Source organism: Schistocerca americana, chromosome 5 (assembly GCF_021461395.2).
Source record: "Schistocerca americana isolate TAMUIC-IGC-003095 chromosome 5, iqSchAmer2.1, whole genome shotgun sequence".
NCBI classification, from domain to species: domain Eukaryota; kingdom Metazoa; phylum Arthropoda; class Insecta; order Orthoptera; family Acrididae; genus Schistocerca; species Schistocerca americana.
Genome location: NC_060123.1, coordinates 251,000,179 through 251,072,267, shown reverse-complemented (window position 1 = coordinate 251,072,267; position 72,089 = coordinate 251,000,179). Strand labels below are relative to the sequence as shown.

General features: G+C 38.1%; 1 protein-coding gene across 2 annotated transcripts; it reads right to left on the bottom strand.

Moving 5' to 3' along the window:
* Positions 1-21,974: 21,974 nt before the first annotated feature.
* LOC124616767 (DNA topoisomerase I, mitochondrial) lies at positions 21,975-67,690 on the bottom strand. Of its 2 annotated transcripts, XM_047145153.1 has the most exons (19): positions 67,535-67,690; positions 67,214-67,262; positions 66,929-67,110; positions 65,652-65,926; positions 57,029-57,264; positions 47,675-48,045; positions 42,818-42,853; positions 38,155-38,292; positions 36,995-37,101; positions 35,756-35,871; positions 35,410-35,654; positions 35,055-35,306; positions 29,561-29,785; positions 29,381-29,483; positions 27,805-27,953; positions 23,949-24,086; positions 23,420-23,619; positions 23,133-23,282; positions 21,975-23,050 (listed from the first exon to the last, which is right to left on the bottom strand). In XM_047145153.1, exons 1-19 carry the CDS (start codon positions 67,574-67,576, stop codon positions 22,948-22,950), a joined length of 3,117 nt encoding a protein of 1,038 aa, XP_047001109.1. In that variant the 5' UTR covers positions 67,577-67,690; the 3' UTR covers positions 21,975-22,947. The 2 variants fall into 2 exon arrangements, with proteins under 2 accessions (XP_047001109.1, XP_047001110.1); XM_047145154.1 differs by lacking the exon at positions 42,818-42,853 and having other exon boundaries at positions 67,535-67,689.
* Between the last annotated feature and the right edge of the window lie 4,399 nt (positions 67,691-72,089).

The window sequence follows — 72,089 nt, the reverse complement described above, 5'->3', positions numbered from 1 at the left end:
AGAATATACTTTTAATTCAACTCCTCTTTGTCCATTCTGGTTCTTTTGTTATGCTGACACTTTTACATTCTGGTCTCATCAGATAATACTCATCATCTGTTCATTGATCATGGTAATAGTATGTACATTAATATCAAATTCACTGCTGAGATAGAGAAAGAACAAAAATTTCCATTTTTAGATGTTTTGCTTGAATGAGAATCAGGTGGGTCGCTCAAGCACTGTTTACTGGAGACCACCACTTTCTGATTTATATCTCAGTATACAAATCTTTCATCATCTAGCCAAATGACAACAGTTTTGACACATTTACTACTGCATGCATACTGATGGATGTTTTACTATCAGGCCACGGTGTGAGGCTCTTCTGTGGCCATCGGCGGGTACACGGCATCAGGCATAAGTCTGTTGTGGCCACTGCCAGCATTGTGGCAGACAATGTGTTAAGTATGTTGATACATAGAGCTGTAACTGTTTCTGGCAAGAACCACCTGAATTCTATAACAGATATCTCAAAAAGGTAATCTGTAAGAATGTCTACAGTGAACAAGATATTAACTCATTTCCAGCATCTCCAAGAAACAAAGAGGATAACCGGGGAAACTTCATCATCAGAAGGTGATCAGCCTATGGCATCAGGTCCTTTCTTTGGAGCTATAACACATTAAATAGACAGAGTTCTGGGTAGACATTATACACAGTCTGTTTTCTGATCAGGCAAGAAAGTTAAAGTGATGCTGCACACAGTAAAAGATAGGCTTGGTATTGGCATTCCTGGATATTACAAAAGACCTTGTTAATGTGGCACTATTTACATTGCTCAGTGAATACTATCAATTTCAGAATCCTGCACATTAAGTATTGTGAAGCTGACAAATCTGCTGTTGCCGAACGTGCCATCGTGAATAAACATACGAGGGGTAATCAAAAAGTTTGTGCTCGAAGGCCTTACAATCCAGAATTGGTATGCCAATCAGGCAAAATTACTCTGAGCACCAAAGCAATCATCCCACACCAACACACCATGCTGAGGATACCCATCTGATAAAACATCATGTTCTGCTGCATACTCATTTGGTGAAATACCATGTTCTATTGTGTGAAGAAGTCTGTATCTGCCCGCTGCACATCCTCGTCTGACAGGAATCGTCGAACCTTCAAGGCCTTTTTAAGGGATATAAAGTGTGATGGGAAGAGATCAAGAGAGGACAGGTGCTTGAATGTCTCCCACTTCAATTGGTGTACCTCATGTGTTATGACATTTGCAATATGGGGACAGACATTATCACGGAGCACTTGGTTTTCGACAGACATGTTGTCCAATACATGCTCATAATTCTCCATCGGATGTCTACCAACCAGTGTCTGTCCTTCGGCAGCCAAGAAAAGAACAGCAGCTTGTTAGTACTGTTTGGATACATTTGGTAATATGTCATACAGATTAAGATCGGGTGATATGGACAACCAAGCTGTAGGGAAATTACAGTTGATAATTCTAGCATGTACAAAATGACTTTGCAGCAGCTGCTTTGCTGGATGTGCAAAGTGTGGAGGAGTGCTGTCTTGCATAAAGGTGATCCTACCCATACATCCACATTTTTGAAAGGCTGGAATAATGTTGGTGTACAAAATACCCTCATAGCATTTACTATTGATGTTACACATAATGGAACCCATCTGCTCGAAAAAATGTGTCCCTACAATAAACAATGTCATCAACTGACATCATGTTTACCTTCGCAGAGTGAAATGGTACTGGTTAATGTGCGAGTGGGGTTTCTGTTGCCCATATTTCACAATTCTGTGTATATACATGTTCTTGGAGATGGAATGGGCTTCATCTGTCCACAGAATGTTCCATAGTCATTCACTGCCCACTCCTGTGCAAGCAACAAATTGTAGAGCAAATGTTTGTATTACTGCCAGGTAAGCTAGAAGAAACTGCCCTACATGAAATTCATGGAATTTTATGCCCCTTGCTCACAGGCATCTCCAAAATTTGGGCAGTTCCTCGTCATTGCATGTTTCCATGCCACGGCTCGACCCCTCTTGCAGTGCTGTCACCACATCTTCAACTGACATCATATCAACTGTTTTCCTCCCTCTGCAACACTACACTTCAAAAGAATTTGTTTTTTCAAATTTCATAATCATTTTCTCCAGACCCTTGGCAGACATTGGACCAACATCTTGTTTCATACCCTGGAGTGTCAGAAACTTCTGCAGAGCTTGTGGCACGCAGTCACCATTCTCGTAAAAGAGCTTTACCAGCAGCAGGCAGTACTGCATTGAAACAATCTTACTGAGTCTCCAACACAAACCGAGGAACAGCCATGTACCCTGCATCCTGCCATATACAGCAGTCACCATTTACAGCACAACTAGTGGTAAAAAGTTTCATTAATTTATTTATTTTTATTTTTTGTTTAACATTTGTTAACATAATATTCTGTTCAAATTTGACGTCGTTCTGAGCAGTAGTTCTTTTTTTACAGCATTTTGAAACTGGAATTTTAATTATAATCATCCAATGTGTGTGTGTGTGTGTGTGTGTGTGTGTGTGTGTGTGTGTGTGTGTGTGTCCTATGTTGTTGTGGTCTTCAGTCCTGAGACTGGTTTGATGCAGCTCTCCATGTTACTCTATCCTGTGCAAGCTTCTTCATCTCCCAGTACGTACTGCAACCCACATCCTTCTGAATCTGCTTAAGCGTATTCATCTCTTGGTCTCCCTCTACGATTTTTACCTCCACTATGCCCTCCAATACTAAATTGGTGATCCCTTGATGCCTCAGAACAAGTCCTACCAACCAATCCCTTCTTCTAGTCAAGTTGTGCCACAAACTCCTCTTCTCCCCAATTCTATTCAGTACCTCCTCATTAGTTATGTGATATATCCATCGAATCTTCAGCATTCTTCTGTAGCACCACATTTCAAAAGCTTCTTGTCCAAACTATTTATCGTCCATGTTTTACTTCCATACATGGCTACACTCCATACAAATACTTTCGGAAACGACTTCCTGATACTTAAATCTATACTTGATGTTAACAAATTTATCTTCTTCAGAAACGCTTTCCTTGCCAATTCCAGTCTACATTTTATATCCTCTCTACTTCAATCATCATCAGTTATTTTGCTCCCCAAATAGTAAAACTCCTTTACTACTTTAAGTGTCTCATTTCCCAATCTAATTCCCTCAGCATCACCCGACTTAATTCGACTACATTCCATTATCCTCGTTTTGCTTTTGTTGATGTTCATCTTATATCCCCCTTTCAAGACACTGTCCATTCCGTTCAACTGCTCTTCCAAGCTGTCTCTGACAGAATTACAATGTCATAGGCAAACCTCAAAGTTTTTATTTCTTCTCCATGGATTTTAATTCCTACTCCAAATTTTTCTTTCATTTCCTTTACTACTTGCTCAATATACAGATTGAACAACATCGGGGAGAGGCTACAACCCTGTCTCACTCCCTTCCCAACCACTGTTTCCCTTTCATGTCCCTCGACTTTTATAACTGCCATCTGGTTTCTGTACAAATTGTAAATAGCCTTTCGCCCCCTATATTTTACCCCTGCCACCTTCAGAATTTGAAAGAGAGTATTCCAATCAACATTGTCAAAAGCTTTCTCTAAATCTACAAATGCTAGAAACGTAGGTTTGCCTTTTCTTAATCTTTCTTCTAAAATAAGTCGTAGGGTCGGTATTGCCTCACGTGTTCCCATATTTCTATGGAATCCAAACTGATCTTCCCCGAGGTCGGCTTCTACCAGTTTTTCCATTCGTCTGTAAAGAATTTGCGTAAGTATTTTGCAGCTGTGACTTATTAAACTGATAGTTCAGTAATTTTCACATCTGTCAACACCTGCTTTCTTTGGGATTGGAATTATTATAATCTTCTTAAAGTCTGAGGGTATCTCGCCTGTCTCATACATTTTGCTCACCAGATGGTAGAGTTTTGTCAGGACTGGCTCTCCTAAGGCTGTCAGTAGTTCTAATGGAATGTTGTCTACTCCTGGGGCCTTGTTTCGACTTAAGGTCTTTCAGTGCTCTATCAAACTCTTCACGCAGTATGATATCTCCCATTTCATCTTCATCTACATCCACTTCCATTTCTATAACACTGCCCTCAAGTACGTCGCCCTCTATATACTCCTTCCACATTTCTGCTTTCCCTTCTTTGCTTAGAACTGGGTTTCCATCTGAGCTCTTGATATTCATACAAGTGGTTCTCTTTTCTCCAAAGGTCTCTTTAATTTTACTGTAGGCAGTATCTATCTTACCCCTCGTGAGATAAGCCTCTACATCCTCACAGTTGTCCTCCAGCCATGCCTGCTTAGCCATTTTGCACTTCCTGTCAATCTCATTTTTGAGACATTTGTATTTTTGCCTGCTTCATTTACTGCATTTTTATATTTTCTCCTTCCGTCAATTAAATTCAATATTGCTTCTGTCACCCAAGGATTTCTACTAGCCCTCGTCTTTTTACCTACTTGATCCTCTGCTGCCTTCACTGCTTCATCCCTCAAAGCTACCCATTCTTCTTCTATTGTATTTCTTTCCCCCATTCTTGTCAATCGTTCCCTAATGCTCTCCCTGAAACTCTGTACAACCTCTGGTTTAGTCAGTTTATCCAGGTCCCATCTCCTTAGATTCCCACCTTTTTGCAGTTTTAATCTGCAGTTCATAACCAATAGATTGTGGTCAGAGTCCACGTCTGCCCCTGGAAATGTCTTATGATTTAAAACCTGGTTCCTAAATCTCTGTCTTAGCATTATATAATCTACCTGAAACCTGTCAGTATCTCCAGGCTTCTTCCATGTATACAACCATCTTTTATGATTCTTGAACCAAGTGTTAGCTATGATTAAGTTATGCTCTGTGCAAAATTCCACCAGGCGGCTTCCTCTTTCATTTCTTAACCCCAATACATATTCACCTACTACGTTTCCATCTCTTCCTTTTCCTACTATCGAATTCCAGTCACCCATGACTACTAAATTTTCATCTCCCTTCACTATCTGAATAATTTCTTTTATCTCATCATACATTTCTTCAATTTCTTCGTCATCTGCAGAGCTAGTAGGCAAATAGACTTGTACTACTGTCGTAGGCAAGGGCTTCGTGTCTAATTTGGCCACAATAATGCGTTCGCTGTGCTGTTTGTAGTAGCTTACCCGCATTCCTATTGCTTTATTCATTATTAAACCTACTCCTGCATTACCCCTATTTGATGTTGTATTTATAACCCTGTATTCACCTGACCTAAAGGCTTGTTCCTCCTGCCACCGAACTTCACTAATTCCCACTATATCCAACTTTAACCTACCCATTTCCCTTTTTAAATTTTCTAACCTACCTGCCCGATTAAGGGATCTGACATTCCACGCTCCGATCCACAGAACGCGTTTTCTTTCTCCTGATAACGACGTCCTCCTGAGTATTCCCCGCCCGGAGATCCGAATGGGGGACTATTTTACCTCCGGAATATTTTACCTAAGAGTACGCCATCATCATTTATCCATACAGTAAAGCTGCATGCCCTCGGGAAAAAATTACGGCTGTAGTTTCCCCTTGCTTTCAGCCGTTCGCAGTACCAGCACAGCAAGGCTGTTTTGGTTAGTGTTACAAGGCCAGATCAGCCAATCATCCAGACTGTTGCCCCTGCAACTACTGAAAAGGCTACTGCCCCTCTTCAGGAACCATACGTTTGTCTGGCCTCTCAACAGATATCCATCCGTTGTGGTTGCACTTACGGTACAGCTATCTGTATCGCTGAGTGTGTCCTATATTTACCTGAATATTTGTAAGAGTAACTGCGTAAAAAATTGCAATAAAGTGAGAGATTTTTGATAACATTAAACATCCTGTCTTTATATAGCAGTACAGAATGACTGACCATTCATTAGACTGGTCATATGATCATGAGATAAATCAATGCTTCTATAAGGGCACAATGCAACGGCACACAACCAAAATCCTGCACTAGTAAACAGGACAGAAACAGATTTAAGGTTTCACACTCATCCTCTGGTGATTAGGTAGCAACAAATTGATTTCAATCGATGATCGAACTCACAATGTTTACCTGTTACCATAAACCCCCATAACATTGCACAAGGAACCTCACCTACCTGAATAATACCCTAGCTCCCACCATACTCTTTTTTTGCCCGCAAGCTTCTAGCTGCACACAACTGCACTGCGTGGAACAGATGTTCAACAAAGAGTCAAGGTAATAGAGTCAAGGGAACCATTTTAATCTTGGTCCTTGCTTGTGTAGCCTATGTCTATCAACAGTGGAGAGCCGCCCATCATCCGAACTTCCAGTCCATTACATATTGATCAAGTGGATCAGTCCCAGGATTTGACACCACATGTCGAAGTGAACAAAGAAGAAAGACAGTGTATAAATCGCAAATAAGAGTGTAAGAGAATGTGAACAAAATAATACAAGCATGTTTTAAGTGATTTGCACATTTAGCAGCAGCCTGGGACTTGGGGGAACAAATCTTGCTAAGGGGGATGGAGGGTCCAGACTTCACAACCTGTTGAGGGGTGGGCAGGCAAGCTGCCTGTGAAATACTATTGCTCAGGCTCAGCTGACTATGTGAACAGCAAGCCACATAATCTATAATTTTCTCAAATAATTTTAAAGACATTACTCTGTAATAAATTCACAAATCTTATAGATTAATTTGTCAGCTTCATGATGAACTGCTTATTATTTTGTTAATAGTCATAGTTATTGTGATATCTTGATATTAGGTAAACTACTGAAAGAATTTCTTAAAGCTGCAGTGAAAAATAGAGGACACTATGAATTTTCATTGGTGCATGTTGGATCATAGGTTGCTGTATACGAAATTTAGTTAACATATTGAATTATTCTTTTAAGTTGGAAGGACATCGCTGTATGTCTCCATTGTCAACAAAATGGAATTTATGTAAAGCACTCCATCATTAATGTACACACCAGTGAAAAAGCCACAATGAAATATTCATAAATCCCTCATATCTCATAAATGATCTGAGATAACGAAACAAGGGTTTCGCAAATGATAGCACACAAAGAGGAGACTATTTTACCATTATCATTAATATGTGTAAAATCCACATCTACCATGATATTCAAGCAACTGCAATCTTTTTTTCTCAATGAAATAATGTAATTTTATTGACTCAATGTGGTGGGTTTTACAGCAATATAAGTGAAGACATAACAAATTTATTTTTATACTGAGAGTGGGTTTTTTTCATAACGATTGGCCTGTCTCACCCTTAGTTGCTGTTTTAGTAATACACTGTTTCACGATTCTCTTAACAATTTCAACTGCATTAGAATGTTAGTGAGCTGAATATTTGTAAACTCTGCTGTGTTTTGACAAATAAAGCAGATTTTAACACAGCATCAGGAAAAGTTATGTATTATTCAAAACTCGTCACAGTTCTCTGTGAATCCATGTCTCCACTACCTTCTGACAGCTACAGACCAGTCCTGAGGTGCAACATTTGCAATGGCTCCTTTTGTCAGCATTTCAACCTCACTAAGTGTAAAGCTGTTGTTTTTTTCCAATTACTTTTCACCTAGGCTTGTATTTTCTCAGTTAATATTTAAATGACAATGATGTGGAGGAAACCTGATTAAACTATGCCCTTTGACGTTAGCCAGTTCATTGACCTGGCACTGTGAAGCTTTTGGCTGTTAACTCTCCCTTATACATGCCAGGTTCAACTTTATCCAATGGAACATTTCTTTGATCCAGAGCAAAATATCCACATTTCTCCACTGCATTGTTGGAGCTTTGTCCATCACAATGGAGTGGTATATTGCATTGCATTGTCTATTACTAATGTCGAATTTGGAGAAATATTTTACAGCAGAGCATTATCTTCAGAGCCGGTGACCATGTTGTTACACAACCACTTTTATTACGAATCTCGCGTTTACACATACTACACTGTTGTCATCAATGCAGTGCCAACAGAAAATACCTGCTCATAATATCTGACAATTGCAAAACACTTTGAAGCCAGGAAATACCACTTTACAGTGAGAGCTAATGAGTGCAGATGCATCTAATGTGTGACATCACGTGGTACTGCTTATCCATGGTGTAGAAACAGGGGTACTTTACCAGCCGAACTGTTGGCAGTGTGGTAGAGAAAAACAGCATGTCACTGGCATTACCTGGGCAACAACGTCATGTCTCCTCTGGCGAGCCATATGTCAAGAGTCTCAACTAATTTTAAACGCACTATACTGATATGCATCACTCCAGTGGAGTGTGGTGCATCACTATGTAGTCCTTAATAACAAATGATGCTCGAAGCAAAAACAGGATACAAGTAAATCTCAGATATTGTCGACCCTTTTGTTTTTATGTAAATGTGGAGAAATTTATTTGGGGATTATGTGGATCTTTGTGCGTGATGGTGGTCACAAAGGTTTAAAAGGGTGTGCCAAGAAAAAATACCTGCTAGGATGCAGCAATAGTCTCTCTTTGGAGTGAAACATTCCAGGGGTCTATATACAAGAATATCAAAACGATGGGTATCGGAAAAAGAGGAGTTGTTTGGTCAGCTGATCTGGAAACAGTTGTGCTATAAACGTGTCATGGGTTGCATTTGTTCACTGAGAAATTAATAAATGAATGGTTAGACACAAACATCAATGGCAGTTGCTTATTTAAAGAGACACATGTGAAAGCTTATTAAATGTAGTGCATATGTTGATCAGTGTAACTGTTTTTTTGAAGCAGCAATCTGAATATAAGAGAAGTAGTTCGAGCATTGGTTGTGGGAAGTTATATGATCAACTAAGTTTAAATGGTCTAATTCAAAAGAAAATACTTTGTGGTGTATGTGCCTTTCAACTTAACAATGAGGGTTTCCTAACTGAGAAAAATAGAAAAATTAATAATCTTCTGGGATCAACCTATTGCTACCTAACAACCAGAAGGATAAGTACACAATCTTAAACAAGTCTGTGGTTCATTTGTAACTTAGAGATGTGGTCATGTACTGTTACTTTAAGCTTTTACAAAAGCATCAATAATTCACAAGTGACAATTTTATAAGTAACATAAGTGAATGAATAGATTAATAAATGAAGGAATGATCCTCCAGGATAATGATGTAGCCTAAGCAAAGATTAAAAGTTCATTATCAGTTTATTCAGATCAATCACAAGTCACTTTGAGTGGTTGCCTTAAATGAGGTGATGTTTAGACACAGTAAAGCAATAAGAGATCAACTGACTGACATAGACGAGCATTCTCAGGCAACAATGAGTGTCAAAGGTACTGTACAGTGCACTTAAATCACTCAAACTGAATTAAATTTCTAAAATTCAATAAGTTTATTAAAGACTAAATGTAACAACCATTTGATCATGGCAAAAGTTCAGTTTCTGATAGCTACACTAGCTCTCATTGTTCCTATTTTCTAAGACCCAAAGTATCACACTGAAAAGCCATAAATCCTGATTAAGTGGACATCAAAATATTTCTATATTCCAAACTAACACTTAAACTCATGCGGATCATCACCATGCAAACCTTATCCGACAAAACATAATCATCAGAAGACCCCAACGTGCTCTGCTCACCTATTTAAAATGTGTCACATGACCAAGCACTACAGTCAAGTGAGCATCTTGGAGCTAGCATGTAGTGATTCGATAATTTCTGTGTAAATTCTGCAACCACTCAGCCTTCTACCGTCTCGACGCATGATATTCTAGATATGAGTGTGGGATGGTAAAATCCTACCTACTGCGCATCACATGTTTGTGTGTGCAGGTTTAAAATCAGTTGTGGGAAGAAAGTAGATGCAGCGGTCGAACAGCACTGACAAGCACCTGTCGGGCAATACATAGAGGTTATAGAGTGTGTGTGTGTGTGTGTGTGTGTAAGGAAGAATCATGGAGTTATTATGCTGCTCTGTGCTTATTGTGTCATTGAATATTGTTATGTGAAACAAGAACAGTTGAAAAAGAACTCTTGCAGACTCGTGACTCTGCCTTGTTAGAGGCAAGACATTTTTTCAGTCTCTTTTTCTCAAAGTCATGGTGTCTAAGCAGACTTACTTTCAAATGTAAATAAATTTGTTTCTAACGTATGACTGTACGAGAGACTTGCTGGAAGTTACATGTTTTGTTGAAAGTGAGAATTTTTTATTGTGCTTGAAAGTCAAATACATCACTGATTGACGAAAAGTAAAGTTTGTATGTCTGCTTTCACACTTTAAGTTAGCAAAACGTTAGAACATGGGGACCTGTGTGAAAGGACTGAAAAAGCAGGAATTTTCAGTAAAAAACGAGAAAAGATGATGATGTGTGTTGCCATTGCAACCAAACATAATACAACAAGGGATTTACTCTGAGACATTGGAATATGTTCAAGTATCTAATGGAGAAAAATTTTAATGAAAAATGGTGAAGCCATGAAAAATTCACAACGATAAAATGGCAAAGAAGATTTCGACATATTTATCTAAGAAGAAATATGCATAGAGCACTTCAACCAAGAAGATCCAGTCTGGGGAGTATACAGCTCTCACATACGTCATGGGGACACAGGTGCAGAAACCAACGTACATCCAACGCCGCTGGCACCAGCTGCTGTTGACCTGCCTCCACATCCGCTTACCTACACTAAGAGAATTCTAGGCCGGGTAAGTGTGAAATAAAACTTCATTACTTTAGTACGAAGTGGTACAAGATACTGTTGAGTGAACTTTATTTGTGTAATTACCATATTTAAAGTTAGTTTTAAATGCTTACAAGAGCTAAAGCACACAAGAGTATGGAAAACATACAACGGGTTGGGGAAACTCAAGACCCAGCTATGGCCATGAAAGTTAGCAAAGAAATACCTGATTGGGCTGAGTAGGTAAATTTAATCAAAGCTCAGAGTGCAACTCTAAATTTAGTAAATTCTCAATTAAATGCCCAGAGTGAAGCGTTAAATGCTCAGAGGGAAACTCTAAATATTCACGACAAATTTAGGTTTATTAAATGCCAAGGTCAACTCTCAAAGCGAAGAATTTAGTAATCTGCGCGAAGGCATGGGCAATTTGAAGACTGAGTTCGGTGCTATAAGTACTAAAGTATAGAATTTAAAAGTAGATCTAAAGAATGAGTTGAAAACTCTTTGACTACTCATATAAATCATATGTTTGCTGACCTTAGTCAGAAACAGAATGATACCTTTCAGGATTTGTCAAAAAGGTTAGAACTTAACATTGAGAACAAATGTAACAGTGTAGAATCAGAACTTACTGAAAAGTTAGGATCTTTTGAAAACATGTGCAATATTACGTATAATGATGTAAGACACGGGTTGTATACTTCGCAAGAGAGTGTAGATAAGCAGAATGAGTTAATGCCAATCATTCAATCACAAATTACAGGTGTCGGTACATGGGTAGACAATGTAGAAAGGAATTTCAAAGAGAAAATAGCTAACTCTGATGTTATAAATGTAATTAGTCTGGAGAAACAATTTGGGGAAATTATAGATCGGAAAGTTACCGAGAGAATAACATATCCGAGAATGTACTGCTTATTCCTTCTTATGAACTTAATGATACAAGGAAGGGTATAGATGACCTGTGGAAAGAGATTAAGCTTACCCATCCAAAATAAAGTAGAAAAAAGGACAACTTCACCTAATGTCGTATTAACTAGTGAAGCGGTGACTGATTTGCAATGGGGAGCTAATTCAGGGTTATCTAGACAATTCCCTAAACTTAAGCCTGATGGAGATGTACATCTGACCCATTTCTTAAAAAGATTTAACCAATCTTTGCTAAAAAATTGGGAAGATTCCAAGAAGATGGAAATTGCGGTGGGGTACCTTCTACGGGAAGCCTCAGAATGGGGTACAGTAAACATTGAGAATTTTTCTTCTTTGGAAGACTTTTGAAAGAAATTTAAAGAAAATTACTGGTCTGCCAGTGCACAAGAAAAGTTAATATCTGATCCACGGGACCCAGGTGGAGTCATCTATCCCACAGGGACATTAACATTCTGAGTAAACGGGCGGAGTGATGACTGTCGGATCCCGAGTTGTTTTTGGTGTTTTTTCCAAATAGTTTCCTGCACTGAATTCCTTTAAGATCTAGAACTATCCCAAAATCTTATTGCTTAGAAAACTGAATATGACCATAAAATAGAGACCAACTTAAGAACAAAGATGAGGTGACTTACCGAACAAAAGCGCTGGCAGGTCGATAGACACACAAACAAACACAAACATACACACAAAATTCAAGCTTTCGCAACAAACTGTTGCCTCATCAGGAAAGAGGGAAGGAGAGGGGAAGACGAAAGGAAGTGGGTTTTAAGGGAGAGGGTAAGGAGTCATTCCAATCCCGGGAGCGGAAAGACTTACCTTAGGGGGAAAAAAGGACAGGTATACACACGCACATATCCATCCACACATACAGACACAAGCAGACATATATTGAAATATGTCTGCTTGTGTCTGTATGTGTGGATGGATATGTGCGTGTGTGCGAGTGTATACCTGTCCTTTTTTCCCCCTAAGGTAAGTCTTTCCGCTCCCGGGATTGGAATGACTCCTTACCCTCTCCCTTAAAACCCACTTCCTTTCGTCTTCCCCTCTCCTTCCCTCTTTCCTGATGAGGCAACAGTCTGTTGCGAAAGCTTGAATTTTGTGTGTATGTTTGTGTTTGTTTGTGTGTCTATCGACCTGCCAGCGCTTTTGTTCGGTAAGTCACCTCATCTTTTTTTTTTTATATATAATTTTTCCCACGTGGAATGTTTCCTTCCATTACATTGAGACCAACTTAAGAGAATCACAGGAAAAAAAAGTGATATCTGGACGAAATAAACTGAATAAAGTAGTGTATTTGTAGAAAATGTAATATAATATGACTAACTGAACAATTGTTATAGCAAAGTAGCATTTCTATTTTGTATAGAGTATTTTATACCTTTTATGAGATGTGATATAGATAGGAGGGTTTGTATAAATTTTGAAAGGGGGTGGGTATTGTAGCTAAAAGCTTCATTTACAAGAACAGATAAATCATGACTAAAACAAAACACATATCACACCTTTCAAACAACCCTCACAAAGAAGTGTGCCTGATTCGTCTTCATTTGCCATTTCCATAGGGTTGCTAGGATTTCCTTCGGGGACCTCAAAGGGTGACGGTGGGACAAGTCCGTTTTTCAGGAGACGATTTAACACCAAACCTCCTCCAGCAGCTCACTCAAGTACCCAAGGGGTGGGGATCCTGGGGAAGGGCGGTGGGAAGGGTTTCCTGTCTTTGGGGCTATCTTCTTTCTCTTCTTCGATCCTAGCAACCACATCTATTTTTTCCTTTCTTACTTTTCATCTTGAGGACCTGTCTATCTTTTTCCTCTTTCCATATTCATAAACTTCTATCACTGAAGTCCTTCCTTATTTCTATGGTTACTAATAACCTGCATCTTACAACGGTCACTCCAAAAGAAATGCACACAATTTTGGTAAAAATACAGTTTTCATTCTGCATGGGTGAAAGTTTTACAGTGTGTAGATACATCCTTCTCGCTTGTTTTCAAACCTAGTTCAACCTGTTCCCATGAGTGGCGCTGTCACAGCATGTCTACAAGATGGCTGCTACATTTGACGTTCGCCAGAAGCAACATGCTGTCATAGAATTCCTGTGCTGTGAAAACGAGACGGTGGGAAACATCCACAAGAGGTTGAAAAAGGTGTGTGGAGATGCTGCTGTCGATCGCAGTACAGTTAGTCGGTGGGCAAGCAGGTTACGTGATGAAAGCGGGCACGGCAATATTGAGGACTGTCCTCGCAGCGGCAGGCCTCGTACTGCACACACTCCAGACAATGTGCAGAGAGTTAATGAATTGGTGGCTGCTGACAGAAGCATCACAGTGAACAAATTGTCACACTCCGTTGGGATAGGAGAAGGAAGTGTTTGCAGAATACTGAAGGTGTTGGTGTTAAAAAAGGTTTGTGCTGTTGCATGACAAAGCACGGCCACATGTCAGTCAAAAAACCATGGAAGCAATCACAAAACTCGGATGGACAACACTGAAACACCAGCCTTACAGTCCTGACCTGGCTCCATGTGACTATCATCTCTTTGGGAAACTGAAAGACTCTCTTCGTGGAACAAGGTTTGATGATAACTCCCTTGTGCACGCTGCCAAACAGTGGCTCCAACAGCTTGGTCCAGAATTTTAGCGTGCGGGTATACAGGCGCTGGTTCCAAGATGGCGTAAGGCAGTTGAGAGGGATGGAAATTATGTGGAGAAATGAAAATATTGTTCCTAAAGGATGTATCTACGCACTGTAAAGCTTTCAAAGATATAGAATAAAAGATGGACTATAAAAACACATGTGCATTTCTTTTGAACTGACCCTCGTATCTTTACACAAGAAGGCCAAAGAATCAGACTACATGAACACACAGCCACATATACACAAATATACACTTCTACGCAAACATTAAATTAGATAAGACAAAGCCTGATACAATGTGAGAACCGTGAGGTGTTGTAGGGGAAAAGGTGTGTACATAGGGAATTATGCGCACATATATGGGGCGTTGTGAAGGTTCTACATCGAATATACATAAGGAGAGGTGCCCATACATAACAAACAGCTATAAAATACTAAGGAGTAATGGATAAATAAGAAAAAGGTGTGAGCGACGTCAGTGCAACTTGAACTCTGATGAATTGAAGGATTGGGGGTTGTAGGTAATATATATCGACATAACATCTATTGAAAGTATAGAAGTTGATAAGTAAAGGATATATTAAAGAATGAATGTGAAGTTTAAGAGAGATTTATAGCTTTACCAGAAGATAATTATGGTATACATAGAAATGTTCATTAGAGTAATGAACCATAAGGCCTACTCAGAAAGGATAAGGGGGGCATACCCGGCATTCACTAAGTGTAAAGGGCAGAGGTACCTAAGTGGAGATAGGACTATCTGGGGCCTAAAAAATGGAGATGTTTTGTAAGGGGCGTACATACCAGAATGGAAAGAGGAAGTGCTCACACAAGCTCAACCCACAAGCAAGGAATAGGTGCTGATCCTAGGAGAAGCAGACAGTATCGTGACAGAAGTCACAAATTTCATAGGAATTATTCTGGAAAGTGTAAATTCTATGAGCGACTAGCATTATTATGTTTCTTGGAAGTAAATGAGTGTCAAAAGAGCACTTTCATTACGCCCAGAGTTCCTCCAAGCTACAACTAATGAAAATAGTACATACTAGGAAAAAGGTAGTACAAAAAGATAGAATAAAGAATAGATTACCCATGTGTCATAAATACCTGAAGTTTTCAATTGAAAAAAGGAAATAAAAGAAAAAACCACAAGTTAATGGCTCATGACCAAGAGATGAATACACTAAGCAATTTCAGAAGGATGTGGGTTGCAGTAGGTACTGGGAGATGAAAAAGCTTGCACAGGATAGAGTAGCATGGAGAGCTGCATCAAACCAGTCTCAGGACTGAAGACCACAACAACAACAACAACAACAACAACAAAATGGCTCATGGCTTAATAACAAAGTAAGAAAAGAATAGAGAAACAATAAGCAAAAGATTGTTCCAGAGAGGGCAGAGAATTGTTATGGAAAGGAGAGATATGTATATAAACATACGTAAAAACAAAAAAAAAAAAAAAAAAAAAAAAAGTACTGTTAAGATATGAAATGTTGTTATGAGTGATATCACTTGCATAATGATTATGTATAAAATATTGCATGTTCGATCTGAGGGGGAGGGATATGTAGTGATTCGAGAATTTCTGTGTAAATTCTAGAACCACTCAGCCTTCTACCATCCCGAACACATGAAATTCTAGATACGAGTGTGGAATGGTAAAATCCTACCTACTGCGCATCACGTTTGTGAGTGCAGGTTTAAAATCAGTCGCAGGAAGAAAGTAGATGAGGCAGTCGAACAACACCGACAAGTACCTGTCAGGCAATCCATACAGGTTTTAGTGTGTGTGAAAGGAAGAACCATGGAGTTTTTATGCTGCTCTGTGCTTATTGTGTCACTGAATATTGTTATGTGAAACGAGAACAGTTGAAAAAGTACTCTTGTAGATTCTTGACTCGGCCTTGTTAGAGGCAAGACGTTTTTTCAGTCTCTTTTTCTGAAAGTTATGGTGTCTAAGCAGACTTTCTTTCGAATGTAAATCAATTTGTTTCTAACATACAACTGTATGAGAGACTTGCTGGAAGTTACATGTTTTTTGAAAGTGAGAATTTTTTATTGTGCTTGAAAGTCAAATACATAGTTGACTGATGAAAAGTAAAGTTTGTATGGCTACTTATTTCACAAGTAGAAAAGGCTTGAAAGTATTCGACGGAGAAGAAGTCAAGGGAGATTCCAGCAGCCGGCTATCCAGTAGAAAAGAGTGGCTGCAAACCCCAAGTCAGTCATCTCATAAAGAAGTGGATTGTGGTTTGAGAAAATAAATCGGTATAACTCAGACCCACACTCACACTAAGTCGTCAAAATGTTAGAAGTGTACCATTTAAACTAGTACATGATTTCACTATCTTTATATATTCCAAACATGCATAATATACACCTTTAGATAATTTGCTAACAGATATTACAGAATTACATTTACACACTGAAGAATAATGAACATTGATTTATATTCTGTACATCATGAACAGAAACAAATTGGAACAATGGGACAAATCGTTCGTGCTGATTCTTATCTGCAGTGTATATGAGGACACTTTTCATAAATACTAAATAAATTAGTTATAACAATTAGTGTACCCATTCAATGATACAATAAATATGGCCATTTTACAGTTGACAGCAAAACCCACCCAACAGTGTCTTATATGCCTATGTAGCATGTCTGTAGCTTTTCTTACTGTGGTGAAGAGTTTTCCACACAAATTTTATTAACTTTGTTAATATTTACTGTATTATTATGGTAATAATTTTAGTGAATTCGTCTTTTCAATGTTATCTTTTGATTTTCCTTAGTAAGTCTGGAATTAGAATTCGTGTTTTTGGTGAACATTCAGAGTTTTTAGCTTTAATGCAGTCAGACCTTAGCCATATTGCTCAGTGTTCAGAGGCATGTGGCGATACAATTTACCTAACCATCCTGTGAATTCCAGGTTGCACCCACAGAACGACCTGCTGGGCACCAACTGTCACATCCTCTTGCAGCTTCTTTTCTAATCTACCCAAACCTCTCTTACCTCCATGAAAAAGTAACTAACAGCTCCGAAAGCTAGAATAGTGTGTGCACTTTCATGTTTATCTTATCAGCAGTTCTATTTATTTTGCTTATTGAAAGTAATACTGGAAGGTGGGTAGACGAAATTAGAGAACACGCAGGAGCAGCATGAATGTATGCCACTGAAGCCCGTAATGTAGGGACAGAAGTCCCATGATGTACAGGTGCCCTCAAGACGCCACAGCTCATCCAACGGGCACATGTAGTTGGTAGGCTGCACACCACACAACTGTATTTCTGTGTGTTCATGACATGTTCTGCTGTGTGCACACAGCTGTTCTCCTTCAAGGGAAGGATCTTATGATTATTCACATATGGGACAAAATTAATGCTTTAATCTCCACCTATTTGTTAGGCAAGTAGGCACTGGAAACCTAACATTTTCTGGATGTCTTCCACCAGACATGCTTTGTGGTTTACCAACAAGAAACAGTGTACAAGTTCATCAGAGTTTTGAGCAGAGTTCAGGACCTGCTATGCTTCAAATATGAATTTAAAATGTATAAGATAAACACAGCACACCATTTTCAATTGCACCAGGCACTTGAAAGTGGTTGCATTATGAAATTGCACTCTGCTCAATAGCAGGTATTACATCAGAATGAACATGGTAGTATCAACATACACATATAGAAGGTGCTTTCAATAAGCAGGGCAGCACATTTTTTCTGAAAGCAAGTGTTTTCTTCAGGATTCTAATACACCATATTATTCCTCACTATTATCCACAAAGCCTTATTTTTCAACATAACCTCCACTCAGAGCCGAGTGGAGGGTCTGAATCAGAGGCTGAGACGGTTCTGCGACCGTGTGGGCTGCAGATTCCTCGACTTGCGCCATAGGGTGGTGGGGTTTCGGGTTCCGCTGGATAGGTCAGGAGTCCACTACACGCAACAAGCGGCTACACAGGTAGCAGGGGTTGTGTGGCGTGGGCTGGGTGGTTTTTTAGGTTAGATGGCCTTGGGCAAGTACAGAAAGGGCAACAGCCTCAACGGGTGCGGGGCAAAGTCAGGACATGCGGGGACCAAGCAGCAATCGGTATTGTAATTGTCAACTGTCGAAGCTGCGTTGGTAAAGTACCGGAACTTCAAGCGCTGATAGAAAGCACCGAAGCTGAAATCGTTATAGGTACAGAAAGCTGGCTTAACCCAGAGATAAATTCTGCCGAAATTTTTACAAAGGTACAAACGGTGTTTAGAAAGGATAGAGTGCATGGAACCGGTGGTGGAGTGTTCATCGCTGTTAGTAGTAGTTTATCCTGTAGTGAAGTAGAAGTGGATAGTTCCTGTGAATTATTATGGGTGGAGGTTACACTAAACAACCGAACTAGGTTAATAATTGGCTCCTTTTACCGACCTCCCGACTCAGCAGCATTAGTGGCAGAACAACTGAGAGAAAATTTGGAATACATTTCACATAAATTTTCTCAGCATGTTATAGTCTTAGGTGGAGATTTCAATTTACCAGATATAGACTGGGACACTCAGATGTTTAGGACGGGTGGTAGGGACAGAGCATCGAGTGACATTATACTGAGTGCACTATCCGAAAATTACCTCGAGCAATTAAACAGAGAACCGACTCGTGGAGATAACATCTTGGACCTACTGATAACAAACAGACCCGAAATTTTCGACTCTGTATGTACAGAACAGGGAATCAGTGATCATAAGGCCGTTGCAGCATCCCTGAATATGGAAGTTAATAGGAATATAAAAAAAGGGAGGAAGGTTTATCTGTTTAGCAAGAGTAATAGAAGGCAGATTTCAGACCACCTAACGGATCAAAACGAAAATTTCTGTTCCGACACTGACAATGTTGAGTGTTTATGGAAAAAGTTCAAGGCAATCGTAAAATGCGTTTTAGACAGGTACGTGCCAAGTAAAACTGTGAGGGACGGGAAAAACCCACCGTGGTACAACAACAAAGTTAGGAAACTACTGCGAAAGCAAAGAGAGCTCCACTCCAAGTTTAAGCGCAGCCAAAACCTCTCAGACAAACAGAAGCTAAACGATGTCAAAGTTAGCGTAAGGAGGGCTATGCGTGAAGTGTTCATTGAATTCGAAAGTAAAATTCTATGTACCGACTTGACAGAAAATCCTAGGAAGTCCTGGTCTTACGTTAAATCAGTAAGTGGCTCGAAACAGCATATCCAGACACTACGGGATGATGATGGCATTGAAACAGAGGATGACATGCGTAAAGCTGAAATACTAAACACCTTTTTCCAAAGCTGTTTCACAGAGGAAGACCGCACTGCAGTTCCTTCTCTAAATCCTCGCACAAACGAAAAAATGGCTGACATCGAAATAAGTGTCCAAGGAATAGAAAAGCAACTGGAATCACTCAATAGAGGAAAGTCCACTGGACCTGATGGGATACCAATTCAATTCTACACAGAGTACGCGAAAGAACTTGCCCCCCTTCTAACAGCCGTGTACCGCAAGTCTCTAGAGGAACGGAGGGTTCCAAATGATTGGAAAAGAGCACAGATAGTCCCAGTCTTCAAGAAGGGTCGTCGAGCAGATGCGCAAAACTATAGACCTATATCTCTGACGTCGATCTCTTGTAGAATTTTAGAACATGTTTTTTGCTCGCGTATCATGTCATTTCTGGAAACCCAGAATCTACTATGTAGGAATCAACATGGATTCCGGAAACAGCGATCGTGTGAGACCCAACTCGCCTTATTTGTTCATGAGACCCAGAAAATATTAGATACAGGCTCCCAGGTAGATGCTATTTTTCTTGACTTCCGGAAGGCGTTCGATACAGTTCCGCACTGTCGCCTGATAAACAAAGTAAGAGCCTACGGAATATCAGACCAGCTGTGTGGCTGGATTGAAGAGTTTTTAGCAAACAGAACACAGCATGTTGTTATCAATGGAGAGACGTCTACAGACGTTAAAGTAACCTCTGGCGTGCCACAGGGGAGTGTTATGGGACCATTGCTTTTCACAATATATATAAATGACTTAGTAGATAGTGTCGGAAGTTCCATGCGGCTTTTCGCGGATGATGCTGTAGTATACAGAGAAGTTGCAGCATTAGAAAATTGTAGCGAAATGCAGGAAGATCTGCAGCGGATAGGCACTTGGTGCAGGGAGTGGCAACTGACCCTTAACATAGACAAATGTAATGTATTGCGAATACATAGAAAGAAGGATCCTTTATTGTATGATTATATGATAGCGGAACAAACACTGGTAGCAGTTACTTCTGTAAAATATCTGGGAGTATGCGTGCGGAACGATTTGAAGTGGAATGATCATATAAAATTAATTGTTGGTAAGGCTGGTACCAGGTTGAGATTCATTGGGAGAGTCCTTAGAAAATGTAGTCCATCAACAAAGGAGGTGGCTTACAAAACACTCGTTCGACCTATCAGTGTGGGATCCGTACCAGATCGGGTTGACAGAGGAGATAGAGAAGATCCAAAGAAGAGCGGCGCGTTTCGTCACAGGGTTATTTGGTAACCGTGATAGCGTTACGGGGATGTTTAATAAACTCAAGTGGCAGACTCTGCAAGAGAGGCGCTCTGCATCGCGGTGTAGCTTGCTCGCCAGGTTTCGAGAGGGTGCATTTCTGGATGAGGTATCGAATATATTGCTTCCCCCTACTTATACCTCCCGAGGAGATCACGAATGTAAAATTAGAGAGATTAGAGTGCGCACGGAGGCTTTCAGACAGTCGTTCTTCCCGCGAACCATACGCGACTGGAACAGGAAAGGGAGGTAATGACAGTGGCACGTAAAGTGCCCTCCGCCACACACCGTTGGGTGGCTTGCGGAGTATCAATGTAGATGTAGATGTAGATGTAGATGTAAATGTGGTGGCCTTACTCCACCCTACCAGGAGGGTCCCAAACTCCCCATCACACAGAGAGTACCCTTCATTGGGCCAAACAAGCGGAAGTTGCTCTTTATGATCTTCTGTTAGTAGGTGGCACTGATGACTCTACGAATACACTACAATCCCCTTCATATCATTCCCGTATGGTCTGTGAAGAGAAGATTAAATTTAATTAGTGTGCACAGACACATTCTTCCCATGCTCAGTACATGAATGAAACGGGAAAAAAGTGCTAATAACTGGTACAATGGCAAGTGCCCTCCGTCATACATTTCACAGTAACTTGCAAAGTACAGATGTAGACGACCACCTTGGCACAAATTTTTTAAGATCCTTATTTCCTTGCAGATAACATCTCTTTTTCAGGCACTTGGTAGGACTGAACTCTTTGAGTTACTTCTTGTTGCCAAAATACTGACAATACAGAACACACAGTGTGACTTGTGGATCTTGCCAACATAACCAACAGATTATGTGCCAGTCAGTAGATGAAAGTGAGAAACCCAAGGGCAATTATTGTGTGTCTTACATCTCATGAGACAGGAAAAAATACAATCCTTTCTTCATGCCGAAGTGAATTTTTGAGATGTATAGGTTGTATAATTTGAATCTGGATAAAATTGCCCTTACATGCTGCCATATCAGAAGTGTGAACCACGACTACATTTCTTGTGAACAGGATTACTAGCTTTCTTCAGTCAAGTGCATTTTCAATGTAACCTGTAAAAAAAAAATGTGAATAAACCCGAGTTGATTTCCGCTCATGCGTCGCAAATCACTACTGTGTATATTAATGTGGTCTCTGGCGGAAAGTTTAGGTTTTGAAATCAGAATACCCAAGTAATCTGGTGAAATAATGTAATTTCACAGTATCTGCTACATACAGATATAATACTATTCCAAAAACAAAAAATAATAAATAAAATGTGAAAAGTCACTGGAACCTTGTAATATACAAGAATATTCTCAGTAAATTTACAGGTGCTGTATAAATCTTTGTCATAAAATGGTCACATCACATACTTTCTCTAATTGCATAACAATTTCACTGTCTTTATATAACACCTTTGTAAATGACTCACACTCCAACAGAAAACTAATGAAATACCTGCAATAGAATCATCTTTCTTTCTTTGCCATTATCACACAAATGTTCACGTTAAACAAAACTTTCTCTTGGACTTAATCGTAAATAATTTCACTGCCTACCATCAAAGGAAGTGTTTACTGATGAGCAAACTTTAAAGTGTTATATATAGTTTGTATTTACATATTGCATCTTGTTTTTCCATGTCACACAGCAAATTAAAACTTATCACAAAGCTTTTAAAACAGTTGTACCAAAATAACATGCTTGAAACTCAACATGCACAGCTATTACTACTCCACACGTATGCATTTCATGCTGTGGAGGAATGTTCACTTGCATGTCAACAATAAGAAAATTTACTCAAAATTAAAAAATATAGATTTCATAACACAATTTAATACAATAGACAACATCAATATATTCAATTTAAAATATGTACTCCAGTTACTGATGCTTTTAGTACCCACACACTATACAAAACTTTTGTTTTTTGCATACAGTCTTGTTTCGTCAGAATCACCATTGTAATTTACCTAACACAATAAAACCAGCAGCAAACACTGCTTGAAGTGTTTATTGTCTATTTCATGAACATATTAAAACTTAAATAAGATTCTTCTGGCACCTTTTTGCACACAAGGTCTTAACTAATTTTGATGGCCCCATCTCAAGTTCACACACAATACGATCTTCACACTTGCCAATAAAACTAATAGGATTGTCATTAAAACACGTAGTCAGGTCCAGCCATATCAATAGCCCAACGAAACTTGTCACGCTGTGTTCTGTTGTATATCTTCTCAATAGGAACACCAAACTTTTTGCACCTGTGGAAAGAAAACTCACATTGTAAGTTAACATAATTTCTGAAATAAAAATTTTGCCTTTAATCAAAGTCTGGATACATACCATGCCACACTTATACGCGGATCAAGATAATTAAGCTTGGATGTTCCCAAAGCAATTTCTTTATTTTCTTCCTTGTCTGTTGCCTGAACTTCTAACTTGGACAACTGTTCTTTAATTCTGTCTAGAGCTTTTTTCCTCTTATCCATGTCTCTGGAAGAAAAAAAAAACACAATCAAATTCAGTAGTATTCCAGAGAAAATTCAAAATGTTCAAATTTTAATATCATAATTAATAATAATGTTGTTCCAGAAGTGATTAGCTCAATGTTACAAACAAAAACTACTAACATCTTGTTTTTGGCAGATTCAAAATGTTTGTACTCTCTTTTTGCCTGCTTATACTGCCTTTCTGCTTCCTCCAATTGTTCCTTTTTGGCTTCAATTTTGTTCTTCAGATTCTCCATACTTTTAGCATGTGTTTTTGGAACAGATCTTTGATGGTTACAAAGTATTGCCACTGCACGGTTTGCGCGGTTGTATGCCAAAATCTGTTGAAAATATTATCCTGGTTAAAACAACTAGTACTTCAGTAAAACATAACAAGAGCAAAACTTTTGCATCTCTGAAATTCATAAAGTGAAAGGAACTGCTCAATGAGCACTCACTATGCACTTTCATCATTTTACATAACATTTTTACTGAAACAATGCAGAACAATAAATTAAATAATGTTCTCAGGATCATATAGGATATAATTTACAAGTGTGACTGTCTAACAAAACATTAATTCATATGTTAATACATCTGAAGAACAAAGTTAACTGTACGTAGTTTTACAAGGAGAGTACTTTTTACAAACATTTTTATGAAGGCATACCTTTTCAGCAACTGTGAAGTCAGGATTAGTCAACTGTTTAAGCTGTTCTTGCAATGTGATAGAAGCATTGTATGTTCGGAAAACTTTGGCAGTCAATCCTTCCATCAGCTCATTCAGATGTTTGTTCAATATTGAAGTCTGAAACAAAAACATCAATATATAGCTTTTCTACAAATAAATATCTGTTGATAAAATACTGTTTAAAACTGTTCTCTTTGCTGATACTTTACAATGCAAGATGGCAGAAAGAAAGCTTACAAATTGACACTAACATTTCCCCATGATAAAAACAGCAACGTGATAAATGCTGCTGCTCCCCCCCCCCCCCCCTTTCGCCCGCCTCAATTAGTACTTTCCTTGGAAGCCCCTAAAGAAAGTGTGAGCATGTCATGTGGTACAGAATTCAAAATCATCAGTGAAAAGGTTGAGAATTAGTCACAAAACAATCAGTTGCTAAATCAAAGAAACATCTCCTATGTCTTTTTAATCTCTTCAGCACGAGTAGTGACTGGCGTAAAATGAAATTACACAAGTGGCCAACCTATCTTTCCAATTTTGATAATTACCAAGGAAAAAATTACAACTAACCTCCTTAGTCCCTATGTAGCACATATGCTACACACAAATTTTATTTTTTACTAGCTCACGGAATCAATCTAACTTACTTTACACCATGGGCTTTCACCACATCACTTGTTTTTATCTCTGCATATTCCCAGTAGGTAGCAGCATCTGCTTAAAGAAACTGTTTATCACAGTATCAGTCCATATTTGAAAAATAAAGGGAGTTTCTGTTTGTTTCCAGTAATTTTGGACTACAATGTATTTCGATAAAGCTGTAATATGCTAATATAGCCTACACTATTGAATAAGTGATTGTTTATTTCATCACAGCAATATGGCAATATATTGTTTTTGATGTAGCAGTGGGACTACATTTGCCAATCTCTAATATATAAAAGGCAATGTTCTGACTGACTGACAGATTCATTATTGCCCAGCCCAAACTGTGCTTTCTGAAAGGGACTTTTGATGCCAGAACTACAAAAATTGGTACTTGGTTTCACTGTCAGAAAATAAAAAATAAGTGTTTCATCATTTTTGGAAATGCAACCACTAAGGAGGTCAAATATCGGGTGACTTTAAAAAAAAAAGACAATTGGTATTTAACCTATCTGTTAGAAATAAAACAAATACATGTTCTATTGTTTCTGGAAGTTCAACCCCCATGGGACTGCAACAGGGGATGAAAATTTTTAAGAAAATATTTTGTTACATTAAAAATTTTAAGTTAAATTTATGAAAACTGGTATTTCACTTCTCGGTTAGAGATAAAGAAATTATATTAGGGGGTGAAAATTGCTATGAAAATATCTCCATGAGAATGCAAAAAGCATGATTAACAAAAACTTTAGACTCCAGCCACCAGAATCACATTTTGGTCAGCCACCAGAATCGCGTTTTGGTCAGAAGTACATTCAGAAGACACCATGCTTATAAGGCCTTGATTAACGTGAAAAGCTTCGGTGATGCAATTTGTCAACACACAAAAATTTGATTAAATAAAGACAAAAACAAAAAATCTCTGCAGGCCATACAGTGTAAACGAACAAAGCAGCAGGCGCTAAGCTTCTGAATTATATTTTCTGATTCCAGAGATGCTGTTTTCATTATTTTTAGGTTTCTGCTACATCTTAGTGCAACTTATGATCTTACATTTTTCTAAACTTGTGTTCACAGTGTTTTTTCGTGAGCACATTTTAATAACCTTCACAGAAATTTCCACGAAGATAAATCTACAAGAAGATGACCATAAGAAAAAGAAAATGACCTTAGAAATGAAATGTAAAATCACTGAAAAAAGTTAATGTGGTGTGCGAGTTGCTAATTTAGCATGCGCACACAGTCGGTCCAAATCAACTATTTGTCCTGTCCTCAAGAACAAGGACAAGATTAAAGAGATAGATGCTTCAAAAGGAGTGACAAGAGAAAACAGAGGTTTTGTATTCTGGATGATGTCGAAAGGTTGCTCCTTATATGGATAAATGAAAAGCAATTACAAGGCAACACTATTAATGAGAACATCATTTGTGATAAGGTAGAATGATTTTTGCCAACCCTGTTAAGAAGACGCCAGGATCGTCAGCAGCCGAAGAAGTGTTTAAGAGATGCCATGGGTGGTTTGAGAAGATTAAGAGAAGAATCGGCATTCACTGCATTGTGAGGTACGGCGAAGCAGCCAGCTCCAACACAAAGGCAGCCAAGAACTTAATCAGCAACTTCAAGATGTTCATAGATTCTGAGGGTTATCTGCCACAACACGTTTTTGATTGTGACAAGACGAGTCTGTGCTGGAAAAGAATGCCGAAGCGTACCCGCAGAGGAGAAGGTATTGCCTGGCCATAAGCCAAGTCACAAGCCAATAAAGACAATCTCGCACTGTTATTCTATGCCAATGCAAGCAGTGATTTGAAAACTAAACCGTTGCTTGTTTACCATTCAGAAACTCCACGAGGCTTCAAGAAGTGTAATATCCAGAAGAGCAGGTAATATGTGATGTGGAGGTCCTACAAGGCTTGGGGGACATGTGATCTTTTTTGTGATTGAATCAATAAAGTGTTTGGTCCTTCAGTGAAAACATATTTGTTAGAGATGAATATGTCTTGCTTGTTATCGACAATGCTCCTGTATGTTCTCCAGGCCTACAAGACCACCACCTTGCCAAATTTAAATTCATCATGATCCAATTTCTGCCTTCCAAAACCACTACATTACTCCAGTCTATGGACCAGCAGACTGTTTCTTACTTCAAGTAGCTCTACACTAAAGCACTCTTTGAGCATTGCTTTGAGTTGACTGAAGCTACCAATCTCACTCTCATAGAGTTTTGGAAATAACACTTCAACATCACTGCCTGCATCGATGTGATCGAAAAGGCTTGGGAAGAGGTTACCAAGAGAACTCACTCCCACTTGGAGAAGCTTTGGCCGGAGTGCATTGTCTAATGTGACTCGTTGAGGCATTTGAGTCAGTACCTGTGGAGCCTGTAGTCAACGAGATTGTCTTTGGCCAAGAGCATGGGACTAGACGTGAATAACATTTATGTTGATGAGCTTATGGAAGATCACAGCCAAGAAATGGCCATCAAAGAGCTTATGCAGTTGCAGTGTGTTTCACAACAGGAAGTTGTGGAGAGGAGTTCTTCAGAGGAAGAGGAAGAGGAGGAGGAGGAGGAGGAGAGGGCAGTAACAGCAACACAGCGATCTTCTGCTGACACGAGAGAAATCCTGAAAGCAAGGGAGTCAGTTATCGTTCACTGAAAATAATCACCCCAATAAAGCAGTGACTATGTGCACTACAAATTTATTTAACGACAATGCTGTGTCGCATTTTCACTAAGTGTTGAAGCACTGACAGAAACAAATGACTATGGATAGCTTTTTAGAAAAAATAATTTGTTATGTATTGTGAACAATAAAGTACATATGTGTAATTGGCATAAATAAGATAAAACTTTTAGTACTTTTTTGCACGGAACGCATTATCATATTTTAAATTAAATTGGATAAATTTTTTCGCCTAACCTGTGTTTCACACTACGGGTAAGATTCTGGAACAAATTATGCTTGCTATGTGTGATTCCACTGTATATTGAACATGTTCTAAAATTTTTGTGAACACACTATCTTTTTTTTTTTAAATTTGGTATTTCATTCTTATTTTGCCCAAGAACAATGCACTGAGCATTAATATACACTTTTCCTTCATAAGACGAGAAGGTAAATAAAAATCAAATCTTTAAATTTCAATAAGAGGCCAACTTCAATCATCATTATGTGGAACACACTATACTTACGTTAAGTCTATCAAACAAATCATCCCCAGTGGATTTGTTTTCCATGAAGAGTTGCAAATTCTTAAATACTCGTTTCTCAACAGACACTTCATTGTAATATCTTATGGAATCCTTACCGAGGAAATCAAATACTACCACACATTCCTTCCCTGAAATAAAGAAAGCAAATCAAATAACAAGATCCAGAAATGTAAGTTATTTTTATATAAAATTTTAGTCAGGATAGCGGACTTTATTTCTAAGACATTGGATAACACAAATACATATTTGCAATCGTCATCATCTCCCAAAACATAATAAAATAATTCTAAGATATATTATGCATTACACCATATATGACTTCAGTTTGTGTTAGAAGTTACTTTTATTATTCATTACATTATTTACATAAATGGGTAAATGATCAACAATTTTTATGGCAGTAGTTCACTCCTTTCTGTGCTACATTAAGGCCAAGTGCAGTATGGTGTTTATGTCCACTTCTAGTATAATATTTATAAATCTTGCTATTGTTTTCAACTGTGATTGACTGTTGAAAGCAAACTTCAAAAGGGAAAATACCAAACTGTTTAAAGAGCTGTGTACAAGAGGTTCTTGAGTGGGACTCACCCATTATCCTTATTAAATGTTTCTGCACAGCAAACTCTCTAAATGACATTTTACATCAGAGGATGATGCCTTAAGTCATAGTGAATCAAAATAGAAAAGTAATCTTCACACTTTTATCTCCAAATGTGATACCATTCATAACGCTGAAGTTGCAGAACTTAGACCTTGAAGGCCTGTAATGTGTCAGTTCTAGTACAGGCTCTTATCAATAACATAAACAATTAATAATGTGACATTACTTGATGTTGTGTGTCACAGAGGACAGAATCAACCACTTACGAGCTGAACAATATTGGAAATTAGTCTGTCACCAGAACACCCACCACTCAACTAATAACATTATGCACCATGCTCTTGTAAATCACTGTTGAATGTTTTCCTTGATTACAGGTTAACATTTAGATCTGCAGGACTAAAATGTGTTTGGTGCTCTGTTACAGCTGCATGTTAAATGCTCTCTACACCACAAAAAGAGCACAAAATACTGTCTAATTGCATCTATAATCTAAAAAATTGTGACTAACTTAGAATTATGAGCAGTGCTGGGACGATCATAGTAATCATCACTGCCTGTTACATTATTGGTGCCATACAGCATGACCAAGTGTTTGCAGCTGGTGACAAAGACAGCACTGTGATGTGTTGCGTATTGCAGAGGTGGAGCCATTTCTCTTCTTAGGGCAACTTCAAATTGGAACACCCAGTAGCAACAGCTCAGGGCTTTTATTTATGCCTTTTCCACATAATGTTTGCAAACGAACAGCAAACCAAAGGACACTGAATGTTCCATCTAGTTCTAAAACACAGCTTTACTTCCAGGAACACACTTTACATGGTTGGGCTTTACGTAGCTGAACCCGACTTCTTACTTAAAACTAGGTAAACACACAGTACTCAGTATCTGTGGTTACTTGAATTCAATTTTGTGATTTCCTCGAAGCATTTGTCAAATGAAGACAACACTCACCATCCTTCTCTTCATGCAAAGATATGTGTTCAACACGTAGTGAACAGCAACCGACTGTGTCTGCTTGATCTTCATCCTTCTCGTTACCAGCCCTAAGTGCCAGCTGAAATAGTATGCACACATTTTACTAAAAATGGTCACTCCTCAGGAGATAATTTTTGATAAAGTGTGTTACTATACCTTATCAATGAAATATAAAGCAACAGCTCTTTGTCTGATACGCATTTCCTTTGATTTCCAGTCTTCGCGATATTCTGCCCGAATCTTCTCAATACTTTTTGCAAGTTTTCGGGCTGTCTCATATTTCTGCCAATCTTTTTCACCTTTCAATTTTGAAGATGGGTTCAGCATGATGTATTTCACTTGTCCTTGTACATTTTCAGTCCAACTTGCGAGCCATGTAACCTAAGACACAATATTGTTATTTAAATTAACAAAATGACCATATCATGCTACACAGATTATGAACCGAAACCAAGAAAAATAAATATATCAACAGAAACAATCAACTTTAAAAATTTGCTGTGATTAGATAGATAAAAACTATACTCACCTCACGGCAGCAGGACAACACACATATAAATTACTTAAATTTGCAAGCTTTTGGAGCCAGTAGCTCTTTCTTCTGGCAGAAGGTTTGAAGGGGAAGCATGACAGATGAAAGAAAAGGACAGGTGATTTAAGACAGGGGAAAGTTGGGAAAAAGACGTCCAGAACCCTTGGTCAGCAGAGACTTACCGCACTAGATGAGAAGACTGATTGTTGGGGACTGCACCAGACATGACTTGAAAACCTGGGAGCTTAAAAGTGGAAGACAGAGTAATACACAAGACAGAGATTACTGCCAAAACATCATGCATCAATTAATAACAGCAGAAAGCTACATGAACTGTATGTGACAGAGGTGTGGAGAGGGGAGGAGAGGGGTGGGTGGGAAACAGGCAGGTCAGAAAATGAAAGATATAGAAAATTGGAAGTGAGTGAAGAAAGGAATAGTTGCTGTGAAGAAATGCTGGGACAAAAGAAAAGAATTAAGATAAATTAGGGCCAGGAGGGTGGTGAGAACCCATAACATGTAATGCCAATTCCACCTGCGAAGTTCTGAGAAACTGGCATCTGAGGGAAGAATCCAGATGGCACATGTGGTGAAACAGGCACCATGATAATGACTGTCATATTGTAGAGCATGCTCTGCTACAAGATATTGTGGGTTCCCAGTATACACTCTCTGCCTATACCCATCCAGCCTAACTCATAATTTGGTGGTGGCCGTGCTGATGTAAAAGGCCAAACAATGTTTACATACCACTAGTGTATGACGTGTCATTTCAGAAGTGGCTCTCCCTTTGATAATATATGTTTTCCCAGTTACAGGGCTGGTATACATGGTTGGAGGAGGGTGCCTAGTCCTACAGCAGTAATGGTCACAGTGGCACGAGATATAGGCTAGGGAAATGGGTGTAGAAGCAGCATAGCATCTGGCAAGAATATTACAGATGGGGAGGGTGACTAAAAGCTATTCTCGGTGTAGTGGGCAAAATGTCGGACAGAATAGACCTCATTTAAGGGCACGGTTTTAGGAAATTACAGCCTCGGAGCTGTTGATTAACACATTCAAGGCCAGGATAAAACAGAGCAACAAGAAGTGTACTCCTAAGTTGTTTTTTGGAGAGTTCAGTAATACCCTGATTGAATGTGATTCCCTGGGAAATCTGCTTTTGAACTAGGCTGGTGGGGTAACTATGTCCAGTGAAGGCTGAAGTGAGAATGTGGTGTGTTGCTGTAAAAGAGGCTGCTTCTGAAAAAACATGTTTGCCTCGAATACCCCAAGGCTGTATGGGTGGGAAAGTATGACAAGGAAAGGATGGCAACTGTCAGAATATAAGTACTACTGTTTGTTCGGAGATTTAATGTGAAAAGTAATGTGTAGCTGACTTTTGGTAAGGACGAGATCACCATCAAGGAAAGTGGTATGGGACTCAGAATATAACTATGCGAAATTTAACTGAAGGTATTTATAGATACCAGGAATTTTAACAGGTCAGCCTCACCATGAGCCCATATGGCAAAGATGTCCTCAATGTATCTAAACCAAACAACCAAGTCATATACCAGCTATTATTTAAATACTGTTTGGCCTTTTACATTGGCATGACTGCCACTAAGTTATCAATTAGGATGAATGGGCACAGGCAGAGTAAGTATATTGGCAACACACAACATCCTCTTGCAAAGCATGCTCTACAACACAAGTCTTGACCTTGGTGCCTGTTTTTACTCATTTGCCACCTGGCCTCCTCCCCAGACACCAGTTTCTCAGAACCATGCAGGTGAGAATTGGTGTTCAGTATTCAGTTTATTCACCACTGACCACTTACAGTGGAATAGGTCTGAACATTAAATATACAATTAATAATAACTTTACAGTAAAGTTTTTACAATTTAATTCCACTTTCTTTAGGAATATTCTTATATACTAATGTCAATGATTATTTCAAAATATTCTGCTATCTTATAAAATGGGTGTTTCAGTAACCAGTCATAAATCTTGCTTTTGAAAATATTACTGGGCAGTGACTGAGCAGATGCTGGAAGTTTATTGAAGACTTTTAAACTCATTATTTTGTGTAAGGTTGCAGTCTTTGTTGGTCTGTGTCTTGGTATGTCGAAGTCCAGTTTGCCTCTAGTGTTGTGCGGATGTATGTTCTCTCTGGTCTTGAACTCATTTAAGTTGCTTTTGACATAAAGCAGTGCTGTGTAGATTCACAACAGTTAATATCATGTGTTTGATAAAGAGGGGGGGGGGGGGGGGCAGTGTTCCTTAGGCTTAACTTTGCTCATTATTCTGATTACTCTTTTTTGAATTTTCAGAATTTCACTGACAGAGGAAGAATGTCCCCATAACAATATGCCATAGGAAATGTGAGATTGAAACAGGCCAAAATATACCACCTTTAGACACTCATCAGTGACTACATCTGTCAGTCTCCAGATGAGATAACACACTCTTGCTATTCTCTTGCAGATATGGCTAATATGTTCCTCCCAGTTTGATTCTGCACCAATGTGGAATCCTAACAATTTTAATGATTTACTTTCAACAGCTGTAGTTAAACCCAGAATTAGTTCTTGTGTTTTATCAGGATTACATAGGAGTTCATTAGAAGAAAACCAATTCATTACTAGTTCTAGTTTTTCCTGTGTTGCCTGATGCAGTTCTGTTGTGTCATGGTGTGTATTGAGCAGTGTTGTGCCATCTGCATAACACACAATTTAATTTGCTCCTAGATGTTAAGGTAAGTCATTAATTGCAATGATGAACAGAAAAGGACCAAGGACCGAGCCGAGGCACTCCAGTCTGAACTTCCTTCAGCGAGGAGATCTATTTTTAATTGATACAAACTGTTTCCTGATTCGATTACATCTAAATATGGTTAGTGAATGCCATAAAATTCCAGTTTTGCAAGTAGGATGTTAAATGGTACGCAGTCGAAGGCTTTGCGAAGATCACGAAGTACAACTGGTATTAGATCCAATCGAATACAGTTAACATCTGGTTAACAGCTTCAGTGACAGCAGTAAAGGTATTTTTACCATGTTGATATGCAAACTGTCTGTTCGAGAGGAGATCGCGCTTTTCAAAATAGTTATTTAGTTGGCTGTACATTAGATATTCAAAAACTTTAGAGAAAATTGTTACAATAGAAACTGGTCGATAGTTATGGAACAGATGCTTATCTCCCTTTTTAAAGACTGGTATCACTTTAGCAGTTTTGATTGCATCTGGGGGAAACTCCAGATTCTAAACACATATTAAAAATGAAAGAAAGAGGTTGACAGATTTCATTACATAGTTAGAGAACCAATAACAGTCCATACTTTTGGAGATGGTGAACTTTGCCACAGCTTTTACAATATCCTCTGGGGTGACAACATTCCAGTGGAAAGTATACCTCCTATGAGGCACAGCACCAAGATGGTCTAGTGCCCAAGTGCCATTTTGCTTGATTTTGTTTTTCAGCTCACTCACTGAGGTTAGGAAGTAATTATTTACTTCTTATGGGACCAGCATTGCATCTTGTGTGCAGGTTTGTGAATTATATTGGTTGATGGTGAATTATATTGGTTGATGATGTCCCATGCTGCTTTACTTTTGTTGGGAGCACTTTCAGTGTTACAATATGCCCTAAGTTCTCGTCACCCAGCTGGCCTTAATTTATGTAAATGCTGTTGGTCTCAACATTCCTCTGCAGTGCTATCCCTTTCCAGTTTTCTAGATCTTTTATTTTCTGACCTTTCTATCTCCCCCCCCCCCCCCCCCCCCTCCTCCTCCTCCTCCTCCAGGGTCACATAATATATGCATGAGGTTTTGGCAGTAATTTCTGTTTTTGCGTTATACTATCTTTTACCTTTTAAACTCTTAGGTTTTCAAATCTCGTCCAGTGCAATACCCAAAAATCGGTCTTTCCTTATTGTCCTGTCCGGCAAGTCACCTCTGAACTAGGGTTGTAAATTTAAATTAATTTATATTTGTGTACTCCTGCCACCACTTGGTGAATAGATTTTTTATCTATCCAATTACAATAAAAATAAACGCTACCTAACAATTCCAACTACACAATTACAGAGCAAATGGGGAAAAAAATTCAGTTTATAAATACTTTAGGATTAAAGGAGAACATTCACCAAAAAGCAAAAGTGGCGCGCGCGCGCGCGCACACACACACACACACACACACACACACACACACACACACACACACACACCTAAATCCCTACATGGCTTGACTAACAGTGTAAATGTTATTTTGCAGCAGGTGCCCTGGTTGTGGTAGGGGTAGTGTTGGGTGGTATGGGGAGGAGGAAAGCAGGAGGTAGGAACAGGGACTGGGAATAGGTGGCACACTGAAGATGTGGGGATTGAATTGGAAGAGGGTTACGGAGAAAGGGGAAAGTGTTGGGTGGACGGTGCAGGGACAGTGGGTTATCTGAGACTGAGGCCAGGATGATTACAGGGGTTGAGGATAGATGCAAGGATAACTCCCATCTACGTAGCTTAGACAAGCTGGTGTTGGAGGGAAGAATCTGAAATCTCGCAAGTTTTCTTTCCTCTGTGTGTGCCTACCAAAAAATTCAGTGCTGCTGCTTTTCAATGCGTAGTCTCCTTTAATCCTATAGTATTTACATTCTACACGAACTTTCCTACAACATATTCAGTCCACCTCTGTCGGACACAATACTTATATTGTTTATACAGGTTGACTCTTACATACAAGATTACAGCAATCAGCACTGGAACATAATGGCATGGATTCCTCATCGTTAAGTAACCGAAACACCTCCATTTTAAAATTTATTTAAATCACTTAAAATCGTTGTGAGGCACAATTACAGTTAAAAAGACATTGTCTCAGATCTTGTTTTGGTTGTAGGGCACCACCACCCCAAGGAAATTCCGTCAGTTGCTGAAACAAAAGGCGAAATATAATGTAAAACGTGAACTACCTGTCTGAAAATTACCATGTTGGTTCGAAACCAGTAACGGCGCTGTTTAAATAAATAAATAGCATTGTAAAAAGGGACTGGTTGCTGTAATCTTCTATGTAAGAGTCAACCTGTGTATCGTACACAGCCACCAGCTCAAAATGTCAGTTTTTGACAAAATTGCACTTACATTGTTGTCGTGTCTTACTTCCTTCCATTTGTGACCCTCTGGAGGCTTTGGCACAACAGCATCCTTACTGCAGTTAATAATTACATCTTCAGGCATTACTCTCCTTTTAAGCATACCCATTTTTGGATGCTCACCCCGTCCTCTGAAAAGCCCTGGAGGCTCAATTTTAAAATTTCCTATCTTTTCCTTATGTCCATCACATACACAGAAACCATAAATCTTTGTAATCTCTTCATTCTGTTCTTTAATTTTCTGCAGAAGGAGGACATGGTTTGATTAAAACAGAAAAAATATGTAATAATTTGAACTGTAAACCTTCTTAAGATCACTTCAAATATTATGTGAAACAACTTACCTTTTTCTCTTCCTTGCTCATATTTTTTCTTTCCTCAGATTTTGCAACAAAATAAGCATGCATGTGCTTAAAATTGCATTTTGATAAATCTGTTATCTTTGCCCTTTCCTTTTCTGTCATTACCTTACGCCAGTCTTTGAAAAAGTTCTTGTTGAATACTTCTTTGGTAGTATAGTCATGGTCTAACATACGAGCATAGAATGTAGCAACCTCTTCTGCTTCCTCAGAGAGCGCCATTTCTTCACCTGTACCAGAAAGAAAAAACTACTAAGTACCAAATAAGGACAAAAATAATCAAGATTTAAAGACCAGGCAAATGAAACCAAAAAGCTGTGATATCACATACCATCATAGTAAAATTTAACATCAGGTGGCAACCTTTCATATGGTGGCGCAAATACAGGTCCTTTGTGTTCCAGAAATGTCCACTTCCTGCCATCCGTATGCTTTTCCTCTTCCCACCTAACAAACAATAGCTGGCTTTATGGATACTTTAAAATATATGTTTGCAGAAGATAATGCATGTTATAAAAAATCTTCACAACAAAAATCACTCCAAAGATGAAAAAAACAGGAACTCATTGTTGATATGGATCTCATGCGACTTGCTGCATCTCCATCAATAACAAATTAAATAAGAACTAGTTTGAATATTAAATTCAGTATAGTAGTGTCATTCAGACTTTTAAACAACAGCATGTGCACTTTTAAATTATGTTAACACTGTGACAGCAGAAATAACATTTAAAGACAAGTACGCAATCATCAAAAGTTTGCTCTACACAGTTCAAATATTTCCACACTAATTCATCTATAAACTTTTATTAGCCTTTTCCTTGAATTAAAAATGTAATATACCATTATTTCCCCTTGAGATGTGAAATTTAGATTTTAAAAAACATTGCCCTACAAATGATTTCCACTAATTTAATGAATCAGCCAACTACCCATTAAACAGCAAAAAAGCTGAACTTGTAATAACACAAATCAGCATCATAATATAAGAGTCACAACTGGGAGGAAGAGGGTGGAGAGTTACTGCTTGCTGTTTCATTAATCAACAATAACACAATCTAAGCCCCAACATGTTAATTCTTACTCACTTCATTGAATGCTTTGAAAACTAGTCACCACCAGTAACAGAAACATACCACTAACTTCTTAAAGTTAGAATAAACAGGAAGGCTACAGTTTCCTTCACACTCTGATATAGAAGAAATAACAACAAAATATAGAACACATGACAGTACTGGATTCAGTTTAACATACACAGGTGGTACGGAAATTGCTGCTGTCACATGTGTGTATGTCCTCACTACAAGACAAGATATCTTGTGTCTTTTAGAATGTAAACCAATCAAATTTCTTAAAACTTTTGCAGAAAAATTGCAAAATACCATTTTGCAAACAAGAAAAACAGTTCTTCTCATTGTATACAATCAACACACAGTTGAAAACTAGAAGTGATGTGGAATCCATGCTTCTTGGCAGCCATATTAGTAACACTTGACTGCACTGCCATCTGGTGGCAAAATTTTCTGAAGATATATCAGTACTGCCAACTACTGAGCAACATGTCACATACCATTTCCAGACCTCTTGTTGCTCTTCCTCCTTTTTCTTTTTTCTTGGTGACTCAGGAAGCTTGTCTTCTGTTTTAACTTTCGGTTCTTTCACCTTTTTCTTTTTCTTCTGTTCAAGGAATAAAAAATGATGTAGAATTTTAATTCTCACACACATAATAAACCATATAACACAAATACACAATCACATAGGACAACACATAAAGGTACCAAATGTTACAGGATGCAGCCATTTCCTTAAGGTAAGTTGCAGGGTAGAGGTTAAAAAGCAATTGACAGGAAGACCACCCACTTAATAACTAGTGTTAAGTGGCATACAGGCAGAAACTACTGAAGACTAATTAACTAATTCATCTTTGGGCACAATAAATAAGTGAATGAATTTGCTAAGTACATTTACATGGGGTCCCAAATCCAGTTTTCTGTGAAGCAATTTCCCAAAACTGCTTCTTGTTGGTCATGCAAATATTCCACTACAGATTCTGGAATTGCAGGTCTGGCTAATAGGTTTAAGTGCCCATAATTTATATTTGCATTATGTAAACTATCTAATGTAAAAACATCTTTCAGGTAAATCCCAGAGTGCAGGTCATGGAAAATGTTAACCACTCAAAGTATTATCTTTGTTTGTACCCATTACCTTATATAAAATTTAATTTGTCTTAAGGTCTACAAAGTTATATCTTGAAGAGCTCATCCATTGTAGTGACCGGAGCTGATGCTGTGTCACTACATTCATCTTGATACTCTGTTCAGAATTACATCACTGCAAATTGTGTCATCGTAACTAACACTCTCTTAAGTGTTACTTTTGTGAATTGATGCTTAACAGTGATGCCCACACCCATTGCAGATAGAAAACAATTCATTGTTTTAGACCTTTTCACAAAAAACTAAAATTACTTTGTAACAAAAAGCAGTCCAATGGTGAACTTACATAATAAATTGCAACACATTACCCACATATTGTCACCTTTAAAATGAGAGAGAGAGAGAGAGAGAGAGAGAGAGAGAGAGAGAGAGAGAGAGAGAGATTCTTCCTTCTTTCTGTATTTCACGGCTGCATCCACAAATCCACAAAAAATGAAATTGTTTCAAATTCAAAATGTACACAAAGCATGAACTGCAGAAGTTTTTTTTTTATTTTTTTAAATAAACTTACTGGTTTGAAGTCTTCCTCCTCTTCACTTTCAGCTTCTCGTTTCTTTTTTTCTTTTTTAACCTTTTTGCGAGCTGAAAGTGGCATATCATCTTCAGAGTCCTCGACCTTACGCTTTATAGCTGGAGAAGCGCGTGAAGCCTGAATAATGACAAACAACTTACTTGTAAAACCAATATATCAGAATGATTCATGTAATCCCTCCTCAAAAAGCTATTTGCACATTTAACATCACCTCATGCAACATATGCAAACACAAACTAGTTAAGTGTTCCTTCATAATGACACACAAAGCAACAAATTAGTTTTGATGACAAAATACTTTCATTCTTCAAAAGCACAAACAAAAACAGTAAAGTTAAAAAACCAAAATGAACACTGAGAATACCGTATTTACTCGAATCTAAGCCGCACTCGAATCTAAGCCGCACCCAAAAAATGAGACTCGAAATCAAGGAAAACAATTTTTCCGAATCTAAGCCGCTCCCGAAATTTGAGACTCGAAATTCAAGGTGAGAGAAAAGTTTTAGACCGCCCCTCCAAATCGAAAAACAGTTGGTCCATTGTAAAGTGAAACACAATTGAGGTCGAATGGATGAAGATACAGCTACAGTAGTTTGGTTCGAGTCGTAAGCTTAACAGTTAAGCTTTACCAGGTAGCCATTGCCATGTCAGGCGCTCCGTCCGTATTTATACAAGTACCCTTCCTTTTTTGTGTGCTTCGTCTGGTTTGAATCAATCGCTTATTTTGCTTTGATCTGATAAGTGCCGTTCTCTTTGTTATAGGTGTTTATGTCACTCTAAGCTGAAAATGCATTATTGTACTGTGTCATGCATTGTTTGTTACATTCTGATAATGCGTGTTTACGACCTATCGCCGCTCACGGCAAGGCTTACTTTTGTGCACGCTACCGCGGCTTACAATTAAAAAAAAAAAAAAAAAGGAAAAAAAAAAGAGAGGAATTGTCTCATAAGCGAAACAATGGCGAGAGTCTGCTATTTGTTGTTACTTAAACAGCTGCTTTCTTTGATAATGATCAACAAGAACCAAATAACAGACTGCGTATGATAGAAGATGTTCTGAACGAGAGTTTAGCGAAAATTTTTCTCTGTTTGAAAATCTTTGCAGACGACTTCTTTAGTACATTACATTCTGCACAGAAATTAGGGTCATCTTAGATTTAAAAATCTAGTCAGTTGTCGTGCTTAGTTTCTGACTGTATCACTATTCAGCATAAGAATAATACAAATATAAACATGACATGATATGTATATTCTTCCGCGTTTGCTGTTCTAGTTTCGTAGTTTATTAGGCAGACAGGATTTAAATGAAATAGCAGCAAATACGAAAGAATACATTGCATAATGTTTACATTCTTCTACCTTTTAATTTAGTTACTGACGCAGAGGTTTTGGCGCCAGTATTTATCTTTGTGCCTGCAAAGCATACCTGTTTAGCGCGACATATATTTGATGGCAGAAGTTAGTTGTGGCGACACCTACCGACATTTTTCAGAACTTCCGCTTACTTTGCACTCGATTCTAAGCCGCAGGCGGTTTTTTGGATTACAAAAACCGGAAAAAAAGTGCGGCTTAGATTCGAGTAAATACGGTACACTAACTTTCTATTGTATTTAAACAGGACCCTCCAGATGTTTAGAAAGATTGAATGTTTAAAGGTTTTAAGTTTACAAAATACACAAAATGTTGATGAAAGGAAAGCTATAAAATTAAAAAAAGAAGCTGGAATGAATGGTTGTTTTGATGTTTGTAAGACGACTTCAGTAAATAATGATACAAATGGAAATGAATTTCAATTTCATCTGTTATGGCACAAATCTTATGTACTGTTCCTTCTGGTCCCATTTGTATACCACCATCTTTGTCTATACAGCTCACGCACTAAACCATTCACATCTTCAAATTTTGTTGTATTCAAGGCTGTTATTTAACACAGTTCACAGGTTGTTTCTGTGCCATTAAACAGACAATATACTTTCATACATCATTTCAGATTTGTTTTCATTAGTAAGTTCAAGCTAAGTACACACGTTTATTTTTAGTGCCTAAGTGCTTTTATATAAATGTTAATAATTTTATAATTGCAATGAATTGTCAATGCTTTACAGCTGTCAGTCAAACTGTGAAACAGCCTTCAAACAACCAGGAAAAAACCATTCACTATATATACTCACAATTAATGTCACTACTATGACGTCACTCATCCTACTTGCTCACTGGAGTTGCAAGTTATAGTTTCAAACCTTGTTCAGGCAAGCCAAATCAATGTGTATGATACCTGTTTTTTATTTTAATGCCTTAGATAGACCCCAATTTTATTTTTTTTAAGACTGCATATCCTTTTTCTTGTAAACAATCTGCCCAAAATTTAATTAATTCACTTCTGACTTTATTCCTGAAACTGAGCTGAGCTATTAATTGTTTATGAAGCACTTTTTCTTGATTTTTCTCTCTATGAACTTCAAACAGTTTCTTTTGGAATTGCAAAAAAATGAAACATAAATCTGTTGCCTGGAAATGACTTTTTAGCATGTTCCATTGTTGGTATTTTGCACTTCAAAACTGCATTCAGAGAGAGATTTCGAATTTGTGTCACTACTCCATGTTACGCATAAGTGACATAGGATCTACACACAGGTTTCCATAAGCAATTACAATGAGTGTCAGACATATTTCTTCATTGTCTGGTGGGTCGCAGGCCAGATGAGAATGAGATAGCTCACACTGACACGAAAAGAATATATCAACTGTAGCTAGCACGCCACATTACGATATTAACTGGCTGGTGGAAGCAACATGGTAGATTGCCTGTGCCACTTTGGAAACTCAACTACCAGGTAAAGGAGCCCAAATGGAAGTCACCCATGGAAAAAAACAAATGTATGTTCATTGTACAATCACCATGGAGTAAAAACGAAAACTCTTTCTCATAAGTATACTCGATATGAAGACAAAAAAACTGAACTAAAATAATCCAAGAAATTGAGGAAAAAGCATAATAGTTTAAAAATGAGTTTTGATTCATTAAAACAGGAGGGTCATCAGAGAAACTCTCTTTCTGAAAGTGTTGGTAAAATAAAGGAAAGCTGTATGAAATTAAATTAGCATTTGTGAACACAGCGAAATTGAGTTTCCAACAAAACAGTACACAGATGTTCAAATACAGGCTGGGATACTGAATGGTAGAATACAATAACAAAGGCAGAAAGTTGTGCACATAAATTAGAGCAATGTTTATCACAGTGGCTGAGCATGCAAGGCTTTGTCATGAAAAATGTAATTTGAAACATCTGCACAAGCAAGACATTTTGCCACAATTGGCCTTGTCTTTGGTAGTAATTCATTAACAAACCATAAGGTTTAATTTTCCATCATTCAAATACGAATAGTTTAGAGTCATATTTATTAACAATAAACAATATCTGTGTACACATGTTAACAGTTCTTCACTTTTATTTTCCCTGATAATCATTAAACATTCACAGTCTCATGTTAAATGATTATTGTGTAAGTGCTGCAGAACTCCTTGAACGAACAGGTACTTAAGGCCATGTAACTACATACCTGCATACTACTCCATCCAGTGTAATGTCTCTAGTGCTAAAAAATTCTGAAGAGACCCTGTTTATCACTCCTTTAACTCTTACTACAGAATTAAGTCCACCCCCAACCCCCCATTCCTCTCCAGAATGAAAGCTCAAAAGTTTATCTCCTGCTCCTTAGTTTACTACATGTTACTCAATGAGTCACAAACTTTTTCCACGAACATTTTACATATTATTATTCCTGCCAATCATTTTTGCAAGGTGTGCCAACAGTATGTGGCTGACATGCAATTACAAAGACACAGAAAGGAAAAGAGAGAGAGAGAGAGAGAGAGAGAGAGAGAGAGAGAGAGAGAGAGAGAGAGAGAGGAGAGAGGGGGGGGGGAGTACATAAATATGCTTCAACTATCTCTACAAAACAGAACGCGTACCATGACATGCCATTACACTGACTGTAGCCAAACTGTTGTACTGTTTGATATCGCTATTTCAGCAATATGATCTTATATTAGCATGTTTGAGTACAGAGATCTCACAATGGTGATCATTGACAGAAACCAGTCACCTTTCACTGTAATTTTGAAATGCTTGGTTGCTATCATCCTCAACAGTGACAGTGGTCATCCTGCACAGTCAGAATGTCACATTTTACCGAAGGTTTTAGCATGTTCATGCGTACCAACAAGGCAAATATGCACAAGTGCATGTAAGCATGCACATATGCAGATGGTATACAGGCTGCATCTTTAATAAAATACAGTTTTACAGTACAGTATTACACTAAAAAAGATCATTTTGCACAAAGTAATACTCCAATCGCTCTGCTTCACAATGCAATAGTCATACCAAGCATACACAACACAGGTTAATTACAATTTATTCCACCTCACAGTGAATAAAATGAAGTACATGGGAAAAAATATACCTGTACATTACACAAATGAAAGGAATCACAAAACTCTCTGCAAACAATACATGCAAACTAAACAATCACTTTCTTAAATGGAAATAAAAAGATGGATGCTGAACAAAACTATGGGGAAGTATCTAGTATTACAAACACACACAACACACGCACAAAACAACTACAAATGACATACCATCCCTGAAAGAGGAGTCTTTCCAGCACGAGCCCACTGAAACGGGTAAATGGTTGCTCATAAGTTTTTACATGAAAACTGCTCTAAAACTTATCAACATATTTTCATCTGTAGTTTCTAGAAGGTCATAGCAGATCACTGTCCACAAATGTACAAATTATGTGAAGTTAAATAAATTCTATCCTTTAATATATAGAGAGGAGGACAAAAAAATGTATGACACAAACACCAACTCTAAAGACAACTTCCATATGTTTTTAATTAGACAATGCAAAATACCATAAAACAGTATCTCAAAAAAAGATAATTTTCAAAATCCATAACTGTATCAACAAACCTGTGTGTCACCCTGAATTCAGTGCCAAGCTGGAAGGCAAATTGTTACTAAATCTGTGTTATGACTCTTGTAAATGACTTGGCTTAAGTGCGAAAGAACTTTTACACAAGATGTTTATCACACTAACCATATACAGAACATAAGCAGTTCACATAACTTCTTGGTAATTCATACTGTTGTGCCTATGGCTACTCCATTTCTCGTAGAACTAGAATGACGTGTGGGGCTTGCGTTATTTAACAGTTGTCAGGTCACTGGTTAACATTAAGATAATTTTTGGGAGGTATTTGTATTTTAGCGGTCTAACCTTTAGTATCATTGCAGGCATGTTCAACTAGTTTATTTACAAATGCTGCTGAGGTCCCCAGCACATCAAATACCTTGGTAGAAAGGAAGAGAGAGATTACAAAATTCCTTGTCAAGGATATTAAACCGAATTTAAACAAACAATAATTAAAAATCTACATACAAATTGGCAAACAACAACAACAACCACCGCCACCACCACCACCACCACCACCACCACCACAACTGCCAGCAAATACTAATGGCTGCCTCAGCTCTCTGCTTTTTTGACGATGCTGTTTACATTAGATGTAACAAAGTGAAAAAATGTTACCCTACAAATGACATTCTATTTGACCACCACAGTAACTGGATTGTGGCATATTTTCAATTGTGATTAAAAAGAAAAATCAGCTGTTCAGTCACCTTTGAATAATCTACTTTGCGATTACTTCAGCAGATCTACAAATCAACACTACTTCACTGTTCACATGTTGACAAACACAGTCATATTCATTTAAAATGAATTTGTATTTTCTTTCGACAACATAAATGACGAAATCCACAAACAGGATACAAGAACTATTTGCCTAGTATTGCAGAAATGGATTTTTCAGGAAATCAAACAATGGAAAAATCTTTGATAAAATAACAACAATATAAAAAGTATAGATGTCTATTAACAACATACAGGTGTTGAGTGACAGACAGTGACATTGAAAAAAGACCACTAGATATCATCCAGCAATCTTAAGTCCTTCATCACATGTAGACAGACAGGCAGGCAGACAGACAGACAGACACACAAATTCACAACTAGCATACATGAGGCTACTGCCATCTTCGGACCCTAATGTGGTAGCCCCTGGACATGACAATGGTCATTTTTGTATGAGCTGTGAATGTATATTTGTGTTTTATTCTGCGTACGTCTGATGAAGGACTTAAGTCTGATAGCTTAGTAATATCAGACATTTCCTTTTTCAACATGCCTACCTGTTACTCAACACTTCCTCTGAAGTGGTGAGGAGATATAGATATCTTTTTCATATTTTTGAGAAACCAGGAAATATTACTTGACAACTGAGGATGCATCACAAAGTTAAACTGAAAAGAGCTTTACAGATATTGATGATTAAAGAATTTGGCTGTACATTTTTACGAAGAGAATGGCTTTTATAGCACCTCAGACAAACAAAACTGACAGTACTGCACAAGCCAAATGATATAGAGAAGGCTGCATGATATCAACAGGAAACTGTATACAAAAACAATGGGAATGTGTGCAAAAAAGTTAATATTGTAATGAACAAAGAACTTTGACTGGGCAGGACAAACTGGATAAAGCTTGCTGCAGTGACTAATTGGTAGATATTATTATGATGAATAGAGAGTAGTAGACTTCTGCAGCAACATTTGGCAATTTCTCAATGTTGCTTTTTTATCATATAATAAAACCATGTCGTGTAATGAGAACAAATTTTCATATGCATCACTGCATATTAGCATAAGAAAGAATTATCGAATCTAATTAAAAAACTAGTTTTTCTGATGAAAAAGCAATGAGCACAAGAGAAAAAAGGATAGTGCGCTAAAACATTAATGCAAATGGGAAAGCATAAAGTTAGGTTTCAGCATATTTATATTTGTGTTGTACGTTTACCTCATTGTAGACAGAGAATTTAGAAATCAGATGTTTAGCAGTGCCGAGAACTTCAAAATTATAATGCTCATAGGGAGCAATAATTCAAGTGAAATGTATATACATGATATGAAACAACTAATCCATTCCAATACACTACACTCATGACTTGACTTGGTACTTTTCATGAATGTTGCTGGGAGCAGAGGTATCAACAGAAGTCATAATGTACTGACTCATTTTCACTGTATGCTGACTTACGTTAGCAGACAGTACCCTTTGCAGTAACATTTTATAGTAGTGTCTCCAGTGGCGACTGCTGTGTAAGAGCACATGAACACCTTAACTTTTGATACTTGTAGATTTATTGGTTATTTTTCTTTGGATGGTGTTAAACATAATGCAGGTGCGGTAATCTGAAATGCATAGCACTAAATCTATCACAATGTGCTACATACTGCTCCTCTAGACCTGGTGAAACTTGGCATCAGGGTCTCCAGCACACCTTCATTTGTGCATGTTTTAATGAAGTTCTGCACATGTCCAAATACATACAGATTTGATAAACAATGTGCATGGTTCACTGCTAACTCTTACCACTCAACTAAAAGTTTATGTCAATACCACCTGGTCGGAGCACATCGCAGCAGACTTTTGTCTACATTCGCTTGGCAGATACCGTTAGGCGGTAGCACACTCCACAGGTACGCAAATTCACTCACTATATAGTAAAATTACATCAGACATCAGTATACGTTATAATTATACTGACAGAAAAACCTATTTTGTCGGATTCTAAATGAGAGATAGCACAGTAAGTTCTGGACTTTATCACAGAGTAATTCATTTGAAGCACTGAGCATTTATTCATGCTTCTGACATGTGCTGATCTTACGGTAGGTCAGGTTTATCTGTACTGCAGTTATTGTAGGTCCACATTGTACATATATCTGAACATCCACATGAAAAGCTGCCTCACCAGTTTCTCTGATATTCACTTAAATGTGGAGGGTCAAAGATGATGTGCTTTTGGCACTTATGGCTCTCAGTGCCTCATTTGTTGGCACTTATGGCTCTCAGTGCCTCATTTGTTTCCTAGTCACGTGACCTTGTTGGCAGATAGCACTACTAGAATTTAATCATTTCCACAAAAAAAGTTTGTGTTTGGAGTTGGTTGTCTACTTTGCAGAGCAATGAAAGCTTAAACATTATTTCCATTATTTTGTTCTTGGCATAAGAGCACTCAATTATGTACAAAACAACAAAATTCCACAAAACAATTCTTCCTTTTTTCAGGCATGTTATGCATATTGTTGTTATTATTATTATTATTATTATTATTGACAGTGGCCGAAATTGTATAAGTATGTCGATAAGCATAACTGTTAAACATCAGCTACTATTAATTTTGCACTCTCTTATTTATCTGATTTAAAAAATTTGTGAACAACAAGAACATATATCTACAAGGTGCCACGGAGTATCTCTTTTTTATGCAGCAAAAATGTTCAATTTTGACTACATAAAATACTTTAAATGACTGTTACCTCTGCTTCCATAGAAGCACTGATGAATTTTTGTTTTAAATGCTGCCTTCCTTGAAAGAGTAAGTGTTTCTGGGAGGCAGGGATTACTTTCAGCAACAGTGACGTGCCCAGTTATGTTGTGCTTACAGTAAAATCCAATAAACAGAGAAGATTGCTTCATACCTTTGGGCTTGAACCACTAGCATGCTATTTATAGCTATAGATAAGGTAAGGTATTAGCATACAAGAATGTGTTCATAAATAATGTGTAACTGATACGAGGAACAAAACTAAAAACACAATGCAATACATAATTTGGAAGTTTTTGATACCAATGAAGACGAACCAAAACTAAGTTGTCAGTATGAATTTTCTACCAAAATGAGCATACCATCTCGCAATTATTTCAGAATAAAATATAAAAGCGCAATGTTTTGGTAGAATGGTAGTATCATAAGAAAGAGATGGGGTATTAAGAAAATAAATACAAAAATATTGACACACATGGTTAAGAATGGGGGCCCAAATGAAGGAGTCCAGCAATAATAGTGAAAAACAGATTCGTCAAATATTAGCTGCCAAATAGTATAAAGAAGTCTGTTCTCAGCGTCGTCCCTGGAACAACACAGATTTCCCTTAAATGAATGAAATTTTTAAAACTAACTGCATCCATTTCAACCACATGGCAGAATTTTTTCGTGGTAAATCTACCCTCAGCCCAATTGGTTTGAACACAATGGTGGTTTACTAGGAACAGACCTACTGGACTAATTCTTACTTAACACCCTATATTTTCTAGAATAAAAGTTATCAATACAGAAGACCAAGCCACTGGTATGTACAAAAATAACAGAAAAATAGCAAGAAAAATTAATATTTTCACACCTTCAAGCAAATACTGCAAAAAAGTTATTCATTTCAGTGGCAGAGATTGGTTTGATAAAAAATGTTTCACAACAGTTTTAAGCCAAATGTTTATGCTTTTGGGCACACATTCTTGGGGAGTATGGAAATGGTAAAAATAACAGATAAATTCAAAGAATGTTGCCTGTAACAAAGCGCCTTACCAGTGGCACATCATCCTCTGTATCTTCTTCACTTTTCACGGAGTAATAGCTATTATCCTCAATTTTAATGTTATCTAATTCTGTCTTGATATAAGTGTTGCTATGGTCCATATTACTCATTGAAGTCTCTTCAAGCAGGCTGTTTTCATTAGTAATACCATCACCATCACCACCACTAGCTTCACCATCTTCAAATTCGGGTTCCTCTTTAAAATCTTCAACAGGCTGATATTCTGGGACCGATTGATAGCCATCAGTCATTTCAGCTGACTCTTCAGGAACCTCATCCTTAATTTTTACCTCAATTTGTTGTTCTATCCTTTCAACTTTTTCTTTCTTTTCTTTGTGGTGCTCACCTTCCTTACTTTTAACTGCAAGAAACAATAATAAGAGTACTTAAAAACATCATTTTGTCTTGTTCACATGGTTAAATTTGGAGATAAAAGTTCAAAATGAAAGATCAAAAATCTAGTTAGCTGGAGAACTGAATCTCATGAAATTTTGAACAGTAAAAAGCATTTCATCAATTACGAAAACCTCAAAATAAAGGAGCCACCTATATAAAGATAAAGAAAGAATATATTTAATGTAAGAGTAAACGGAATGGGTTTCCACTGCTCAAATACATGGGATTCAAATAATGACAAACTTCAACATAATTAATTATATTTCGGCACTGATCACTAAAACCTACTGAACAGAGTCTGTCTATTCTTCCTTGAGTGCAGTAAACTGTGAGAAAAAAGACCGTATGACCTTTCATGACAAAAAATTTTAACCACTGCCCATTTTTATTGCTTTTTTCACATCTCTCTCTTCATCACAATATGCCCAGTGCTCCATTATGAATTACACCACTTATTCTGTAATTCACTTGCAACACCTTTATGATCAACCAATGGAAAATTGAGAGTGCAATAATGAAAATGTTCACTTTTCACTGTTAAAGGCATAGCTGAACATGCGAGCTTTTGGCCACAAGGCCTTCTTCTAAAGTACACACACACACACACACACACACACACACACACACACACAAACCACTGTCTCTGGCCACAGACAAATTGCGCTATCTCAACTGAAGAAAGAGAGGTGCTGTGGCAGGAGGGGATGGGGAGATCTGTCACGACATATTCAACGAGCCATCTACAATGAGATGACAAAAGTCATGGGATGGCAATATACTCATACACAGATGGTACTAGCATCGTGCACACAAGGGGTAAAAGGGCAGTGCATTGGCGGAGCTGCCATTTGTGATTCATGTGAAAAGGTTTCCGATTATGGGCACACGACAGGAATTAACAGACTCTGAATGCAGAGTAGTAGTTGGAGTTAGACACATGGGACATTCAGTTTTAGAAAGCAGGGAATTCAATATTCCAAGAGAGTGCTGAGAATACTAAATTTCAGGCATCACCTCTCACCATGTAAAACACAATGGTCAACAACTGAGAGCAGCAGTGTTTGAGTAGAGTGAGCAGTGCTAACAGAGAAGCAACACAGTGTGAAATACCCACAGAGATAAGTGTGGGATGATGAACATATCCATTAGGACAAGGTGGTGAAATCTAGCATTAATGGGCTATGGCAGCAGTCAACTGATGTGCATGCTTTTGCCAACAGCACGACATTGTTTGCAGCGCCCCTCCTGGGCTCATGACCATATCATCTGGACCCTAGATGACTGGAAAACCATGACCTGGTCAGATGAGTCCAGATTTCTGTTGGTAAGAGCTGACTGAAGTGTTCGAGTGTGGCACAGACCCCACAAACCCACGAATCCATGCTGTCAACTAGGCAATGGGCAAACTGGTAGTGGCTCCATTATGGTGTGGGCTGTGTTTACGTGGAATGGACTGGGTCCACTGATCCAACTGAACTGATCACTGACTGGAAAAGGTTATGTTCAGCTACAAGGAGACCATTTGCAGCCATTCATGGACTTCATGTTACCAAACAACGAAGGAATTTTTATGGATGACAATTCTCCATGTCACTGGGCCACAACGTTCACGAATGGTTTGAAGAACTGGACAATTCGACCAAATGAATTGGTCACCCTGATACCCGTCATGAAACTTGTTGAAAATTTAAGGGACATAATCGAGATGTCAGTTTGTGCACAAAATTCTGCACCGGGAACACTTTCACAATTATAGATGGCTATAGAGGCAGCATGGCTCAATATTTCTGCAGAAGACTTCGAACAACTTGTTGAATCCATGCCAAACCGAGCTGCTGCACTACACTGGGCAAAAGGATGTCTGACATGATATTAGGATCCATCCCACGACTTTCATCACCTCAGTGTAAATATTTTCTATGGATGTACATAAATCAAGGAAACCCTGATTACAATGGCCATCTGTATTGGAACAAGCACACTCCTATAAATAGTAGTGACCGGATAGTGATCATTTCGCACTGCATTTGACAGTCAACCTATTAACAGGGGCTAGAAAATTTCCCTTTTTGCGATAAATACAACATAGATGTGAATTCTGCCTCAAAATATGGAAATGCAAAATTATCTAATATACATTATTTTAGAATGAATTGTACCCAAATGAACTATTTTATCAGACGTAGTTTGATATAGCTTTATTTTCTGCGCATAAAATATAAAAAATGCAACCAATTTTCAGTTACTGGTATCGTATAACATCTGGCAAAACCCAATTTGGAAATATAATGTGCATAAGAACCTGCTTGCAAAATAAAAAAATGCACAAACACAATGATTATCAATGTGCTTGGTGATCTGGTGCCACGGCAGCTGTGGATGATTGAAAGGTTTATTTAAGATATACGCCGTAATGCTATTAGACAACAAACAAAACAAAAGATGCACACAAATACTCTTTATTGTTTTTCAAAATAGCCGCCACCCGCTGCAACATGCTTCTGACAATGTTCGTGCAGCTTCTGGAAACTATCAGCAAAGGCCTTCTGTGGAATCGATCACAGAATGGTTGTCACACGATCTTTGATGGCATTCACGTTCGCACAACATTCGTCTTTCATGGCCGCCTTCAAGTGGGGAAACATAAAGAAGTCCGCAGAAGGCAGATCAGGGGAGTACGGATGGTGTTCGAGAACAGTCACCATCTTCTGCATCAGGAATTGGCACACACGGATCGCACAGTGTACAGGGGCATTGTCATTAAGCAACATTCATTTTCTAGTTATGTGCAACTCCAGCCGAACCTGCCGGAAACGCTATAGTGATAAAGTTCAAAACACACATAAAATGCAGCGTTAATGGTTTGACCTTCAGGAACAAATTCCTTGTGGATGATGCCGTTGTTGTTAAAGAAGGTGATCAACAGTGTTTTACCACAAAAAGGTAGTATTTTTGTTTACTCCATCTCCACCAAGAGAAAACACATGTGCTCCATCAAACGAAAACAGGGCACAGAGTAACATCACCACTATGTGTCTAAGTCCAATAAGCATGCCATTTGTGTTTTCTTTTGGTCATGCTGATGTGAATTTACGAGGTAATAGTGAGTTATGTAGTGCAACTTAATATACCAACACAAAGAGCCCAAAACTTACACCACAAAAAACAACTTTAATGCCATCAACAATCGAACTCACCAGGCACCAAATTCCTTACGAATGACATATCAGTATCATATAACACAGAAAACACAAAAACACTGGAGACCCAGTGCCCAGAGACAGTGGCCATGTGTGTGTGTGTGTGTGTGTGTGTGTGTGTGTGTGTGTGTGTGTGTGTGTGTTTGTTTTTTCAGTTTTGGAAGAATGACTTTTTTTGCCCCAAAGCTTAAATGATTAGTAGTGTTTTTCATTGTACCTGTCTAGGGCCCAACGCCTTCTCTACATGGTTAGTAGCAATCTACCCTTTTCATATTATTGTTATTTCATGCTGGACTTTCCATTGTCAAGTCATATGAATGTGATACTTTCATGACAGTAAATTAAAAAAAAAAAATACTATTCAATAGATAGTTACAATTATTTGTGATGTTAAACATAGTCATAATGTTAAACACGTGCAAGATATATACTTTGCCCCACTTTCTCTGTGCAGTGCACTGATAAGACAATTTGAATACTTAAGATAAAAGTCCTTCTGCACTGGAAGAGGACGGAAAAACTAATTCTTCAACATTCAAAAACTTTGAGCCATCCTCCCAAAATGATTCCATGAAATGATGAGTAGGAAACATCCTTCTGCCAAAAATTTATTGTTTGAGAAGGCACCTGAAAAGACGCTGTAGGTTGAGGTTGACGACCTGGAACGTAATACTTGTGACCAGATCAGTTCAAAAAAGTCACATTTAACTGAAGGGAATGTGTCTGTGAAATGCCACATGAAGAATACTTTGGTATTACTGACACAGGCATATGAATCCAGTAACATTTCCAGTTTTGATGAAATTAGGGCATTTCATAACTTCAATCCCCCATAAATGTACTCTTTTCAAGGACAGAAACTATGTAATGGAACAGAGAGCAAGAAAAACATTACATATGATTGTTGTGCGACAATACTGATGAAAATGAAAAGCCGTTTCCATTAAGGACTGTAACCACAGAGTTAAACAGCAATGCCTGGATTATAGTAGACATTTTTGGAATATTACGATAATTCCATGACAACTAACCTACGCTTCCCTGCTCAACCATCATGAATTTTGTTGAACATTTACACATGTCCTCATGAATATTAGTGAAGTTTAATGTTCGTCAAACCAATTCTGGCTGAGTAACAGCCACTTTTTTGACTTCACGTGTGAATTCACACATAGCGAGCGTGAATTTCTGCCAAAATTGAGTTGTCATCTCTCAAGCAATATTTTGTCGAAAGAAACTAAACATCTTGAAAACCTTTATGCATTTTGTTACAAATAATAATGAAATGAATTTTACAAGCCATATTCAGCCAGAAAATTGTAGGCAAAATTGTCCAAAAATTCAAAGTTTGGCTTTTAATAACTCAGCGACTGAAGGTATGATGAATGTGAAACTTGGTATCTCGTAACCTAACAATGTAAGGTTCTCAAATATACAGTTTCATTTACGTATCATTTTTCCAATGCTGAATAAATTAAGTGAAAAGTTGAAGATTTTGTAAGGTGGTCAGAATGTAATGTTTTGGACCTGATTTTGCAAAAAACTGTGTTCTATAAAACTTATTTCATTATCCAATGTGGGCTATCAATGCTAGATAATTTGAATCAAAGTTGGGCGCAGGAAATGCGATGCGAAAAAAATGTAAACTTCGGATTCTTATATCTCAGAGTACACACATGTTGAACATGAAAATTAATACACAATAAATCACTAGCACAAATATGTGGAATACAACATTTCATTCATCTACTACTTTCCAATGGTCTACAAATTCGCCAAAAAGATGACGACTTCTGTGAAATGGTGAAAATAGGACTCATTTGACACTTCTTTTACCAACACAGTTTTTATTAAAGCTACAAAACTAGTCTCATTCTAGACAACATGTTTTAAGGAACCCCCTCCCCTGATTCATGGGTTTAATTTCAAATATGTGATAACAATGCTACAAAAATTTGGGGCAAAGTAACTGGAAAAATCACACTATGAATAAAGTCTTAACTTCGGTTTTTGATATTTTGTTGATTAACGGCTTGATAAACATGAAGCTGTGGACAACAACTTGTGAACATAAAGTTCTCCAATATAAAATTTCATTCATGTACTACTATCCACATTTCTACAAAACCAATTCAAACTTAATTTTTGTAAAAATTACAAAAATAGATAACATTCAATTTGCTTCCAGAAAATTTGTTTTCCATACCTGTTTTCAAACTAATCACAGTCAGAAAGAGCATGTTTTCAAGCAGCCGGAAAATCATGCTCGATTTTTCAATGTATGGAAACAATACCTGAAAATGACCGACAAATTCGAGAGTTGTATATCGTTTTTATTTTTAAGTTGATAAGTAACAGTTCACTATATAGCGCTGGTCCATGGTGAGGTTTTCACTACCATTTCAGGAATATGAATCAGCAAACTCATCACCATAGGGGTCATGACCAATAGCTGTGCAGTACCAGCCACGGGTGTTTTTCTTCATCCACATTCCCAAGCCTGTAATCTGCTTTCTTAATTTAGGTTCCAAAGCCTTATGGTACCTGCCTATTTACAAAGCCATTTGCTGAGTACCTGAAATCCTCTGTTCATTGTTTGAAGACTACTGATTATTTACTTCAGCCGTTTCCATGGTAGACAGCATGTGAGATATGATCACGGCATTATCTCTAAACAATGTCATCATGGTCCAATGCAATACAGTGAGATATCACTCGTCAATAATACACAGCAGAACATGGTCAACAGGTTGTTGAAATGTAGCCTGTTATTTTGGTTCATTCCCTCAAATTTGTCCATCATTTTCTAAAAGCAAGTTGAATGTGACTTATTTTAATTTTTAGAAAAATTAAGTTTGATCTGATCTTTTAGAAATTTGGAAAGAAGTATGTGAATGATATTTTATACTGGGTAGCCTTACATTGCAAAGTTGTTGAGTCTAAAGTTTCATGTTTATGATTGCTTTAATCAGTAAACTATAAGAAGCCAAAGATAAAACTTTATTCACAGCATGGTTTTTCTGGCTACTTTGCCTCAATTTACGGAGCATTATTAGGCCTGGATGAAAAATAATCCCACTGTTTGGGGGCGGGGGAGGGGGGCTTAAAAGACATTGGTTAGAAGGACATTAGTTTTGACACTTTAATAGAAAATTGTATTTATAAATGAAGTGTGGAATGTATCCCATTTTAACCATTTCCTAACGATCATCATCTTGTTGATGAATTTGTAGATCATTAGACAAAAGTAACTAAATGAAATTTTGTATCCCAAATCCTCCTGCTTCTGACCTATTGGATGTTAAGTTTCATGATCAGCACGTGTTTACTCTATGAGATGTAAAAATTCAAAGTTTATATTTCTTCCGTGCCACAATTTGCGTGTCCATGGTTCAAATTATCTAGCATTGATAGCTCACATTGGGTAAGCAAAAATTTTTTTGGTCTTTTTTTTTTTGTTAAAACAATGGTCTTATAACGAGTCCAGTTTGGAAAGAGTAATAGAACATAGTTCCTTTGCAAAATCAGGTCTAAAAGACCACATTTTTCACCTACTTACCAAATCTACTTTCCATTTAATTTATTCCGTACTGGAAAGTGGTACAAAAACAAAACTTTATATCTGACAACCTTGTGTTGTTGGATTACATACCAAGTTTCATGTTCATCATACCTTTAGTCCCTAAGATATATATGAAGCCAAACTTTGAAATTTTTTGGGCAATTTTGCCTACAATTTTCTGGCTGAATATGACTTGTAAAATTCTTTTCATTATTGTTCTCATGAAAATGCATAAAGTGGTACAAGATGGCCTAATTTCATTTCATCAACAAAATTTTGCCCGAGATAACAGCTCAAATTCACCAGAAATTTACATTCACTCTGCACATGGAGTAAAACAAGTGGCTGTATCTCAGCCAGTATTGCTGCGACAAATGTTAAACTTTATCAGTGTTCATGGGAGACGTGTGAATGTTCAATAAAATTTCGGTGAAATCTGTGATAGACAAGCAGGAAAAGGTTCTGAAATTAATGGACAGACCTACTATATAGTAGTTTATTGTAAAGTTGAAGCAGAGACAGACACATTGTTCTTATTACTGACAGTTAATCTGCACATCCAAACGCAACATCATTTGTGCTCTTTCCCTTGCAAACTGCCCAAGTCACCTAAACTTCTGGACCTCAGCATAATTCACCCCATGAAAGCAAGAGTATGGCTGCTGTGCAGAGATCAATTTCATTCCTCAAAAGAAAGACATACCTGAAAAATTAACATTTTACAGACCACACACGTAACTGCGTGGAAGGCTGTAAGGTAACTGGGGATAATATGGAACTCTTTCAAGTAATTTAAAATTTAAAGCACAGCAGCAGAGATAATATGCTGGGCAAAATAGACCAGAAAATACTTGTTTTGTGTTTTGATGGACGTTGTAGTTCCGTTGAATAGCGTTTTGGTTTTCTTTTAATTGCAACGAATTATATAAGTGTGGTGATAATTTGTAAAATTATATAATGTATTTAGATTTAAGTATTTAAATATTATAAAATACTGTAAACGAATTGTGGCCATGTTTAGCAATTATTTTGACTACTGTGGTGTCATGTGACCCGACTCAGGACTGTGGATGTGAGCGGGAAAATCGAGGTCTTTGGTGGTTGGCCGTTGTGGTGGCGAGTTGGGAGCGGAAAAGTGCCGCGAGTGCAAGCATGGACGCCAGGGTATGCGAAGGAACAAAGTGAAAGTGTGTGGGTGTGAGACAAACAGTGTACGAATTGCACCGATTATTATTTGTGAACTTAAAAAATGCATGGCCACAACGTTAAAGTGTTTCTTTTGAATAAATAAGTTTCAATCTGAATGTGTATAGTTCAATTCACTGCTCTTCAAAAGCCAGCCAATATCAGACTCAATAATAGGGGCACAAATGCAACCGTTTACTACCAACCCCCTTTACAGATGAGCCACGTGAAAAATAGGTAGTAAACGAGCCCGAGTTTAGTTGCAAGGCTTTGACTCAACAGATGGCATTGAACCGTTTCTCTTGAAGACTAAATGTCCAATAAGTTCTGCTGTAACCGTGCATGGACTTGATACTGTTACCAGCTATTTTTACTTATTTCGGTCAGTTTTTGCAGCATTAAGTGAGTACATATACTCTATAGCTCTGAAAAATGATTTGTCCAAAAGCCAGAAAAGTTCTCTTTTTAATATGCTTTCCATGTCTCAGCATGTGTAATACTATTTGAGTTACCTTGACTCCTTAAATTATTTTCATTCTGTCATCAGTTGAGGTTTTCGTAACCACATAAGAAGTGTTGCCTGTTAGCACTCGTATCAGGGTCTTGGTCTGATAGTCATTTAATAATTTTTCTGGTGGTTTACCACACGGGCATAGTCAAAGATTCACCCTCTATTGGCGGTGGACTAAAGTTGAGCCACTTGTGCTGGCAAAACATCAAACAATCCACTAAACAACCAACAGCCGAATACCCTGAGATGGCATCAACAGGCAACAAGTCAATATCTGCTTACCATTATCTTCATCCTTGTGTTATCTTCAAATCAAGATACTGGTAGTGACTTTACATGCAACAAAATAGTTATGTCCCCAGATACGTGTTAGAAGGGATTTCACTGTAAATGAACCCGCCCTCAATGAATCCTCTCATATATATTGTAGATTTTTAAAATACTAATCAAAATTATGTGTCAGTAATAAAAAGTTTTTTGCAATAAATACCTTTGTCCTTTTGGTCCTTTTCTTTACTTCTGTGTTTCTCCTTGTCACTGTGCTTTTTATCAGAGCTAGAGCTAACTTTTTCCTTACTTGAACTACTGTGCCTTTCTTTATCCTTGCTAGAGGAGGAACTGTGCTTATCTCTGTCCTTCTCCTTGTCGCGATGAGAAGAACTACTATGCCGATCCTTGTCCTTATCTTTGCTCGAGCTGTTGCTGCTGTGTTTGTCTTTGTCTTTGCTGTGTTATCAAACATATGAAATCAGTATTAAAATAATGCACTATTTGCAAATAATCTATAAGAGGTCAGCATACAATATATGTTTTAAGTTGAAAATGAAACTTAAGTTAGTACGTAAACACACTGAAAATCCTGCTTTTCAAAAGGTGGCTTTTCTTGGTATAACTGTCGAAGAAAAAGCAGTCTGCAAGACCACTGTGGTCGGTTTCTACATTTACTATCCTGAGGGCATGGAATTTGACTTTTAATTTAAAATATCTCATAACAGCATTTCAAAACAGTTTTGTCACAGTCTCAGAGAAACCAATATTGAGAAAATAGAGGCCTTCAGGGTTTCCAATTAAAATCTGTTAAATACAAGGAGAACAGTCTAGAACATAAATCAAACATACAAATACATACAAGCCCCATTAAAAATACCAACATTTATAATTAGTAATATTTATCTTCTACCAATTAGTAATATTTATCTTCTACCTTGTCATCATGTAATAACCCCATAGCCGAAAATGAAATACCATTATATGTTCATAAAAGTATTCATATTGATTATAAAATATGAAAGTTGCCCCAAAATAGTACTTGACACATCAAACATTACCTGGAGTCACAAATAATAAAAAAGAAACCAAAGACTTTGACTTATGGTCATTATATGTAATTAGAAATTTATATTTCTTAGGAAATATGTCCCCCCCGCCCCCCATGAACAGTGGACCTTGCCATTGGTGGGGAGGCTTGCATGCCTCAGCGATACGGGTAGCCGTACCACAGGTGCAAACACAACAGAAGGGTATCTGTTGAGAGGCCAGACAAACATATGGTTCCTCAAGAAGGGCAGCAGCCTTTTCAGTAGTTGCAAAGGCAATAGTCTGGATGATTGACTGATCTGGCCTTGTAACAATAACCAAAACAGCCTTGCTGTGCTGGTACTGTGAGCAGCTGAAAGCAATGGGAAACTACAGCCGTAATTTTTCCCAAGGGCGTGCAGCTTTGTTGTATGGTTAAATGATGATAGCATCCTCTTGGGTAAAATATTCTAGAGATAAAATAGTCCCCCATTCGTATCTCCGAATGGGTACTACTCAGGATGATGATATCAGAAGAAACAAAACTGGAGTTCCATGGATCGAAGAATGAAATGTCAGATCCCTTAATCGGCAGTTAGGTTCGAAAATTTAAAAAGGGAAATGCGTATGTTACAGTTAGATATAGTGAGAATTTGTGAAGTTCAGTGACAAGAGGAACAAGACTTTACGTCAGGTGAACACATGGTAATAAATACAAAATCAAATAGGGGTAATGCAGAAGTAGGTTTAATAAAAAATAAAAAAATAGGAGCACGGCTAAGCTACTATGAACAGCATAGTCAATGCAATATCGTAGCCAAGGTAGACACGAAGCCCACGCCTAGCACAGTAGTACAAGTTTATATGCCAACTAGCTCTGCAGATGACGAAGAGATTGAAGACATGGATAATGAGATAAAAGAAATCATTCAGATAGTGAGGGGAGACGAAAATGTAATAACCATGGGGGGACCGGAATTCAATAGCAGGAAAAGAAAGAGAAGGAAAAATAGTAGATGAATATGGAATGGGGTTATGGAATAAAAGAGGAAGCCGCCTGGTAGAATTTTGCTCAGAGTATAACTTAATCATAGCTAACACTTGGTTTAAGAATCATGAAAGGAGGTTGTATATGAGGAAGAGACCTGCAGACACTGGAAAGTTTTAGATAGATTATATAACGGTAAGACAGAGTTAGGAACCAAGTTTGTAAGATATTTCCAGGGGCACTCCGACCACAATTTATTGGTTATGAACTGTAGACTAAAACTGAAGAAACTGCAAAAAGGTAGGAATTTAAGGAGATGGGAACTGCGTAAACTGAAAGAACCAAAGGTTGTAGGGAGTTTCAGAGAGAGCATTTGGGATCGATTGACAAGAACGGGGGAAGGAAACACAGTAGAAGAAGAATGGGTAGCTTTCAGAGATGAAATAGTGAAGGCGGTAGGGGATCAAGTAGATAAAAAGACGTTGGATAGTTGAAATCCTTGGGTAACAGAAGAGATACTGAATTTAATTGATGAAAGGAGAAAATATAAAAATGCAGTAAATGAAGCAGGCAAAAAGGAATATAAACGTCTCAAAAATTAGATAGACAGGAAGTCAAAATCACTAATCAGGGATGGCTAGAGACGTAATGTAAAGACGTAGAGGCATATTTCACTATGGGTAAAATAGATACCGCCTACAGGAAAATTAAGAGAGACCTTTGGAGAAACAAGAACCACTTGTATGAATACCAAGAGCTCAGATGGAAAACCAGTTCTAAGCCAAGAAGGGAAAGCAGAAAGGTGAAAGGAGTACATAGATGGCCTATACAAGGGTGATGGCTTCAACTTTTGTAGCCTGTCTTCCTCAGTTGTGTGTAATATTATGGTATATTGATAATTTTTACTTATGGATCGTCTGAAAGCAACTGAAGAAAAAACAATTTTAGTGCCATACACGTTTCACCTTTATTTTCTGCAAGGCATCATCAGTGGCAGGTTGTGTCGACAATTTCTTACATATTACGCTCCTGTTGCATATTTGGTGTTGTTCTTCTTCTTATGAATGCCAATTTGTGGTTTTTTCCCACATTCCACAGCACTATGAACTGAATGCTTGTTTCAATGCAAATTTGTTAACATCAAGTATAGATTAAAGTGTGAGGAAGTCTTTTCTGAAAATATTTGTATGGAAGTGAAACATGAACGATAAATAGTTTAGACAAGAAGAAAACGGACGCTTTCAAAATGTGGTGCTGCAGAAGAATGCTGAAGATTAGATGGATAGATCACATAACTAATGAGGAGGTACTGAATAGAATTGGGGAGAAGAGGAATTTGTGGCACAAATTGACTAGACGAATGGATCAGTTGGTAGGACATGTTCTGAGGCATCAAGTGATCACCAGTTTAGTATTGGTGGGAAGCATGGAGGGTAAAAATTGTAGAGGGGGACCAACAGATGAATACACTAAGCAGATTCTGAAGGATGTATGTTGCAGAAGTACTTGGAGGTGATGAAGCTTGCACAAAATACGGTAGCATGGAGAGCTGCATCAAACCAGTCTCTGAACTGAAAACCAAGACCACCACCAACACAACAACAACAAGATATATTTTTGACAGTACATCAGAGAAATTCATTTGGCAAACAGAAGGAGAGAATATATCTTTAGGTGATTTTTCTTTCTAAATCCGGCAACCTGCAAGCAATTTTCCAATTCACAGATAATTTTATTTGTTAAGATTGTTTAAGCGAATGTAACAAGAAAAACAAAAATTGAACTTACATTTAATTTTTAATTGATATTTAACACACAATGTGGTAAATGCAAAAATCCTATTCAATATTATAAATGCAGGAGAAACTTATCAACAATTTTTCTGAGTGTGGTATATCCTAAAAGCAAGGTTGCATACACAAGCTAATGTAAATGGTTACAAAATCGCTGGAGCAAGAAGATATATTTGTAGGCTGTCATTGAGACTTGCAAATGAGTAAAATGTGATTCCCGATGTTCCAGAGTAACAAAAAAAGATTCAATGGGGAAATACTGACTTCTGATGTACAAGTAGTCCAGAAATTATATCCGGCGCAATAACAACGTGCTCTGTGGATATGTATGGAAAGAGATGGATGCACATGTTTGTATAACCACAGCTAATCGGGTAAAGCTTACTTTGTGTGCCTGTGACTGTTTTAACAATAAATTAGTTCTTATACATTCTGCCTTGAGAAAAAACAAATATTAGTTTTTGCCTCACCAATCGAGATTTCAGTGATGTTTCGTCATCTTCAGTGAGTTCCCTTAATTTTTCTACCTACCAGTTAGCGAAAGTAACATGAGAAAACCTCTAGTTTGGGGATGTCTGGAAAGCATTAGACTCAGTATCACACCCACACTTAATGTCAAAATTATGATCATATGAGGTACTAAGTGAAATTTGTGACTACGATGAGGACTTTTTGGCAGGGAGGACACAGCGTGTTATTTTGGATGGAGTGTCATTGTCAAATGCAGGTAGAAGTAACTTCAGACGTATCCACGGAAGTGTGTTGGGGCCCTTGCTGTTCAAGTTACACATTAATGACCTTGCAGACAATATTAATTGTAGCAACAGACAATATTAATTGTAACCTCAGACATTTGAAGATGATGCGTTATCTGTAATGTAGTACTGACTAAAAGAAGCTGCATAAACATTCAGTGAAATGTTAATAATAAGATTTCAAAGTGGTGCAAAGATTGGCAACTTGCTTTAATTGTCCAAAAAACATAGTATCCTATGACTATAATGTAAATGAGTCACAGCTGGAATTGGCCAACTCATACAAATACCTGGGTGTAACCGTTGTAGGGATATAAAATGGAATGATCAAGTGGGATCAGTTGTGGGTAAAGCAAGTGGTAAACTTCATTTTATTGGTAGAATACTAGGGAAGTGCAATCAGTCTACAAACAAGACTGCCTACAAATCACTCGTATGACCCATTCTAGACTATTGCTCAATTGAGGATGCAACCTGTACCAATTGCAGACGGCCAGTGAAAAACAGAAGATTAGAGTTAAAAGCTCCAAAACTCATTGAATACCTAAATTTGGATAGCTAGATGGGGATTTAAACAATTATCCTCATAATTGCGAGTCCGGTGTGCTAACAATGGCATCATGTCACTTGGCAACAGTCACTGAAGTTGCAGGTTAAAAGCATTTTGCTGGGATATTATGTGGAGACGAACTCACATATTATGCTTTTTTGAGGGCCAAAAATATATCAATTCGACCTGTGAACTGTTTGTTCTATTAATTTCATAATTTCTACTGATAAAACAAATTAACTGAGTAAAGGAAAACAACTGCACAAAACCACATACGAAACAAACCTTGTTCCAGGCAGTTGCGTAGTAGACTGCTGAGCTAAAAATGCATTACACTACAGTTGCCACCATTTAGGTACACCTTACTGGTCTTGACTCCACATCATAAAATCACGTGCCTAGTGTAGGTCTACAATAAATGCTGCAAAAGTCGCAGCAGGGTCGGTCGGTCTCTCTCTGTCCTTAGGCTAAGTGTCAAAAAGGTGTCAATCCTTCTACTAAACTCAGTTACAAGAGTTCTTTATTTTTATGAGCAGGTCTGAACATCAGTTAATGGGACTGCCTCCTGCATAACATGCTGGTTAGTTCAAACTTCAGAAACAGCCATTTTTTGGGCTGTAATGTGTACAATGTAGTGGGAGGAAGCAAGAGCACCTGTAAAGTAAATTAGTTCTGGGGGGGGGGGGGGGGGGGGAGGCTAGAACTGGGGATATGGAGTATTTTGCAAGATGAATGGTGACCTGCAAGTACCCACAAAAAATTTCCACTTCTGACCCTGTTAAAAATCTGCATAATGTTGACTTTTAAATCATTTTCTTGACAGAAAAACACCTGATGACTATATTTTTTTCCTTTTCCTATGACCTGGGGCCCAGGTATGGGCAGACTTGTGAAGGAGCATAAAACAATTCTAAGTGAAGAAGCATAATGTCAAGTTAAAACATCATGAACATGGCGCAGTATCTGCATCTCTTTGTCAAGAAATGGACAGTGTGCTTTCATTACATGCCAAAATATTATCACCGTGTTTGGTAAGGGAAATGAAATTGGCCTTGATCATTTCAAGAAATTACGCAAAAATAGGTGCCTAAACAGTCACTATTCTTGATCTGAGCTTTTAAAACAACACTGCTTAAATCTACTTTGAATTAAAAGACATACAATACATTATTGGAATATCTGATACATTTTAACCAGTTGCTACTCACCGTATAGCGGAGATGCTGAGTTACAGAGAGGGGGGAAAAAAATAAAAAACCCTGTCACACAATAAGCTTTTGGCCAACAAGGCCTTTGTCAAAAAGAGAGAGAGAGAGAGAGAGAGAGAGAGAGAGAGAGAGAGAGAGAGAGAGAGAGAGAGAGAGAGAGAGAGGGGAGTTGCAAAATAAAAGATGGCAGGAAGACTAAAGGGCACTTTGTACTAAAATTAAAATTTACCTCCCCAGGCATCATATGGCAGTAAGATAAAGAGAGACAGAGTAATCAGGTTTTACGAAAAACACACACGTGTCTTGTTCGAGGGAGTAGGATGTCAGCAGCATAAGAAGGAAAAGACCATGGGAGAATATTTTTACTTTGTCCTACAACTCTTAATTTGACCCGTGGTACTGGGAGAAATTCCTAATTAATTTCTGTTTTCGCAGTTGCTTCAACACTTTTCCTCTCTCCACCCTTTTACCACTTTGATAATCTACTGCAAACCTTTTCTTGTTGTGGGTGCATATTTACACAATAAGAAGACCTTTATTCATATTTTTACAGTATCTGAGAGTGGTTAAAATGTAAAATCAAGCAACTGAGATCCAGGATGGAATGTAGCAATGAAAAGAATAGTTGCTACTCATCATACAGCAGAGATATTGTGTCACAGACAAGCACAACAAAAAGACTGTCACACAATAAGCTTTCGTGGAACAAGGCCTTTGTCAAACACAAGCGCCCCCCCCCCCCACACACACACACACACAAAACCAATATCTCTATCAGCTGAAGCAGTGTATGATGGGAGAGGCAATTGGGTGGATGTAAGGAAGAGATTGGGGGCAGGGAGGGAGAGGGATAGCAGGGTAAGGGTGGGGGACATTCAAGTGCTGTTGCGGAGCTTGCAGGGATAAGATGGAGAGAGGGTAGGCCAGCTAAGTGCAGTCGGGAGGTTAGACGGAGGGCAGGAAAAATAAAGGGTATTATAAAAGGAGATAAGTTCCCCTAACCCTATTAGTATCAAACTTTGTTAGGTCATTTTCCTTACTTTCCTGTTCCCGTTGCAGCCCAGCACTACATAAGCCCTCTATCCCACCAATGCACCCCGTCTTTATACTTCTCTTCTTTTCCACTAACCCCTCCTGCCCCTGCCCCCCCCCCCCCCCCCCCCCGTCTAACCTCCCGACTGCACCTAGCTGGCCTACTCTCTCCCCACCTCGTCCCTGCACTTTACCGTCCCCCATCCTAACCCTGTTATCCCTCCACCTCCCACCCCAGCCTCTTTTGTACTCCCACACAATTGCAATCTCCCACTTCCAGACTGCTGTTCATAGTCTGGTTTCAGCTGCTATGGACTGTGGTCATTTGTGTGTGTGTGTGTGTGTGTGTGTGTGTGTGTGTGTGTGTAAGGGGGTAGGGGGGAAGAGCATGCACGTGTGCAGGGACTTCAGTTGGTGGTGGTGGACAAAATGTGGGTTCTGTAGTTAGTCCAGTGCAAATGTGGTATTTAGTAATGTGTCATTTAAATATCAATATCTTGGTGTAATGTTGCAAAGCGATATACCTGGAACAAGCATCTGAGAAAAGTGTGATAGGGAAGGCGAATGGTCAACTTTGGTTTATTGGAAGGATTACAGGAAAGTGTGGATCACCTGTAAAGCAGACGGCATATAGGACAATGGTGTAACCCACCCTTGAGTACTGCTCGGGGGTTTGGGATCTGTGCCACAGCAGACTGAAGAAAGATATTGAAACAATTCAGTGGTGGGCTGCTAGATTTGTTACCAGTAGGTTCGAACAACACGTTAGTGTCAAGGAGATGCTACAGGAACTCACATGAGAATCTCTGGAGGGTAGGTGACCTCCTTTTTTCAGAGACATTATTGAGAAAATTTAGAGAGTAGCTTCTAAAGCAGACTGATGAAAGATTCTACTGCCACCAACATACATTGCGCATTAAGGACCACAAAGACAAGAGTCTCCTTATGGCATATTACTTTACCTTCCTTAAATATACGTATGCTGTTATTTATACATAATCACTCTTTAACCATCGACAATGAATTTGAGAAAAACTGCTATAATTTAGCTTCCTGCAATATTCCTCATACAGAGGAATATAGATAGTCTTTTTTCCCTCGCTATTTGCAAATGAAACAGGAAAGGAAATGACTAGTACTGGTACAGGGTACCCTCCGCTATGCACTGTACGGTGGCTTCTGGAGTATCTCTGCATATGTAGAGAAGGAAGTGCGGGGAAGGGAGAAGTGGAAGAGGAGGGAGTGGAGAGAGAGAGAGAGAGAGAGAGAGAGAGAGAGAGAGAGAGAGAGAGATGATTTTCTCCTTATGGCAATTACTTTACCTTCATTAAATATATGTATGCTGTTATTTATACATAATCACTCTTTAACCATCGACAATGAATTTGAGAAAAACTGCTATAATTTAGCTTCCTGCAATATTAGAACACATTGGGCAAAACAATCAACTGTCAAGTAGTTCTGTAATCATTACACAAGAAGATAAATTACCTGGAACTGGAACTTTTATGTTCTTTTTCTGAACTTGAGCTCTTGTGTTCCTTGTCTTTACTTGAAGAACTACTTTTATGTTCTCTGTCCTTATCCTTTCTTTCATCTTTGTGTTTCTTCTCTTTATCCTTGTCTCGCTCTTTTTCCTTCTCTCTCACTTTATCCTTGTCCCTTTCTCTGTCTTTATCCTTATCCTTTTCCCTTTCTTTGTCCTTCTCTCTATCTCTGTCTCTGTCCTTATCTTTGCTACTGCTACTGCTATGTTTTTCTTTATCCTGCACAGAAAGAAGACAGTAAAGTAAGAAATAACACAATGAAAATGTGAAACAAATAATTTCTTCCTTCAACACACATCTAATAACATCAGAGTTTAAATGAAACATTTGGATTTAGACTGGGTTTTCATTTATCTTCATGTAAAAAATGCAGACTTATTATTTAATGAATTACTATAATTTTTATCATTAATACAACTAAACAACAAAATCTTTGTATTACTTTAAACATAATAATTTATTGATCATATTTCTTACCACATATTTCATGAAAACAATGGATAAAAGTTAATTTTTCGTTGTCGCTGAGACCGACAGTTTCATTTTAGGCACAGTTTTTGACACCTGATACTACAAGCTGATGCTACAAGCATGCTCACTGATGGATTACAAACATGTTGATATAAAGAAACCTGTGCTCTAAGATTCACGTCAACTGCATTCTTGATTTAATGGATCATTAATTATGGATTAAAACTGGCCTACATCATGGAAGTCTCTGAATATTTAAATGACAATGACTTTTTTTCCTTTTTTACTCCCTTTTTCCTCTTTACACATACATATAGAAAAACCACTTGACAGCAATATTTGCAGTATGGCAGAAACTAAATTTCCACTTAAGTGGTTAAATCTATTCTAGGTTTTAATGAGTTCAATATGTTAAGTACTGGCCAATGCTTAATCCTTTCACAACCTATATATTCTCAATCAAAACACCATATTTTCAACTTTTACAACATTTCTTCGGCCTGATACTGAACTCAATAACATTTCGATTATGAGATGACAATTCAAATTCGAAAATTTTAACTATAAATGACATTTCACATTTAAAATTCATTCTAAGCTAACCAGCTGTTGCCATACTGTTAGTTTTTAACACATTTGCAACGAATTTGGCAGGGCTAACAAAGAAAACTGAAGTATTAACAATAGTATGAAATATGACAAGAGTACTTGCAACCTGTAAAATCTTAGTAATTGAACATTATCACAAACCTTTCCACTTGAACTTTTGTCTCTATGCTTCTCCTTGTCTCTGTCTTTGTCTCGATGCTCCTTGTGCTTGTCTTTGTGCCTTTCTTTGTCTCTGTGTTTCTCCTTATGTTCAGACTTGTGTTCCTTTTTGGAATGCTTCTCTTGGTAGCCATTAGAAATGCCATTAACGACAAGCTGTCCCACTAAAAAATTTACATAAAATGTCGTAAACATATGGTACAGGCTCATTCTACATGAAAAGACTGACTCCCAAGAATTTAAAGATCCATGAACTAGCATACTTACCTTCAGGCACATTTCCTGGTGGACTCCGGTTTTCCTTTGCATTTCTTTCCTTTTTGAAAAAAAAGGGAGGTTTATTAAAATGATAGGCCACAGCTGTTTTATGCAACAAATTTCTTAATTACACAGCAAAAACAGTTATGAAAAGTGACACTATATATCACTACGTGGGACTTAGTCTCCGTACGCCATTTTGCGGACTTAGAAAATTTCTACTCAATTGCTGGCCCTCGGTATAAATATACATACTCATGCACAGAAGTCTCTAATTTATGAAAGTAGAAACTTAAGAGTTGTAGATTTATTAAAGGAAACAGTACTTACAGACTCTAAAGAAAGTTCATCGCCAGGTACTTCAAGGTTCATTTTACAAATATGCTAGCCTACTTCTCCGCTGTGCTGTCCGCAGTTGGGAGACCTGTGAACGACCAGACGCCGAACACCGTTCGGAATCAAAGTCCCGAAATTCCGGTGTGCGCATGCGCTAGCTTGTAGCGGCAATGCCCTTCTTCGTGACGAAATGTTCGACGAGAGAAGGAGATTCGTGAGGATTAGTGCGACAGATGGGTGTAATATTTTTGTGGCTATGAGCGACTAAAAGTTGACGAAAGACTCCTTGAGAAATCATGTCACATTTAGTATTGAACTGTTTTTGTAATTACTCTGCCTTTAGAAGCAATGAGCGTGTTTCCTAGAAATGGTTGCCTAACAAGAAAAATTACGTTTGTGATGTCTCATCTTCACCAGTAATAACAACTACGAGAAATACATATACAAAGTCCAGTTCGTGTCAGTAATGTAAAATAACGAACGAAAATTGGTCCCGTGTATACTTCTCATGGAAATATGAATTATACATTTCGATTTCGTTTTAACCGTGCTTTGCATTGCTCGTATTTCTAGAGTTTCACTTCATGTAACTTCGATCGAAAAAAACTAGGCCTACTTGTTATTCGCGAGGTCACACAAGGAATACTTTTTATCAGCCCATCAGCGAACATATGAATGCCGGTTTGATAATAAATCGTAATTCTAAAGTGTGATAGCGTTTATTCAGGAAGTGTTTTTCATACACCTTTGTGACATTTACGGTGCGCATGTCTGTGTAATCAACATAGAATAGGTGTGCAAGCCCATATTAAAGCACTTCTTGAAATGCATTTTTTGTTGTTGTTGATGATTGGAGAAGGTCAATAGTAGTTGTGCAGCAGAATGTTTGTTTAATGTACGAGAGGTTTTTATCACAAGCTATTACCGTATATGTTTCATTTTTCCTCATTTTTAAAAAAAATTAAATATTTGCAATATACTATAGTTTAGAAATAGCACGCGTAGTATTGATATTACCAAAATATTCACAGCCATAGCTCACTTGTTAAACTAATAGTTGGCAATTTGGCAGAAACATTTTGGAAAAATAACATTATGTAGTCTTAGTCGCAAAATATGCTATGGTCTCTTCAAGGACCTTTGAAATTTTATATTTCCATCGCAGTTTATGTTCTCTCTAATATTATTCATGCAAAATTATAGAAGTAAAATTCAAGATACGTATTACACACGTGATCCCAGGAATATTGCCATGGATTTTGCATTGCTACTTAGCTTATTCTAATGCATTTTTAACAACTGTCCACATTTCATGTTCCAGAACTTCTAGGATATTGGACACTTGTTTGAATTAACTCCCAATTGGTTCTCTGGGAATCAATGTACATGGAAGTAGACCTCGGCCCATATTATCTATTATTAGTTGTCAACAGCAATACGTGTACTATGAAAACTACTCAGTGTCTGGTAGGTGTAATAAAAGAACAGTAGCTGAATAACATGAATGGAAGAGCAGTGTCTTTTCTGTTGATTATGTAAAATGCTAATGTGCAACATGTTTAATAAAAAAAAATCAACCTGGTAGACATACTGACTGTCACCATTATCTGCATGCCATTTATGATACAAAGTAATTGATATAAGCTACAAAAGCAGCATAGTTGACTTTTTATATAGCCCTTGTGGTTTTACAGTCATGATCTGACCTACTGAACATGATTTGTAAAGGAAAAAATGTTTCATCCAGTTACGTTAAAATCTTATATGATTGGAGTCATCTGCTGGTTAACATAGTCCATTGTATTAATGTTTTCAAATACATTACATATGCACATGGGAGGAGTGCAATTCAGATCCCCATCTGGAATTAGGTTTTTTGTCTTTTCTTTAAATCAGTCAGGTAAATGCTGAAGTGGTTCATTTCTTCCTTCACTCGTATAAAACATGCCAACATGCTGTTCAGCTAAAATGAAATTAAAAAAAAATTCTATCCAGTAAAGTCTTCTTACAAATGACACTTTTGCACTGATAAGCATTCCCATGCTCAGTATGCCAAAGGCCTAGCTAAGGTGTCCATTGACATTTGATATCAGTCCCTCTCCCACTTAAAAAAACATTTCACAAACACTTCATGCTCCATACCCTTCCATACATTGTAACATTCAGCCACATCCATTTACCAGTTGCAAAGCAGCTACAAATACCACCCTAAAATGGGACAGATTAATCAAATCCTCTGCCACACTTTTGACCACTGTCAAATTGTAGCCAAATACAAACGTGATCACCCCTGCATCTGCAACTGAGCACAACGTGTTCAGCTTCAATTGCTCCTTCCAATCTCATGTCATCTAGATTCCCTCAACAACAGTATGTCAAAATACCACATGTTCAACACATCTTTTATCTTTCCCTCTCCTCCCACCCATCAGAGGTAGTCAATTTGAGTTCTCTCTGGTGTGGTATGCCTCACTCTCCAAATCCTTTCATCTCCTTTCTCTTCACTACTCTCTTACTCTTCATTTCTCCTTCATTCATTTCACCAGCTCAACTCTACACAACTACTCATTGTTTTTCCTTACATAGGAGTGCATAACCGTGATAGGTTTATGAAATACAACTATTTTTCTTTGCAAAGCTGCTCTTATTCAACACAAAAGAAGAATGGCTCAAATACATATATAGGTGGACTCTGATCTTTCAGAGATGTTCAAAAGGATAGAAACCTTTTGTTATCTAGCAGTCTTACAAATATTATTCAAAAGGTTCAAGCCCCAGTCCAGCACAAATTTCACATGTTACCGTCGATTCAATTCAATCTGCAATTGTCTCTAATCTCACTGAAATTCTTTGAATAAGGAATCAAATATCCATCCAGCAATACAGCTTGTTTTCCAAGGTATCCCTAAATTGATAAATATAAATGCTTTGATGATTTCTCAGGAAAGGGCAGTCACCAATTTCCTTTCCTCATCCTTGTCCTATCCAAGCTTGTGCTCCATTTCTAATGGCATCGTTAACATGAGATTAGATCCTAATCTTCCTTCTATTAAATCAGACTCAAATCACAAATGAGAATCACACATATCAATAAAAATGCAGCTGATGGTATTTTTCAGGTTTTTTCTCAAGGTAATGATTCTATATCTACATTTACACCTATACTCTGCAAACAAACATGAGGTGCATGGCAGTGTGTACATCCCATTATACCAGTTATTAGGGTTTCTTCCTGTTCCATTCACATGTAGAGTGTGGAAAGAATGATTGTTTGAATGTCTCTGTGCAAGCAGTACTGTTCCTATGTGAGTGATACATAGGGGGTTGTTGAACAATGGAAAATCCAGGATGGAATGTAACAATATTATGAAAAGAAAAGTTGCTACTCACTTTATAGCAGAGATGCTGAGTCGCAGATAGGTACAACATACAACAAAAAGACTGTCACAAATAAAGCTTAGACACACACACACACACACACACACACACACACACACACACACACACACACAAATGGAACTCACACACATAACTGCAGTCTTAGGCAATTGGAACCACACTACGAGCAGCAGCACCAGTGCATGATGGGAGTGGTAACTGGGTGGGGGGAAGGAGGAGGCTGGGGCGGGTAGAGGGAGGGATAGTATGGTAGGGGCGGTGGACAGTGTAGTGCTGCAGGTTAGGTGGAGGGCAGGGGAGAGGTAGAGAGGGGGGCGGGAGAGCAGAAAAGGAGAGAAGTAAAAAGACTGGGTGTGATGGTGGAATGACGGCTGTGTAGTGCTGGAATGGGAACAGGGAATGGGCCGGATGGGTGAGGACAGTGACTAACGACGATTGAGGCCAGGAGGGTTACGGGAAGGTAGCATGTATTGCAGGGAAACTTTTGCACCTGGGCAATTCAGAAAAGGTGGTGTTGGTGGGAAGAATCCGTATGGCACAGACTGTGAAGCAGTCATTGAAATGAAGGATGCCATATTTGGCAGCATGCTCAGCAACAGGGTGGCCCACTTGTTTCTTGGCCACAGTTTGTCAGTGGTCACTCATGTTGACAGACAGCTTGTTGGTTGTCATGCCCGCATAGAATGCAGCACAGTGGCTGCAGCTTAGCTTGTAGATCACATGACTTGTTTCACAGGTAGCCCTGCATTTGGTGGAGTTGGTGGTGGTGGGAGGATGTATGGGACAGGTCTTGCATCTAGGTCTATTACAGGGGTATGAGCCCACCACCACCTACTCACAAACGTCATCTATTGCATCAAAGGCGGGGCTACCTGTGAAACCAGTCATGTGATCTACAAGCTAAGCTGCAACCACTGTGCTGCATTCTATGTGGGCATAACAACTCCCCCCCCCCCCCCCCCCCCCCCCCCCCCTCTGTGGGTCCGGGAATTAGAATAGCCCTGAAATATTCCTGCCTGTCGTCAGAGGTGACTAAAAGGAGTCTCACATGTTTCGGGCTTTATGTGATGATCCCCTGTAGGGTTTGACCTCCATTCTTCAAAATTTTTCCGAAGAGTGAGCCAGTTGGGGAAGGGCGCCTAACATGGTG

Excerpts from the sequence above, each read along its gene's own strand:
- LOC124616767 (XM_047145153.1), bottom strand. The coding sequence starts at position 67,576 with ATGAACCTTGAAGTACCTGGCGATGAACTTTCTTTAGAGTCT. Across the intron at positions 65,927-66,928 it reads ACAAAAGTTCAAGTGGAAAG|GATAAAGAAAAACATAGCAG; the intron begins GTTTGTGATAAT and ends CTTTCTGTGCAG. Across the intron at positions 35,872-36,994 it reads CAACAAGAGGTCTGGAAATG|GTGGGAAGAGGAAAAGCATA; the intron begins GTATGTGACATG and ends ATTGTTTGTTAG.